At 38.0% G+C, this 72,089-nt stretch overlaps 1 protein-coding gene across 3 annotated transcripts; it reads left to right on the plus strand.

The window, feature by feature from the left end:
- The first annotated feature begins 3,354 nt into the window (after positions 1–3,354).
- OMA1 (OMA1 zinc metallopeptidase) lies at positions 3,355–55,063 on the plus strand. 3 transcript variants are annotated; one of them, XM_045547918.1, is made up of 9 exons: positions 3,355–3,410; positions 11,415–11,927; positions 13,973–14,201; positions 16,342–16,515; positions 16,613–16,720; positions 19,676–19,804; positions 22,784–22,858; positions 41,458–41,607; positions 54,604–55,063. In XM_045547918.1, exons 2-9 carry the CDS (start codon positions 11,431–11,433, stop codon positions 54,814–54,816), a joined length of 1,575 nt encoding a protein of 524 aa, XP_045403874.1. In that variant the 5' UTR covers positions 3,355–3,410; positions 11,415–11,430; the 3' UTR covers positions 54,817–55,063. The 3 variants fall into 3 exon arrangements, with proteins under 3 accessions (XP_045403874.1, XP_045403877.1, XP_045403875.1); XM_045547919.1 differs by lacking the exon at positions 3,355–3,410 and adding an exon at positions 3,435–3,505; XM_045547921.1 differs by lacking the exon at positions 19,676–19,804.
- The last annotated feature ends 17,026 nt before the right edge of the window (positions 55,064–72,089 follow it).

The following is a 72,089-nucleotide window of genomic DNA, read 5'->3' on the forward strand; positions in this document are numbered from 1 at the left end:
AGTGGGCTTTGAGAGTTATTCATGAACTGTCCAGCTTCAAAGAGAACTCCATCCTGAGTGGAGTATGAGGTGTGGGTGGTCTCTGGCACAACACAGTGGCCCAGTTGTGGGATATTTCAGTGAGTGTGACCTGGGAAAATACAGGGTAATGCCATTGTAGGTGACGAAGGCATTTGAAAGATATGGAGGGAGCAATGTCTGAAGAATAGTGGAGTTGGGTGGTTATTGTCCTGCATGTAATAATGAGAAACTGAGGGCCATTAGTAAACAGTTAGGGCTAAATGTGAGTCAGAGGGTCTCCTTAATAGGTAAGTAACAAACAGGCTCTTATCTTTTGCAGCAGAGGAGTGGAACAGCAGAGGAGTGAAGGAGCTCAGGAAATTTCACCCCAAAATATGACTCCTTGGTATAAAGAATATTTTGAATTAAAGGCCATTTGAGATCAAACAGCATTGGAAGGGGCTTTCCCTCTATCTGCATAAACCATAAACCGGACTGACCAATCAAAAGATCAAAAGAACAATTGACTTCCTTTCCTCTCTCTGTTCTCTCAATATATTGCAAGGAAAAAAAAAAAAAAAGAAAACCCCTATGAAGAATGCAACCAGACCTGGCCCAAATCACATTAAACTCAATATCTGTCTCTCAGGTTAATTTACAAGTCGATCTATTTGCCCCCATCCATTCATTCTCCCAAGTATCTATCATCCTCCCTAGCAACTGTTTATTGCCCCTAAATAGAATTACCTGTACTACTCATCTTCCCCCTCCCCTCTAACAGGCATGTATAAGAATATCTGGATCCCATTGGAATAGTGAGTAATCACTCTGTGATTCTTCCCATGAGCATGGCAAATAAACCTCTCTTTCTCATTAATCTGCCTTAATCGTGAGTTGATCTTTCAGTGAACTTTCGGGGGACAGGGCAAGTTTCTCCTCTCCCCTACAGTTGCAAACCAAGGTTTGATAATACAAACCACAGAACCCCAGAGATGTTTCAATACTTAGTCAAGGCAGGTCTGGGCCCTGGTTGGGAAAACCTGGGACCTTGAAGCATGGAACGAGACATCTGGCTGGAATGCCTGAGGATGCTGGCTCTGCACACCCTCAGAGCTTGCAAAGGTGGCTGACCCTCCCTCGTATTCCCCCATGTGAGAAGGCAGTGCTGAGGCCTCTATCATGAGGCAACAGGTGCCCACTCAGGAGCTGCCCCATTTCCTCTTAGATACCTGCCAGGGTGATAACTCAGGTTAAATCCCAGCATTACCCAGCCGGGGATGTGTTGGCCTGTTAAGGGAGGAAAGACATTGCATAATGAAGGAGCTGCAAGAATTAATTAGCGTGTACAAGCAGGAGCCAGGAGAGGACCCCTGGAATGGATTTTTGAGGGTGCTTAATCAAAGTGGGCAGAAACATAAGCCTGGCTAAATAAAAATTCATTGTCTTGGGAGCCCTCTGTTGGGACTTGAGACCCTGGCAAGACCCTAGAAGACGGAGAAAACTCACTGCTAGGTGACTCTTAGAAGCTGAGAGAGAGAGCCATGGTTCATGCAGAGTGAAGTGGGAATGCCCGAATTGCCCTTACAGAGGGTAGAGGAAGGACAGAAGGAGCTGAGGGAAGTGGGCTTGCCAGAAGGAACTTATTATGTGGAGCCAGAAGACTAGACAGAGGGGTATGTTCAGCTGGAGGCCCAGAGGACAACACCACATACTAAGGCCATGGACAACATGCTGGTGAGACAGGCCATTTTCTTGGCTGGCTATATGTTGGGGAAAGAGGAATACCCAGACATTTCACAGGTGTTACTCAGAAATCCAAAGCATTATCATGGCTCCTCTGTAAGCATAGGGGCTTATGGGGATCAGGCAATAAACAGAGACCTGGATAACGTCCAGCTTGCAGTGGGTCCACGTAGTCTCTGAATATACTTTGGGTACCTGGAGCAACCTTCAAATTAGACCCTTGATTTTGAGTTATCATAGGGGGGAAGGCCAAGTAGAAGCCCTGAAGCTGCCCCTCTCCCCATGTTGAGATGATAAATCAAACAAATATTTAATCTGAGGGGAGAGGGGGATGATAATAGAGATTAATGCCATCATAAAAGATCTAAAGGATACACGAGTGGTCATCCTGTCACATCTGCATTTAACTTGCCAGTTTTGCTCCTTCAGAAACCAGATGGAGCAAGGAAAATGACTTAACCAAGTAGTAGCCTGATCACAGTCGTTGTGGTGTCTCTGTCAAAATGGCTCTGTCCACTTCAAAAGGATCTGGACCACCTGGAAATTCCACAAAACATCATACCCATCTATTACACCAGCGACATCATGCTAATCAGGCAGGATGAGCAAGCAGTAGCCAGCATGCCGGAGACCTTGGTAAGACACATGCATTCCAGAGTTTGGGAGATAAACCTGATGAAGAACTGCTACTTTAGTTTTTAGGAGTCCAGTGATGAGGCGTCTGCCAGGATATCCCCTTCAGAGGAAAAGGCAAATTATAAAATACACATAAACAAGATGAAGCAAAAAAAATCATTTAGAAAGAGATCCTCCAAAAGAGATACCTAGAATTGTTCATGGTGTTTATGTTCTTTGAGATGTTTTTCATCAGTACAGAGTATAAATATAACAAACTAATATGGAACCGTGCTACTCATCACTGTTTGATATCTTGCTTATTTATCTGTACGCTTGTTTATTGCCTATCTTTCCTCGCTGTGATATAAGCTCTATGGACGTAAGGTCATTGTCTTGTTCACAGCTATATCCCTGGCACCTAGAACACGGTGCTCAATAAATATTTTTTGGTGGAATGAATGAAGCATATGATGCACGTCATTTTGGAGCCAGCTATTTTCAACTAACTTCCAGACATGTCAGGTTATGCTTCATTTTTCTTAAAATGTGTCACTCCACAAGTCATGCAAAGGCAGAGTGTTCCCACACTCCCATGCACTACTTATATGAGTGCAGCTTCAGAACCAAGAGGTCTTAGTGTTTTGGCAGCCCTCAAGTCGCTTTCCTTTGGCCAGTGCTGCCTTACCAGCTACAGCGGGCACAGCCTCGCCTGATCCTTCTTTACTAGAAGACCCAACTCAGCCAAGTCAAGTACCAAGGACACGCATAAGTTAAGCTGCTCCCCGACAAGCAACCCACCTCAGGGCCATATCCCTCCTCCGGCCACACGGGGGCGATACAGCGCCGCAGTCCACTCAGGCCCCGGGGCCCACCGGGAGGACGACTCTGGGCGGGTGTATTGACTGCCCGGTGTGGGCGGAGCAAAAGGCGCCGGGGCCCGGCCAGAGGGCCGGAAGTGAGGGGGCGGGGCTTCTGGGAGGGTGCGCGCGTGCGCATAGGTCGGGTCGGAGGAGAGGTCGCTCTCGCCCCTGCTAGAATCTGTCCTTACGGTGACGCTTTGCCCCCGTTTTCGGAGTTGGGCCAGGCCGAGGGGAGGGGGCGCAGTGCGGCAGTTGGTGGGGGCAGAACTCCGGGGGGCGCCGGGGTGAGGAGCGGGGACCCGCGAGGACCGCGCGGGGGGTGGGCAGGCGCAGAGCCGGCGTGCAGGGCGCGGGAGGCGGGCGTGGGGAGGCAGGAAGAGGACTCCTTCCTTCTCGCCCTCGCCGGGGAGACGCGGGAAACCAGCCGCGGGCGCCGGCGAGACAGCTTCCCTCTCCCTCTCCCTCAGCTTTTCCTTCTCTTAAGCCGCGCCGTTTAAGGAGAAGTGTTTTTCGCGAACGCAGTGTCTTGGACCTCACTCCGACACCCTCCTCCTAGAAAACCGCTTCTCGCGGCTTAAGGCATCTGAGCCTGCTCACTCTTGAAAAGAAGAAGTTTTCCTGCCTAAACTCGGCGATACAAAACAGAGAATATCCTGCCTAAACAGTGCAGGGAGTTTTGATAATTTCTTCGTGAACTTGTCTACAAAACTCACTGTTTATACTATTTAAATGTCGCCCGTTGTGTAAAATGGAGCAACAGTTTTATTGTGCCATGCAGTCCTCAACAAGAAATTTTAGTCCAGGGAGATGAAAATCCCTCATTTGGAATTCAGGGGTTGATCGAGGCCGTGCAACCATCACTAAAAGGATTTAGGTTCATATCCGTCCTTCACAGCCAGGGTGAAGGGGTGTAGTCTGACATTTGGGTGCTTAAGAACCAAGTCTGCTGCCTTCCAATTCTTTTTTAAAGCCTTCCATCATGTGTGTACTTTGCTTGAATGATTGTTTTAAAGTACATGTCCTATTTTTGCCAATCTGACAGCTGTTTCCATAGAAACTAGAGAAGAAATAGTCATTTTCAGCGAGAGTTGTTAAAACTGTCTTCCAGGCTTCAGCTGTGAGGGCCAGTGAGTGCTGCACTTGCTCATTCTGCGATGGTACTTAAAGAATTAAGCATCTGAAATGTTCTTAGAGGCTAACAATCCAAAGTGTTTAATTTTCTGACATCATTAATTTTGTAATCCTAGAAGTCTGCCAGCTATGTTTGTTGACCTGCCACAGCTCTTTGAAGAGAATGTGTCAGCCCTGATTTTTTTCTTGTGTGCTATGTAATCTAGAGATTGGCTTCTTGAAAATGCATAAATAGATTTCTTCCCTCATTCTTTACCCTTTCTTAAGGGTAAACCAGGGAATACAAAATATCAGACACTATTTCTGTTCTAAATGACACTTGGTTGTCAGTGATATAAATCATAATGATTTTAATTGTATATGCGTAGTGTTTGGGACTTTTGCTTATCCCTTCTGTGTCAGTAGAATTCTTTTTTAAAATTTTCACACACGTCATGAGAGATGAGCAGGAGTTTGCTTGTCATCTGAGCGGAGTGAAGCAGTGTGAATAGATGTGTGTAGGCATAGAGATGAGCGCTTTCTTTTTTGAGGGGTGTAAGTAAATCAGGAGGTCTGGAACTTAGGAAGGGATAAAGGAAGGTTGGGGAAAGTCCCTGGAGAAGTAGCGATAATAGGGTTTTGTCTACCATATGAAGGACTTTATCAAAGCCAATAGAAAACAATGGATATCCCAAAAATAGCTGTCTGGGGGTTTACAAAACTAATGTATCCTGTAAAAATTTAAACTGCTCAGAATATAAAATGAAAATACTAATAATCTCTCATAATCACTATCCTACCCCCAAAGTAATTATGTATAGTTTGGTGTACCTTTCTTAGGATTTGTTTTTGTATAGACTAGCATATTTTATCATTACTGTTTTTGCAGGTTGGGAAGGGTTCTCTGTCTATTTTGTTCTCTGCAGCATCCCTAGCACCCAAAGTGGTGTCTAGCATGTAGAAGGCTCTCATTAAGTATTTACTGAATGAATGAATGAATAGCATACCATTCAGAGGTCAAAAATAAAAAAATCTGTGAATGTTTGGTCAAGGTGGTTAAAAAAAATTTTTTTATTGGTTACCAACATTTTAAAATTGGTAAATTTCACATAAAATGTGAGTTTCTGATTTTCCTTGAAAGTGTTTAAACATTTGGCCACACTAAGTTCAAATTCCGTTATACTTGTTACACCTCCTTTTGATGGGCATGAATCTGTATTTGCATCAGTATGACTTTGCTGATATTCACCTTCCTGGACCCCATGAGCCTGTGCTGTCCAATATGGTAGTCACTAATCACCTATGGCCATTAATTAAAAATTCTGTTCCTGAGATGCACCAGCCACATTTCAGGTGCTCAGTAGCCACATGTAGGGCCTACCTTATTGGACAGCACAGATACAGAACATTTCCATCATTGCAGAAAGTTCAGTTGTGCATTGCTGCTGTAGATATTTGTCACCCCTGCTATACAGTGTTTGCAAGTAGCATTTATTAATTATTTTTAAAATTTGTATATCCCTTTATCATGACACATCGTATTTTAAATGACTACATGGTATTTAGCAGGGTAGGACTTTATGTAAATTGTGGGGCCATGTATAGTGGCTCATGCATGTTGTCCCAGCTACTTGGGTGGCTGAGGCAGAAGGATCACTTGAGCCCAGGAATTCTGGGCTGTAGTGCACAATGCCAAGGGAGTCCGCACTTAAGTTCAACGTCAGTATGGTGACCTCCTGGGAGCAGGGGACCCCAAGGTTGCCCAAGGAGGGGTGAACCAGCCCAGGTTGGAAATGGAGCAGGTCAAAACTCCTGTGCTGAGCAGTAGTGGGACTGAGCCTATGAATAGCCTCTGCATTCCATCCTGGGCAACATAGTGAGACCCCATCTTTAAAAAAAAATTGTGGGGGTAGGATTCTGTTGTCTGGTTGCATTGTTTAGAAATATTGCTTTAGATCTGGTTTGGGAGATGAACTAGAGAGGGAGAGTTTGGTGGTGAAGTAAGGCAGAGAGATTCTAAGACCACAGAACCCAGGAAGGGCTAGAATGAGATATTAAGGCAGTGGAATTGACATGGCTGATATGGGCTGAGATCTTTTGGATGCTAAAGTCACCGTAGAGATAATCCAATATTTTCTGGAACTGATTCCAATGTTGAAAATTGGTAAAATTTAGCTTTACAAAGTATAGAAGGAACTCTCAGCTAGTTCCAGTAAATAATGTGTATAATATTAAAATGTTACCAATTTGTCTATAAACAAATGTGTAACTGTTTTATACCATGTAAACATCTTAGAGATCATTTATTTGCAAGGTACAGAAACTCACTGAAGAGAGGGAATCATTTTAGGGATAATGTAAACACTCATAAAGCTCTATTAAGTGTTGGAAGCACAATAGTCTCTTGGGAACCAGCAAAGTCTCAGTCTCTCTCCCTCTCCCCTCCGTGGTTTCTCACTTATCTTCTTCCCACACCTGTATTCCGCTGTCTTTTCTGTACATCCACGTCTTTTGCAAAGCTTTTGATTTGCAGTTCTTACTTGCATATTGCTTTATGTTGCCTTAGCACCGGCTGTACCCTCAATTTATATTAATACATGCCCTTATATTCCTGTGCCAGATACTGTCTTACCTAAAATCTTTTTCATGTCAGATACCCACTCTTAGCTCTGTGGCTAGTGGCAGTGGCTGCTAGGGACAAACATGGCTGTCTAGGCCCATCCTGTAGGTTGAGGCTGTAGGATGCACTTACTAAAATGAAGCTTATCTGCTACAGTAAATCATCAGAGTTGATGTAAAGGAAAGAAAATGGGTTTGTGCTGTTTTTGAAGTTTGACTTTTAGTAGGTGACTTTATATATTGAAACCTTAAGTACACTTTCCTATTTAAAACAATTATTTCAATTTTGTTTTTGTTTTTCTGCATCTGCCTAAATGGCATAAAAAATAATTGTTGCCTTCCTGAACTATTCTGCTACTTATGGGTGTCTTTTTTTTTATTCATATAGCATATAGCACTTACTAAGGAACCGTATTTTATTAACCCTTAATTGTCTTACTTAGGTTCATTTTTGTCTCCTCAACTAGATTATAACCCCCTTGAGTGCAGGACTGTATTTTATGCTGCATCTGTAACTCCCTTACCAGCTAGTTAATGAAGCATCTTACTAGTTACTCAAACACTAATTTTGAAAAGAGTTTCAGGCTTAAATTATTTTACCACTTTTCAGCTTGTTTCAAAAAAGAAAAAACTAGAAATTATCTTGTTAATAATGTCAAACTATTATATATCAGCCTAGACTCTACTAATTTAAAATTGATAGTAATTCAAAAAGTGTTAACTTGGAATTAATTTTTATTTAGCATGCCCTTTATTCACATACGTTAACAGTGCTAAGGCAGAGTGTATAAACTACATAAAAAATAAATTTGAGTAATTTTCAAATAGTTTGATATATAGACAATAGTATTTATTAAAACTGGTAGTTCTGAAGCACCTTTTTAGATATTATGGTATTAGCCTATAGTTTTAACTATTTTTTCCCAACTTTTATTTTGAAGATTTTGAAACATTCAGAAAAATTGAGAAAAAATTTAAGGAACACATATATACCGTCACTTAGATACAATCACTGTTACTATTTTACTGTATTGACTTTATGTCCTGTGTGTGTGTGTGTGTGTACATTTGCTATGCAATTTGAAAATAAGTTTTATTCATCATGAATAGATACTTCAGCAAGTATCTCAGGAATAAAATATTCACCATCATAACCACAATATCATTATTACCTAGGAAAATAAGTAATAATTACCTAACCTAAAAGCAAATCCATATTCAGATTCCTCCAACAGTCCCAGTTGTCTTCTAAAGCTGACTTTTTTTCTTCCAAACTAGGATCCAATCAAAGTTTACAGATTGCATTTGGTTGTTACATCTTTTTTTTTTTTTTAAAGACTGGGGTCTCAGGTCTAGCTTTGTTGCCCACTAGGTTGGCCTCAAATGTGTGGGCTCAAGTGATCCTCCTGCCTCAGCCTCCAGAATAGCAGGGACTACCAGCATGCACCACTGCACCCAGCTTTTCATAGTATCTTTTAAAAAATAATTTATGATTAATATACAATAAAAGACATTTTTAAACTGTAGCATATAAGTTTTGACATATGTGTATATCTGTGAAACCAGCAGATATTTGTATTGCTAAAAGGCTCATATTTTGTTTGTTTCCCCTCTCTCAGGATCACTGTCCTTTATTGCCTAATGTCTAATGCATTTTGTAAGTTAGATTTTACTATCAAGATACAACACAATCAGGTTAGTGAATATATTCATTACACCCAACTTTTTGTGGTCCCTCCCCCTGTCCCTTTATATCTACCCATCCTCAAGTGGTCGCTGATCTCTCTGTCACTATGGATATACCTCGTATTTTGCATTTTCTGCAGTTTATATTATAGAGCTAGAATCAGAGTATGTACTTTTTGGCAGGGGCAGGTCTGGCTTCTGTCACTTGCTAGTGTATAGAAATACAATTGTTTTTGTATATCAGTCTTGTATCTTGCCACCTCACTAAATTTAATTCTAGTAGTTTCTTTGTTGCATCCATTTGGTTTTCTATATAGATAATCATGTTATCTAGAAATACAGTTTTACTTGTTTATTTCTAGTCTGGATGCCATTTCTTTCTTTCCTCCCTCTCCTCCTCCCCCAGCCCTCAACCACTACCTCCAGCACAATGTTGAATAGAGTAGAAGTCATGAGAGTGGAAAGCCTTGCCTTGTACCTGATCTTAGGAGGAAAGTATAGTCTTTCACCAATAAATATGCTGTTGGCTGTAGCTTTTGTGTGGATGTCTTATGAGGTTAAGGAAGTTCCCTTCTACTCCTAGTTTACTGGGAGTTTTTATCAGGGCTGGGTATTGGATTTTATTAAATGCTTTTTCTGCGTCTATTAAGATGATCATGTGGTTTTTCTTTTTTAGTCTGTTAATAGGGTGAATTACATTGATTTATGAATGCTTAACCAACCTTGCATTCACGGGGTGAACCTCACTTGGTCGTGAAGTATACCTTTTTGTATATTGAGCTAGATTTTCTAAAATTTTAAGAATTTTCATATTTAGGTTCATGAGGGATATTTATAGTCTTCTTATGGTGTAATTTTCTGGCTTTAATATCAGGGTAATGCTGGTCTTATGGAATGAATTGCAAATTATTCTTACCTTTTCCATTTCCTAGAAGGATTTGTACAGAATTGATATTAATTCTTTTTTAAATGTTTGGTAGAATTCCCCAGTGAATCCATTTGGGCCTGGAGCTTTCTTTGTAGGAAGATTTTTAAATCGCAGATTTGATTAAAAACTAGTTATAGGGCTCTTCAGATTATTTCTTGTTGATGAGCTGTGGTAGTTTGTGTTTTTCAGGGAATTTATATAGTTCATCTAAAATGTCAAGTTTAAGGTTTTCTCTTTCATTGGTTTTAAGAAGTTATGATGTGCCTTGCAGTTGTTTCTGTTTCTTTAGTGTGGGGTTCATTAAACTTCTTGAATTTGTGGGTTTATAGTTTTCATCAAGTTTGGGAAAAATTTAGGGCCATTGTTTCAAGTATTTTTTTCCGTCTACCTCTCCTCCCTTTTTGGGGACTCCAGTTAGGTGGGTATTAGGCCACTTGAAGTTATTCCATACCTCAGTGATGCTCTGTGCATTTTTTTTTTCAGTTTCTCATTTCATTTTAGATAGTTTCTATTGATTATGCCTTCAAGGTCACAGATCTTTATTTCTACAATGTCTAATTTGCTATTAGTCTCATCTAGAATATTTTTTAACTTGGGCGTTATAGTTTTCTTGTCTAGAAGTTCAGTGTAGTTCTTTTTAAGAAATATATTCCATGTCTACATAATATGCTCATATTTTCCTTTAGCTTCTTGAACATATGGAATATAGTAATAATAACTAATATCCTTGTCTACTAATGCTGTCATTCATTTATTTAGGAGTTAGTTTACAATTGATATTTCTTCTAATTATGGATCACATATCCTGCTTCTTGCCTGCTTGGTAATTTTTAATTGTAAATAATACCTTGTTAAGTGCTGGATATTTTTGTATTCTAATAACTGTTCTTGAACTTTTTTTTCTGGGATGCTTAGAAGCATTTTAATCTCTTTGGGTGTTGCTGTTGCTTTTAATCTTTGTTAGGTTGGGCCAGAGCAGCTTTTGGTCTAGGACTAATTTTTCTCTAATACTGAGGCAAAACCCTCTGAGTACTCTATCTAAAGCCCATGAGTTTTCCACTTTGATGGGTGTGAATAGGCACTGTACCCTGCCGTGTGTGAGCTCTGTATGTTGTTTTCTCTAATCTTTCAGGTATTCTTTCCAAGCTCCAGGGGGTTTTCTTACACATATGTCCTGATAGGACTCAGTTCAATATGAGAGGGCTATTCTCCGCAGATTTCTGAAATTCTTTTTTTGTGCAGCTCTATCTTCTCTTGTACTCTGCCCTATGAGCTCTTGCTACCTTGATCTCCTTGAACTCCCAGCTCCATCTGTTCAACTTAAGGATACCATTAGGCTTCACCTAGGTTTACCCTGTCTGTACTGGGGCTGGAAACACTCTCCAGGCAATAAGCAGGGCAGTTGTTTCATCTTGTTTCCCATCTCTCAGGGATCACTGTCCATCATTACCTAATGTCCAGTGCATTTTATAAGTTAGATTTTACCATTCCATTACACACTTCTTCCCCCTAGTTACTGCAAAATGATGATATTTTAGTTCTTTTTAAATAATCGATTTCTTATTCTCCAAATAATTTGTCATTAAAATGAAAACAGACCCCTCCCTAACAAAAAATGAAATAAAAAAATTCAAGTGCACATTGTATAGTAAAAGTAATGTTATATATGCTCCTCTGGTTTGCGTTGCTGAAAGGCATTGCTGTAGTGGGGTGAGCAGAACGAACCCTAAGGTGAATGAGTCTGAGATATGGTAAAGGAAGAACTGACACACCCATTGAATAAGTATTATTTTTCCAGTTTGGCAAATTAATATTTTGCATAGATATTTATAGTTTATTTTTTGTTTCAGATAATCAAATGAAAGAATGATGAGGTTCATTTGTGGATTGCAGTCTGCTGCTAGAAACTGTGTTTTCTTCCGATTGAATTCACTAGTCAACTGGAGAAAATGTAACACGTTACTGGTAACCTCACCTGACTGTCCTCAAGTACAAATTAACCATACAATAAATAGGTATCCGGGACTGGGAGTAAGTCAGTGTAATAGGTTGACTTTTCTGCCTGGAAACTTTACTTTATATAGGACTTTTAAAAACAGAAGTATAGCATGCCTCCCAAGTAGCAAAAGTAAGGAAATCTGGATGACTTCCAGCAAATATACTGTATGGAATGACTCTTTTTCAAGACAGCTGCTGATGAAAGAAGTTACAGTAGTTCCTGCTCTTTTGCATCATCTAAGCTGTTCTCCCATAAGAGCTATCAGGTGTTTCCACACTTCTCCACGGTTTCAAGCTGCTCCAGTTCCATTCTTGTTGATTATTCTTAAACCAGTGCAGAAGCTACTTGCAATCATTGTAGGAAGGTAAAGTACTTTTTAAAAAACAAACTTTTGTATTAACTTTTTGCATTAACATTTTGTATTTTGTATGTTAACTTGTATTAACTTTTAAAAATTAAACTTCTGTGTTTGTAAAATTATACTTTTAAAGAAACCTTTTTAAATCCCCTTCTACTGCCTATTTAGCTCAAAATTAAGTTCTAGTAGGTCTTACGCAAGTTTATGTATGATTTAGTAATCCTGAAATAATTTACTGCACATTAATTTATGGTATAGAAATGTGTGATCTTTTAAAAGTTTTTCTTACATATTTTATGGACATTTTTAAAAAGATATTTATTAGTATAAGAAGAATCAGAAGTTATAACTCAGGGATGAGAACAGTATTTGCAAACATGCCTTTTTAGTTTGTGGAATTCAAGGCAGCAAATCATGAAACTGAGGAACTTTGCTCATATGAGAATGGGCTCCCTCCTAGTTAACTCTTAAACCGTTAATATTTCTATTTTATTTCCAACAAATCTTTATATTCTCTCAGTGGTCCTTTAATAATAATTAGTATCTTCATAGCTAAATAGTACTTTAACCCTTTTGTTCCTACTATCTGTTTGATGAAGATTAAAGAAAGCCAATCATTGTCTCCTCATAAAACTTTGAGTTTGATACCTATGAAGTCCCTTCTAGCCTTCGTACTTCCATGCTAACTAACGCAATTTGCTTTTGATCAAAAATTGAGAGCTTCTGCTGTGTAATTTATTGTGTTCTTCATAATTTGGTGTTGCCACCCAGAAAAGATACAGCCAGATTGGCTCTCAGTTAAAAGGAACAGCTCACCCCAGTTTCTTGGGATAATAGCTCTTTCTGATTTGTAATGCATTTTCATCCTTTTAAGTTATTTACTTTTAACCTTCTTGTTTTTGTTAATGTAAGTCACCTAAAATTTCCTTTTCGAATATGTCTTGCATATATTTTAAATAAATAATGTCATAAAGTTTTAAATAGGAAAAAAGTATATTTCCTAGTTTGGTTTATGTCCCTTCAGGTTGAAACACTTTTTCTAAAGGCATTTCAGGTGTGTGACTTAACAAAATTAACATAAATTTTAAAGAAGTTATTTTGTAAAATAAATTTTTGTCAAGGGAATGATGTATGTATGTTAAATTTTTGCTGTGGTTTGAACTCATAAGGGAAAATTTTTGTCCCAATATTGGAAACATTGCTTGTTGTCAAAATGTTTCTGAACACAGGTAGAGAATATTGTTGCTTGGGAGAAAGTGGACCTCCTCACATGTTTTCTATAAAATTTCCCATTTTCTTATTTACAGTGCTTATGATCTTCTTATTACCTCTCCTTTCTCATGTTCTAAAGAGGATAGTGGAGTTTCTGCCACTGAGCAGAATACATTTTGTTTATTTCCAAAATCAATGCTGAGGTAGTTTTCCTTGCACCTTGCTGAAACACTGGCAGATTGTGCTGGAAGTCTGAGGAGCAGTGGAAAGAATAGTGGTTAAAGGTATAGATTTATTGTACTGTAACCCCTTAGATATTTATTTAGGTCATTTATCCCTATTAAGTGGTTAAATAGTCAGACTCTGGAATGTCACTGCCTTCATTGCCTGGTTTTTCTCTTATTACCTCTGTAACCTTGCACAAATTGCGTAACTTCTCTATATCTCACTTTTCTCTTCTGTAACGGTGTTACTATGAAGATTAAATGAGATGGCATATATATAATGATTAGAAGAGTACTTTGCTTGTGTTAAATAGCCAGTAAATGTTAACTAGTGGTAGTCGTAGTAAAATAGCTCCTCATTTAGTATTTATACGTAAAATAGCTGAAGAAGAAAATTGAAATCAGCGTTAGAATTTTTAACTGTAGCTCTATAGAGTTGGTTACTTTTTCATCATTTAGCTAAGAATTGTATAAATTGAAAAAGCCATCTATATAGAGAACTATATCATAAAATTTCAAATGTTTGAGAACATGAAATTCTAGTGTATGCATTTGAGCTTTAGTGATATATGCTGATAAGATTATCAGAATTTTGAATTTTTCTTTTTGCTCTAGGGGCATAAGGAAATGGTGGCAGGCACTTCCTCCTAACAAGAAGGAACTATTTAAAGAAAGTATAAGGAAGAATAAATGGAAGTTATTCCTTGGTTTGAGTAGTTTTGGATTAGTATTCCTAGTGTTTTATTTTACTCACCTGGAAGTGAGTCCAATCACAGGAAGAAGCAAGCTACTGTTGTTGGGGAAAGAGCATTTCAGACTATTATCAGAACTGGAATATGAAGCAGTAAGTAGTAAGAATTGTTTTTAATTAGATTGCTTGATATAATACTGAAAGCAGGAAAGTTTCTTAGATATGAAAGATGCACTGCTTTTAAATTTTAGTCTTTGATATTAGCATTTTTTTTTTTCCAGAAGGCCTTAGACCTTTCACACTTAGTATTCCTACTACCTATGTTGTTTTTTCTCCCATTCACCTAGCTAACTCCTGCTCAGCACCTGTCACCTTAAATGTCAATTTCTCAGGAAAGCCTGCCTTGATTATCCAGACTGGGTTAGGCAGGGTGACTAGATCAGGCCCTAGGGGGTTTCCTTCATACAGACTGAATTATAAACCAGCTCATTTGTAATTGTTCCCAGTGCTTGGCTATACTGGCATTAGGTCTGCAGGTTTTTTTTCCTTTTTGCAGATTATACTTTTCCTTAAAGCACTTACGTGGTAGTAACATGTTAATAATTATTTGCATAATTATCTTTTACTGGTGTGTCTCCCTTGTTAGACTAAGCTTCATGGAGCAGGAATCTTGTCTGTTTTTATCATTTTATCTTAAGCACTAACACAATGTGTAAAGTAGTGCTTGAATAAATAGATCTATAGTCAGAATTTTTATACCTTGAAAGTCAAATATACAATAAGATAGTTTTTTCCAAACATCAATTTTTGCAATTTATTATATATTTTGGATCCAAAATAAAGTTGGAATTCAGAACTCTTAACACCTTGGAAAGTATAATAACTTAGGTAGTTAAACATTTGTAACCTAGTGAGTTCTTCCTTAAGGACAGAGATTATCATTCTATCTCCAGTGCATACATACATGGTATGTGCTCTGTGGCTCAATTAATATTTGTTGAATTGATGTGTCGTAGACTCACTTGGCATGGTTAGATCTTCATATCTTTTTATTCCAAATGAGCTTCTGAGTTAGTCAATGGGAAGTTACCATGAAAAAAAGAAATAACAATGGTTTTTCACTATGAAAATTCTTCTGAAGTTAAGACCAATCTCTTATAGTAAGATTTGAGAAGTTGCTTAGAATTTAGTCAGAGGCAAGTCTAAGGAAAGTTTGAGACCAACCTAATATTAAATTAGTGCATCTTCTACCAATTCATATTGCTAAGAAAATTTTAAAAAATTATATGTGTCTGCATATGTGTATATGTAGACCTAGATACACTTTCCTTTTTTTCTTATTTAAGCTACAAATGTAATACCTGCATGATAGAAAAATTTAAACACATGTGCTCATAGGAATATTATAAAGTGCTATAGTTACATATACTCTCATCTACTTCAGAAGGATTAATAAGTAGTGGGTTTTTTTTATTTGTTTAGGCAGTTTACGTTGGTGAATTATGCTTTTTAAAAATACTAATTGATACAAAAACTTTTAAACTCATTCTACAAAATCATGTCTTTTTAATGCATCTCAAGGAAGAAGTTGCCAATTTGTTGATTATGTGAAAGAAATTATACATTTTATGGATATTAAAGTAATATTTCCAGAACATCCTTACTTTTCTTGATACACTTGAAAGATCTCTCAGTGAACATAGCTTCAGAAAAAGTGTCTTCACATAGTGGCTAGTTTTAATCAGCATGATGGAGAGACAGTTGCTCATTAGTTCTGAGATTTCTGTAATTTCCTTTCAATCTATGTGAGTAAAACACTTTAAAATTAACGAAATGTAGTCTTTTTTTGGTCAAAGCTTATAACCTTTTCATTAAGTATAAGATGTTTTTCTATTTAGTGGGTTATGAAAGTATTTTTCTTTGGTAGTTAACTTTCTTATATGAAATCTTTATGTTCCTTAGGTGGAGTTTTGTTTTCTAAAATATTTAGAAAAGTAGAAATAATATTTATTTTATTTGTTTATAAGTTAATAGAAATGAATGAAATTTGATTTTAATCCATTCAGCCCATAAAAATATCTTAGTATTAGAATTTGTTTCTTTGTGAAAAACTGCATTGTCTTTGCATGAATAATTCAAATTTGAGTGTTTCATATGCAGATTTTTATATAATTAAAACTTAAAAGTGTTCAACAATAGGTAGCCATGTAACTCTCCATGAAACAATGTAAGCATTTTGTACCACCAAAATATTTGTAGCACTAAAAATAAAGAATACTTTTTAATCTTTTAGTGGATGGAAGAATTTAAAAATGATATGCTATCTGAGAAAGATGCCCGATATCTGACTGTTAAAGAAGTGGTTTATCATCTAATTGAATGCAATAAAGATATCCCAGGGATCTCTGAGATCAATTGGATTATTCATGTGGTTGATTCCCCGGATATAAATGCCTTTGTGCTTCCAGTAAGTAAATGTTCTCAAACACATTTTTATTGTCAAATTTAATGTCCTTATTTTTTATTGTGTTCTAATTGCTTCCATCATTTTCTTTATGCTGCAGAATGGACAAGTGTTTATTTTCACTGGGCTTTTAAATAGTGTAAATGATATTCATCAGCTTTCCTTCCTTCTGGGCCATGAAATAGCACACGCAGTACTTGGGCATGCTGTAAGTACCTAAAACGAATGTTCAGTTTTTGAAATATTGCTTTGAGGTTAGCAAGTTAAATCTTTTAAAAAACTGAATCTTGTGTTTTCTTTCTTCTTTTTCTAAGGATGGAATTTTGGTTTTTAGTAATTGCCTTATTCTATTGCCTAAAAAATGTGATTGGCTATTTTGAGAGTTTTTTTAGTCTTTAATATTTTGTATTGAATAATTGGTGTTTCTCTTAAATACTATTTTTATCACCTGTCTCTTTTGCAAAAAGTAATTATTCTCAACCTCTAATTGTTTCAAATTAGATTTTAAACTTTCCATAATTATTAACATGCTTGTAATCTAGTCATAAAATTAATTGTAAGAAAGTGAAATTACTATTTAAGTGCATAAATCAGTTTTCTTTCTTTTTTATTCATTCTCAGAGGATAGCTTGGAGCATCTTTGAAAATGTCTAGAATAATATGCTATATATAATTAATGCAGAGTAATAATGATACTTTGCCATTTTACAGTTTACTGAGTTTTTTAATATGTGCCTTCTCATTTATAATTTTAATACCTGATGAGGTATGTATTATTCCTATTTTGTATATGAGGATTAGAAAGAGACTAAATAACTAAAAAGTGGCAGAATTGGGACTTTAATCCAGATCGTCTGTATGCAAGACCAGTGTTTCCTCCTTTACCACAGTTACCTGATTGTTAGCAATACTTTTCTTACAGATCATAGAATTCTAGTTGAGTTATGCTCCTGTGATTACATGTCTATTCAACTTGGTATGAGTCCAGGAAAATAACATATTTGTTTTACTCAGTTTTTTGGTATCTATTAAAAATATAAATGACTCTTTGTCTACATAATTAGAAGTATATTTTCTTTAATTGAAAATATGAAGGTAAATGCCTTTGTGCTTCCAATAAATAGTGCAAAGAATGTGAAATGCTAAATCAGAAAGATAAGTACTATTAACTTCAAATAGAAACATCGTTTCTGATCCTTCTAAAAGTCATCTAAAATTTTACCTATTTCTTAGAGTATTACTGGGATGAGGTGAGCCAAAGTTGTGCTTTTCTGAAGCACAGGTAGTGATTTTCTGCTTTATTTCTTCTGAGTTATAAGAAAATTTAAAAAATATTTTTCTTAAATATATATAAGAATAATCTAAGCTGTTGAAATAGTGTCATCATATGCACTTTAATATCTTTCAATTAATGGCTTCATAACTGTAAAACCAATTTTGGGCCAGGCGAGGTGGCTCACGCCTGTAATCCTAGCACTCTTGGGAGGCCGAGGCGGGTGGATCGCTCAAGGTCAGGTGTTCGAGACCAGCCTGAGCAAGAGCAAGACCTCGTCTCTACTAAAAATAGAAAGAAATTATCTGGCCAACTAAAAAATATATATAGAAAAATTAGCTGGGCTTGATGGCGCATGCCTGTAGTCCCAGCTACTCGGGAGGCTGAGGCAGTAGGATCGCTTAAGCCCAGGAGTTTGAGGTTGCTGTGAGCTAGGCTGACGCCACGCCACTCACTCTAGCCCGGGCAACAGAGTGAGACTCTGTCTCAAAAAAAAAAACAAACCAATTTTGGCCATTATGACATTTAAGAGGTGTTACTGTACATTTGTTTTTCTGGCATCTAGTTCAATGCCTAATGTTCAGTTTATTGTCATCTCTATCAGTGCAAGAACAATAATTAGACAAGACATAAAAAGCAGATAGCCTTAAAAATATAAAATAGTTATTAATATTTCTTTGGCAGAGGTCTTAAATATTATCAACACAATATTTTCTCCTTTGGGAGTCTCAATTTTGATTCGATCTAGTCTTTTATGTTGTTTTCTTTATTCCACCAATACACAAATTTTTTTTTTAATTTCCAGTTTTCTAAGACTGTGTAGTAGCAATTATAATCTTTAATAATTTATAACAAAGACTTTCTCTTCTATAATGGCTTCAGCATTTTTAGTTTCATTCTTTCATGTTAAAATAATTACATAATTGCTTTTCACAACACATAGTTCTTATAATGAAGCAAAGTACATTTTGTGAAGGTAGAATATATTATTAAGGGACATATTCTAGGTCATTATTTTTAGTTTTCACTCATGTTTCATACTTTTAAGTAATGATAGCTATATTATCAGTATCAGCATTATGTTAACATTTATTAATCAACTTTAATGGCAAACAGTGAACAATCCAGTACATTAAACTTATATTTAGATATTACTACTGAAAACAGCTATTTTATGTAAAACATTTTTTGGTTACTGCTGTAAGTAAATACAGAAATTCACAGAACCTGATTCCCTGGTGAGAAATACCAGACTTATAAAATTATAAATTTGTATAAATGAATCATGTTTTGTATATTAGGTCTTGAAAACTAAAAGACTTTTCAAAAAGAAACGTCTAGTCTTTTTTTGAATTCTTCCTTATTTTAACTGCTTCATATATTGGGTAGTGTTTAATCTTTATTCAGATATATAAGTAAAATAAACACACTTATTTGATTTTTAAGAAGATGTAGCGAATATATTAGAAACTGAAATTGCCCAGGTTTAACTCCTGGGCCTTTCTTTTACTAATAGCTGTGTGAATTTGAACAACTCTTTTAAGCTCTCTTTCAGTTTCATTATCTGTAAAATAGGGATAATTGTACCTATCTTAAAAGAAGTTATGCTTGCTAATATAAGAAACTGTAGGTTAATAATATCTGACTAATATAGTAAGTGGCTTAGGAAATGCTAGTTAAATAAACAAATGGATATGTAAGTCTGTAAAACGGGAAGGGCAAAGCAGACCGGGAAAGAGTAAGCTCAATGAAGAAAAAAACTTTCCATCTCAGTTGGTGAAGATCAGTTAAAAACATGTAATTATTTAATGTGATTATACATAATGAACTAGAAAATGTAAGCTGTTTCAATTTATTAAATGTAATTTTCATTATTTTGATTATTCTCAGGCAGAAAAGGCTAGCTTGGTTCATTTATTGGATTTCCTAGGTATGATTTTTCTCATAATGATTTGGGCCATTTGTCCTCGAGATAGTTTGGCAATTTTGGGCCAGTGGATACAGTCTAAATTGCAGGAGGTAAGTCTGACACAATAACTTAAATTTATAATAGCCTTTGGTGAGAATATTTTAATATCGTAAAACAACAAATACCAGAGATATTTTCACATTTAGCATGAATTATGGGTACTAATTTTTAGTGTCTTCTGTTTTCTCATTTTTAGGTGATATTCATACATATGAACATTTAAGGAATACTACATCTCTCAGATGATGAGTATGGATGGGTTAGAAGGGCTTGGCAACTTTCAGCTAATATTTTTTTATTACAGTTATTGGCCCTACAGAGAGAAAACCTAGTTACTGATCCATTTGTTCTGACTGTGGTATACTAACTTAATGATTCCCCGTTTCCCCAAATACAGTCATTCCTCAGTATCAGTGGGGGATTGGTTCCAGGATCTCCTGTGAATACCAAAATCTGAGTATGCCAAAGTCCCAGATAAAAAATGGCATAATATTTGCTTATAATCTACGCACATCATCTCGTATATTTTTAATCATCTCTAGATTACTTGTAATACCTAATACCATGTAAAGGCTATATAAATAGTTGCTATGCTGTATTTTTAAAAAACTTGTATTCTTACTTTTTACTTTTCTGAATATTTTACATCTTCGGTTGAATCCACAGATGCAGATACAGAGGGCCAGCTGTATTTGTATTTTGATAAGGAGCTATTGAAACCCCTAAACTTTAATGCATGTAGAATTGGCAGAAGCTGCTTTACTGCCCTCCTTTCCTTCCCACTCCCAGGTTAAACTAACATTGCTTTGAAAATATCGAAAGGGTAGTCTTTTTAGCTGTTTAACTTTTGTTTTTAGTGGTTATGTGTAATAATCTCAAAAATTTATTGAGTCCCTCATTTTATTCAAAACACTGCACTATTGAAGCAGGTCTTGGAATCTTCGTAAATGGTTTGTTAACCATGATTAATTATTTTATTTTACATCTTTCTTCAGATATTTCCTCTTGTCCTGGGAGGTTTGGTTGTTTAGGAACAATCTGTTATTTGTTTATTTAATGATTTGTGGAGCACCCATCAGAGTGCCATCTGGGTGCTGTTTAAATCTAATGTGCAGAATTCTTTGAGACAAATTGCTTTTGAGATTGGATAACTAAGTCTGTTCATCAGTGTTATCATTTGGCTTCATTTATGTTGAAGTAAAGGTTCTTAAAGAGAAAAAGAAAGAATGATTATTGCTTAGGTAATGGGACCTCATCTTTTGAATTTTTTTGTTGCTGACCTGGGAAATCAAAGGAGCTAATGTAGTTGTTTTCCCCATCTATCTATAGATTGCGTTTTCTGTAATGGAATCAGGATTTGGTCCTAAGAAAGATAACTTGTATCTGTTTCTCCCTTGAAATACTTGATAAATCCTGCCATTTCAGTTTAATTCTTCAATTTAATTACTAATCTGAAAATAAAATAATAACTTCTGTTTACATTCTTTTTCCCTAAATCGAGGACCCTCAATAATTTTGGTGACAAGATGTTTTTCTTTCTATAAATAAAGCCTTGCTTACTGTGATTGGAGAGCAGAGAGGAATGCAGATAGTAAAGTCATTAGGGAATGGAATTGCTAACATTCATCTGCTATTCATTCATTTGTTGTGAGGACTGAATGATGCATTTAAGGCAGGATTTCTTAATACCAGCACTATTGACATTTTGGACTGGATAATTCTTTGTTGGGGGGAGTTGTCCTGTGCATGGTAGAATGTTTAGTAGCGTATCTGGCGTCTACCCACTAGATGTTAGTAGCTCTCCCACCCTTGAGTTCTGACAATCAAAAATATCTCCAAACATTTATAAATGTACCTGGGAGACAAAATCATACCAGGTTGAGGACCACTCATTTAAAGCATTTAGCACAGTACCTGGCATGAAGTAAGGACTCAATAAACACGAATTATCATTACTATTTGTTCATTTATTCCTCTCTGCAACTATAAGAGGTTGGTACTGTTACAAGTTCCATTTTACATATGATGTTACTGGCAGAGAGGTTAAACAATTAGCCTTGAGTTAAGTAATAAGTGTCAGCATTTGGACTTAAGTTTCTCTCTTTTTAAAGTCAAAATTTTTAATCAGTATACTATTAGTGGACTTGATGGGGCACATGCAGACTGCTCCTGGAGAGTGAAGACACTGTATGGTGTAGTTCATCAGCCTAAAACAGATGTGATTGAGAAGGACGGAAGTCATATTTAATGGCCACATATTGTGGATCAGATTGATTATATTATTTCTAGCTGTCACAGACATGTAGCCGCCTTTGAAAGATCAGTTCCCCAGTTAATAGCTCTTTTCTCAAAAGTCCTGCCTATCGATCCATCTCCTACAAAGTTTTAGTACTTACTGAAAATTAGAATTTAACTGGAAAGTGGTCACGTAAATACAAGTAATTAGGAAAATTAAAGTTATGATATCTATTTGTATTATTTTATTGAAATTGGAAGAAAATTTTATTTTCCCAACTAATCAATACTTAGAAAAGGAGAAGGAAATTAAGATAATTTAGCAAAGAAAGAGCATTGTGCTATGTGGTGAATTTTCTTAAGTAAACCCTCTAGTAGTGTCACTGGCCATATATACATATGTTTTCCCAATTTTCTTTTAAAGCAGCAGGATCAAAATATTACTTGACCATATTAAAAGCCTGCATCAATAAGCTTTCTTAGGAAACCCTCTACTCACTAGGTGGAGATTATAATAGGAAAAATAGAAGTGAACTACTTATGATACTACAGACTGTCTGGAAATTTATAGGCATGATTTTTTCTATTTTTTCCATGTTTTGAAAGTATTCATAGCTAAGGGAGGAAATAATGGCTGTATTTATGTTTTATACCATGATGTTTTCTGAATGTTAGAGTATAAAAAATTTTATCCTAGATACTCCATAAAATTAATTTTTAAAGAATCTCTTAGTTATTCCTTTTGTCATGAATAAGTTGCCTTACTGGAGCTTTTCTATCCTATTTCTTCTTAGTATATGTTTGATAGACCATACAGTAGAACACTGGAGGCTGAAGCTGACAAAATCGGACTACAACTTGCTGCAAAGGTAAAGTGTTTAGTAGTTGAGAATACACAGTGTCCTTCACATAGCAAAAGATAAATGTGTGTATGTGTTTGTTGTCTTAATGATGTTTGGCATGAGCACAGAGTGACAGTTGGACTATATTAACCCTTTGTACAGTTTCTATTAATATGTAGAAATTTGAAGATTATGGACCTTGAAAGAATGCATATTTAAAGATACTCATTTAACTCCCTTCAGTATATGAGGCTGTATAGACAGAATGCGTAAGATTGTAGTAATTATCAGGTTATAGTTAAAAAGTCCTAATCTTTTATTGGAAAGAATTTTTTACATGTATAAATTTTTTATTATAGACACGAAATATGTAAATCAAAATTAAAAAAATATATGGTTATGTAATGTGTCATCTCCCCACCATCCCAGCCTTTTTAAATTTGTGCCTTCTGGAAAGCTAATGCTATCTTTATTTTACTCCTAAGGAGGCTTTTTTGAGTAAATAAGATGTATAGCTGTTTTTTCCCATTTGGAGAAAGGTAAATCCTATTGTAGCTATGAACCTGGCTAAGCAAACTGAGTTTTCACCGTTTAAATAAGTAGTAAGAGAATAGGCATTTAGGTTATTTTTGTTTAGCAGATGACTTTTTTTTCTTCCCTTTTTTTTTTTTTTTTTTTTTTGCTTGCCACAGAGAACCGCTCTAGACCTTTACTTTTATTTATGTTGGCTTTGTTCCTATCTACTTAACAGGGTACCAGGCAGCTATTTTTAATGACTTGTGATAATTATCATTTAAAGATGAGTAAAAACAGTACCACTTCATATATTAAATTCAAATTTTATTTGACCCTTTGTTGAGTTTCTGATAGTTACTAAAATCATGAAAAATCACTATTATTTGAATCTCTCATAAGTTTTATGGATTTAACTTTATAGATCAAGATATTACTCATTCATAAAAGCAAAACAGTTCTTTGAATGTTAAGTAAGTATGGTTAAGTGAATCATCAGACTGCATACGTTAAAAGGTTCCCAAATAAGGGCCCACAGATTGGCTGTATCAAGAAATTCCTAATTTTAATGTATATGTAGCATGCCACATTTTCCCTTTATATTAAGTGCATTCTGGTTAATAAATCTTTGTCTATCTCAATAAATTATTCCTACTTTATTTCTAAGAAACTATTGTTTTATTATTTTTTTAAAATATGAGGAAGAGGTCAACGTAATTTTTTCCATATAGATGGTTAACTGACTCAGTGCCATTTATTGAAAAAAGTCATCTTTTCTTCACTGTGCTTCAGTGTCTCTTTGTTATAAAGGTATTTATGAGGTCTGTTTCTGGACTCACTATTCTGTTCCACTGGCGTGTTGTTTGTCTTTCCTCCAATACCACATTATCACTGTAGCTGTGTAGTAAGTGTTCATGTCTGATAGCTTCTGTTCTTCAATGTCATTGTTCTGCAAAATTGACTTGGCTATTCTTGGACCTTTGCATTTTCACATAAATTTAATAATCAGCTTATTAAAGTATACACCCATACAAAAACATGCCTTGAATTTTGATTGGAATTGCATTGCATTTATATATCAGTTTGGGAACACAGTTGACTAGTATATGTACAATATTGATTCTTCCCATCCATGAATATGATATATTTGTCCATTTATTTAGATATTAATTTTTTAGAGTTTTTTATATATAGAAATTAATACATCTTTTATTAGCTTTATTACTAAATGTTTCATGTTTTTTGATATGATAGTGTCACAGTTGAGCCTTGAACAACATGGCTTGAACTGCATCAGTCTACTTATACATAGATTTTTTTTTCAACAAATATATTGGAAATTTTTTTTTGATGTTTGAAATAATTTGCAGATGAACCACATAGCCTAGAAATATTGAAAAAAATTAATAAAAAGATGTCATGAATGCATAAAATATATGTAGATACCCATCTATTTTATTAACTACCGTAAAATATACACAAATCTATTATAAAAGCAGCAAATTTATTATTATTACTTTAATAATTTCAGGCCACCTCCTGTTGCTGTTGGGGTGAGGTTAAGTGTTTTGAGTATCTGCATGAACAACATTTGTGTGACACTAATCATCTCTGCTTGAGCAGTTCATCTCTCTAGTAAATTGTATATTGCAGTAAAAAGTGATCTCTTGTGGTTCTTGAGTATTTTTCATTGTGTTTAGTGCACTGCTGTAAACCTTAACTAAAACCATGGGACCCATACGGAGTGCCAGTAGTGATCCTGAAAGTGCTCCCAAGAAGCAGAGAATAGTCATGACATTACAAGAAAAGGTTGAATTGCTTGATATGTACCATAGATTGAGGTCTACAGCTGTGGTTGCCCATCATTTCAAGATAAATGAGTCCAGTGTAAAGACCACTGAAGCAAAAGAAAATTCGTGAAGCCGTAGCTGCAGCTATACCAGCAGGCTCGAAAACTTTGCACTTTTTGTGAAATGCCTTTTTATCTTATATTGAAAATGTAGATTTTATGTGGGTGCAGCTGCAATTGCTGTAAGAAAGGTATGTCTGTAGACTGTAATATGATTTGAGAAAAAGTGAAGTCATTATATGACAACTTAGAGCAAAAGGAAAGTAAAAGATCCAAAGTTGGAGCATTTGGTGGCAGCAAAGGATGGTTTGATAATTTTAGAAAGAGGTTTGGCTTTAAAAATGTCAAAATAACAGGAGAAGCAGCATCTATTAGCAGATGAATTCCTAGAAACCATTAAGAAAATCATTGAGGAGAAAAGTTACCTGCTTGAACAGGTTGTAGTGCAGAAGAAAGTGCCCTATTGTGGAAGAAAATACTACAAAGTATATCTATTATTAAGGAAGTGGAGCAAGCATCAGGATTTAAGGCAGAAAGGGGTAGGCTAACTCTACCATTTTGCACAAATGCAGTTGGGTTTGTAATTAGGACTTCTTTTTATCTATAAAACTGCTAGCTCCTGAGCCTTGAAGGGAAGTAATAAACAGCTTTTGGTTTTACAGCAAGAAGGCCTGGACAATAAGAACACTTTTTCAGGATTGGTTCCATCAGTGCTTTGTTCTTGAAGTCAGAAAGTACCTTGCCAATAAGGGACTGCCTTTTGTAGTTTTTTTGACATTGGACAATGCCCCTGGCCACCCAGAAACCCATGAATTCAACACTGAAGGCATTAAAGTGATCTACTTTTCCTCAAACACAATGTCTCTAGTAAGCCTCTAGATCAGGAGGGCATAAGAATCTTTAAGGTTCACTACACACAGAACTCTGTGGAAAGGATTGTGAACACTATGGAAGAGAATTCGATAAAAAGTCTGGAAGCATTAACACCATGCCATCGTTGTTACAGAAAAAGCTGCGAAAGCCGTCAAGCCCCAAATAATACATTCTTGCTGGAGAAAACTGTCCAGATGTTGTGCAAGACTTCCCAGGATTTATTACAGAGCCAGTAAAGGAAATCATGAAACAGACTGGATATAGCATAAAAGTGGGGGGCGAAGGCTTTCAAGATATGGACCTTTGCAAAATTCAAGAGCTGATGGACACCACATCAGAGGAATTAACGATGACTTGATAGAGATGAGTGCTTTCGAACCAGTGCCAGATGATGGATGAGGAAGGGGATACTGAAGAAGCAGTGTCAGAAAACAAAGTGACATTAGACAATCTGGCAGAAGAGTTCAGGTGATTTAAGACTGCTTTTGACTTTTAATGACAGAAATTTATTTCCATGAAGTTACACTGAGTGTGCCTAGCTCTCCTGCCACCTCTTTCACTTCTGTCACCCCTGAGACAGCAGTACCAAACCCTCCTCTTCCTTCTCTTCCTTAACCTACTCAGTGTGAAGGTGACAGGGAAGAAGACCTTTATGATCCACTTCATGAATAGTATATATAATTTTTCTTATGATTTTCTCTTCTCTAGCTTACACAGTGTATAATACATAAAACATATAAAATATGTGTTAATTGAATATGTTATTGGTAAGGTCTCGATAGTAGGCTATTAGTGGTTAAGTTTTGGGGAAGTCAAAAGTTATATGTGGATTTTTGATGCATAGGGAGGTCGGCATCCTTATCCCCCGTGTTGTTCAAGGGTCAACTCTTCTTTCTTTTTTTGCCTTACTGCAATAGCCGGAAACTTCAGCACAAGGTTGATGGTGGGCAATGTTGTTTCTTCCTGATCTTAGGGGAGAGAAAACATTCAGTATTTCATCATTAATTATGATGTTCATTTGTAAGCTTTTTTTATATAATAGATACTTTTTATCATATCTAAAATTTTATTTCTGATATCCTAAGATTTTTTCAAATTATGAATGAGTATTAAATTTTATCGAATGCATTTTCTGCATTTATCAAGGTCATTATATGAATTTTCTCCTTTAATCTGTTAATGTGGCAAATTACTTTTTTTTTTAAGTTGTCACATTTTCATTTTTGGAATTAAACCTAGTTTTTGTCATTTATATTATCCTTTAATAGTAAGCTAGAACTGGTTTAATGTTTCGATTAGGATGTTTAGATATATGTTTGTAGGAGATACTGGCTTAGAATTTTCTTATCTTGTAATGTCCTGTCAGATTTTGGTACTAAAGTTATGCTGGCCTCATAATCCATGATTTGGGAAATGTTCTTTGTTTTCTCTTCTCTGGAAGAGTTTGTGTAAGATTAGGGATATTTATGTATGTATGGATATATATATATATATGTGTATATATATATATATATATATATATATATATATGAATCAATGACAGAGTCTCGTTCTGTTGCCCTGGCTAGAGTGCATGTTGTCATATTCCATACTTACTTTTCTATCTTTATCTTGTTCTACTTCTTAGTAGCATTTGATACTATTAACTATACTCCCCTTTTAAAAATATATATTAATATTTTGTGTGAGTAGCTATACATTTCAATATAGCATAGAAAGTCATATAGGATTATAAACTCATAATGGAAAATAATAGTCCCCTCTGCCTAGCCTTGCACCCCAGAGATAATCACGTTGAAGTGTTTAGCTATTTACTTCTATATTTGCATGTAATACGTTTATTTTGTAATTTCTTGATTCATTAGGTAAAGGTATTACCTGTTGATTTCTGGTTATGGAAGATTTAGTCTTTTATAATCTGACTGATGATTTTATGTGCTTGTTTGCTACCTGTATTCCTCCTTGGTTAACTGTTCAAGTCTTTTGCCATATTCTGATTAGACTGGTTTTCTTACTAAAGACTTCAGAGTTTTCTTTACATATATTGGATGCAGTCATTTGTTGGATATATGATTTGAAAATTGTTCTTCCCCATCTGTGGCTTGTCTTTTCTTTCTCTTAACAGATTTTTTTTCCCCCCAGAGCAAACATTTTTAATTTTGATGAAGTCCAGTTTAAGGAACCTTGAGGAAATCTCAATACCTAATTTCTGAGGCCATGTTTTTTTCTATTACTTTACTCCACAAATTCCAGCCACCTTTGCAGCTCTGAACTCCTGTCTCCTAATTTCTTAGCTTAGCTAGACTTGCCACATTCCGCTTAGGTTCTGCCTCCCTGTGTTGTGGTCAGGAAACTGCCCCGGCAGAGAGCAGAGGCAAATCTCAAGATCAACTTAAGTATTTCTTTTTTTCTCAAGGATCACTGTCTTGTTCTATCTATTGTCCATTACCCGAAAACAATTGCCTTGTATATTTTGTCTAGCTTTATAGTTATTGATGGTGGGAGGACAAATCCTGTGGCAGTTACTCTATTATGGCTGGAAGTATAAGTCCCCAAATTTGTGATTCATGATTGTCCATATTTTATAAGAAGATACTAAGAAATTCATCAGAAGCTCTGCCTACATAGGCTGGGATAGTGAATTTTACTATAAAATTATAGGACAGTGAATTAGCTCACTCTTTGGGGAACCTTCCTGTGAAGTATAGATGGTCTTTGTCTCTGTGGCCGTTCAAGTGTCTTTGTAGATGAAGCCTATAAAACTGGTCATCATTGTTTGGGGATTGCAAGGGGGGAAGGAGGTGGGGCTTTCTTATTCATTGTGGAGGCTTTTAGTAATTCTCTATTATGAACCTTCTACCTCAATCCTCTTTCTTGGATATTAAATACTAAACCTTTCTGGGGTCTCCACGGTGTGGGCGAGTAAGTCAGTTGCCCCAGAAGCAATGCGGTGTACTGATAATGCATGAGCTCTGGTATTAGACTCCGTAAGTTTGAGAATCTTCTTTGCCATAGAGAATATTAATTATGTGATCTTGGGCAAGTTATTTGTCCTTTATGTGCCTCAACTTTCCTCATTTGTAGGATAGGAATAATAGTTGGACCTATCTCATAGAGTTAATACTATTAAAGTCTTGAGCGCAAGTTTTATAATCATGTATTTCTTCTTCTCTATTTCACAAGTTCATTATTTCAAAACCAATATTGGTTTCTTCTCTAGTTTTCCTTTTCCCAATAAATACACTACCATCTTCAGTTTCTTTTGGAAGAAACCTAGAATCCTCCTTAGTTCTTCCCTCTTTATCATTTACATCTAATTTTTCACCAAGTCCTGACAATTCGAATTATCTGTAAAATAGATCTCAATATGTTTCCATCTCTACTACTAGCATCTTTTACTTGAATTTCTGCCTCATTATAGCTTTCATTGACTGCAATCATACTCTCCTCCATTCCATTCCATTCCCCACCCTGCCACAAATAAGAAGCAGGTCCAGTAAGCTAGGATATTCACTTTCTCAAGATAAGACTTAAGTGGACATTGGCCAACATTTGTCTCCAGACTTTTCATTTTCTGGGCTGACCAATCCATCACTTCAGATTGATACTTTTAAAATCTGTGTTAATACGTATCAGAAGACAGATCTTGCAGACCCAGGTGCTAGCTCTTCTCTGGTCAATTATGTTGATTTTCATCTATTAATTGAACATAATTAATTGTCAGGTTGTAAGGTTACATAATACCTTTATGGAGGTCAGAATTTAAGTAACAGAGACATTCAATAAGTACATTTAATAAAGTTTGAAGTATTATGATAGAAATATACAGGAGACATTTATTCCATGGGAAAATATAGCAGAGATGTAAGTAACTTTGTCTAGGGATCAGGAAAACTGTCTAGGAATTAGGCTGAGAAAGAAATATTTAAAATGGAGATCTGAAAGATAAAGAGCAATTATCCTGGTGAAGATGCTGATGGGAGGGAGGAGTGTTGGGCATGGCAAATAGCACATTCACAGGCAAGAGGAACGATAGCCTATTCCAGGAATTGAAAATTCACTGTGGGGCTAAAATGTAGACAGAGTTCAAGAGCATCAATGACAAGAGATAAAACTGAAAGGTAGACAGGGACTTCTTCGTGAGCAGTTTTAAGCATTTTCTACCTTATCTAGCAGAGGTGTTAGGACTTAGACTCCACAGTCATGACAGACTTATGATTGAGCTCTTTTCTCCTCCACATGACTATAGGCAAATCACTTAGCCTCTTCAAGTCTGTTTCTAGCCTGAAAAACAGGAATAACAATATTACTTTCCTCAAAGGGTTATTTTGGGCATATTAGACTTGATTCTTATTTGTGACTGCATCCTTTTTTTGGTCCCTGATCCATCACACTTGTGTTCTTGCCATTTAATATTCCAATCACATAACATAATCCTCCTTTTCCTCATTCTCTCCTTCCAGGGCAACTTTCTGATTATAGCCTTGTTTCCTCTGTAGCATGCCTGAAAGGGAAAGGATGTGCTGACCCAAGGACACAGATGCCTGCACTATTGCTGGGTTGAGCAGCTGTCATCATCTCTGTAAATTAAGAAGTTGGCATTCTGATTTTATGTCAATCTTGTGAGCTTGGCTAGTGGGAACTGTTCCAGAGAGATGTCTATTGGTCATGTGCTATCAAGACCAAGAGCCAAACAGAATATAGAAAAGTCACTAAAATGAAGTTACTTCCAGAATAGGCAGCTCACCTTCCCTAGGGTTCTCTCTTTTTGTGCTCTGCTATTGGCTATGAGTGAGTTTATTTTGTATATTTATATTTTTATGGGAGTTTTAATTTTTCATTTTGAAGGTATTTATCATTATGTAAATTATCAGAATGATTAATATAGAATTAGTAATAACCAGTAGAACAGAGGTATGAATGAAACATAGAATAACTAGCTGTCCAGTTATCAGCTGACAAAAAGATGTCGTTACATAGTGGATTTTGTTGGGTATGCATATTTATTTGTCACTGTAAAGAGATTGACACTTTAATCATTTATAGAAGTGACTTTTGTTTTCTTGATTTCACAGATAACTAAATGATCTGTTTTTATTTGTGAGTGTCTGTTTCTTAAATTTGAAAAAAGAAAACTTGTTTTCTTTTAGTGGTTCTAAACTGGGGGCAGCCTCCTATTGTTTTTGATTGTCACAGTGATTGGGGAGGTGGGGAGTGGATTATTGGTGTTCAGCAGACAAGGACTAGGGATGACAAATATCCTGTAGTGGCTTGGAGAGCCCTCACAGGGAGGAATCATCAGCCCTTGTGAGTGCCCCTTTTGGGAAACACTAGCTGCTGGTTTCTTCAAGTATTAAATAATGTGAGATAACTATGCCAATAGCACCATCTAGTGAGGGAATTAGGTAATAAGCAAAATCTACCTTTCTCACAGAAATAAGAGACAATTTAAAATTCTAAAGTTTATGTCAAATAGTTCATTATAGAATCATCAACTTTTGGAGCAGTAAGGAAAATTAGAGCTAATTTAATATCCACCTTCTCATTTTACAGATAAGGAAACTAAAGTCCAAAGAGGTGAAGTGATTTGTCTAATAACCTATACCTAGTTAGTAGGAAGACCTTTGGTTCTTATTTTCCAGGTTAGTATTCTGAGCCTTCATGAGAGAAAACTGACTGTCTTTGTGTTTTTTTGGCTTACTGTCTTAGATTCTTTGCTTAATGATTCATTTAAGAAAGAAAAAAATGATAAATGAGAATATCTCTTTTAAGAGGTATGTTATAAAGTAACTTTCACAATGCATACACATATAATGCCTAATATCTTACTTTGAACCTATTAATAATTTTATCACTCAGAGAAATGAGACAGGATTTTGTATATTTAATTTTTAGTTGTTGTGATTTGAGTTCTGAGTGTTGTCTTATGATAAAACTTTACCTAAGATAGAGAAAAAATATACACTTGAAAATTTACTTACAAATTTATTTTATTGATTGGTAAACTGACATTCTGACAATCAAAAGATGGGCCAAAAAAACTTTAAAATTAAATGAACTACAAAATAATGTAAGTCCCATTTCTCCTCTGTGTTGGGACACAAAGTATTTTTGATAAGTCAAGTTTTCTCTTTTAGTGATAAGGATTGGCAAATACTGAGAATAGCTTAGCTGAAACTATCGTGAAACTATGTTGCATTCATTTGGAAAACAGTTAAATTACTGACTAGAAAAAATGTTGTTTAGAGAAGTGGGTTACAAAATAAAATGAGCTTTAACAAGTGGTTCCATCAGCAGTATTGGAAAAAGATGAGTCCATGAAAGTGTGTGAGATTGAAATGAAGTAGTTTCCTGGTAGGTGATGATGATGGTGGTAGTGTGGACAACACTGATGATGATATTGACAACGGTCATAATAATAAATAATATTTTTTCCATCCTGGGCAACATAGTGAGACCCCATCTCTACCAAAAAAAAAAAAAAATTTAACCAGGTGTGGTGGTCCATACCTGTAGTCCCAGCTACTTGGGAGGCTGAGGCAGGAGGGTCTCTTGAACCCAAGAGTTCCAGCCTGGGAGACAGACTGAGACCGTGTCTCTAAAAAAAAAAAAATTGTTTCATATCTTGGGCACTATTCTGAGTGTGTTACATGTGTTAATTCTTTTAATTTTCATAACAACCTTGATAGGTATAGGTAAAACTGAGGGATAGAGAAGTTAAGTAACTTGGCAAAGGCCTCATAGTTAGTAAAATTTTTCCCTCCCAAGGTAGAGGTGCGTTGATTTCTGAAATGGAACTTCCTATATTACTTTAACTTACTGGAAACAGTTTTGGTTTTCTGCAGTACTGCCCCTAAAATAACGATCATTTTTGTATCTGTTTTGGTCCCTTTAAATCTCATCCTATAATAGCCTTAGTGTATTTTTCCAGCTCTAGGAGTCCAGCTCCCCTCTAACACAGTCCTTTGTAGTATTATCTCAGATGATTATTTTACCTAACATATATCTATGTGGAATACAGGATGGTATGCCAGAAAGACTGGGACAAGTGTAGGATATCAATGGCATTCTAGAAAATTCAGATTCATTCAATGTCAGGATTTATCTCTTGGCGGGCGTGATGGCTGACAGTTTGTTGGAGGGTCTAGTGAATACAAACAGAAAAGTTCAGAGACACTTTTCATCTTTGTATTTCTAATGAAAATTTTGGGTACAGGTAGCGTCACAGGTAGGCTTCCCCTTGGTCTAGATCTATTTATATGTTTTTCTCTAGTATTGTTTTGGCATTAGGAAATGTTAAAATTATAAGAACAGTTCTTATACTGCTGATTCTTAATTATTAATAATATCCCACTGAGGTTCTATTTGAATAGTAGTAAATTCTTTGTCAAGTAATATATCCCTTAGAGCATATTCATACATATTCATATTACAGTCTGGATTATACTAGAACCGTCTTTATTTGTAAATTCATGACATCATTGCTTATGACCATAGGTAGCATCCTGCAATTACCAGAGGCCTCTGGTTGCTCATCAGTGAAAAGGAAGAGTTGAAATAGTGTCCATTATGTTCTGGGTTCCAGACTGGCTGCTTTGCAAGAATTATCACATTTTATCCTGATGATTCACTGTTTTAATTTCAATTTTACAGATGAAGCTGAGATTCTTGGAGACTGAATTATTGTCCCAGGAGCACAAACTCTGGCACCAGACTACTTAGGTTCAAATTATGGCTCTGTCACTTACTATTGTAGCTATATGACCTTTGTCAAGTGACTTAATCACCATGGGCCTTGGTTTCCTCCTCTGATCTGTAAAATGAGAGTAATAATAGTAATTACCACATGAAGTTGTTATGAAGATTAAATGAGTTAATATAGTGAATTGATTGATGTTTGTAATACACTGAGAACAGTGCCTGGCACATGGTGTCATGTGAGTGATTGTTAAAGAAAATGAGTAACTGGTATTTCAAACCCAGATATTTCTGATTCTAAAACCTGCCTTTCCATTATCTCAGTTTACTGCCTCAAAAAGTATTCTAGGACCAATATATTTCACTGACACATATTTTCTTACGTTTCTGTGGCCAGCTGTGGTCCTTATTCTGTTTTAAGAAGGAAAAGTTGTTTAGAGTCTCATCTTTTCCTTCCTTATGTACTTCCTGATGCTTCATAAACACAAGTTCTATAGTTTGCTATAATTTTTATTGAGGCAAATGAGTTAGGCTTGTGATGAGCTGAATACTTATTTTAAAAATGTTTGTATTTTGGTCTGTAATTGTTACTTTGTCTTTTTTCTCTTTTTGGGGGGAGTAAGAACATTTAACATGAGAGCTACATTTTTAAGTGTACAATGCCATATTTTTAAGTATAAGCACAATATTGTACAGCATATCTCCAGAACTTATTCATTTTGCATAACTGAGACTTTATATCCATTGAATAACAACTCCCCATTTCCTCCTAATCCAAGCCCCTGGCAAACACTCTTCTCTACTTCTATGAGTTTAACTACTTGAGATACATACCACATATCCGTGTAATCATGCAGTATTTGTCCTTCTGCAACTGATTCTGTCACTTAGCCTAATGTCCTTAGGGTTCATCCATGTTGTTGCATAATGTAGGATTTCCTTTTCTTCCTAAGGCTGAATAATATTTTGTTGTATGTTTATACCACATTTTCTTCATTGATTCGTTAATGAACATTTAGGTTATTTCTACATCTTGGCTATTGTGAATAATGCTGCAATGAATGTGGGAGTGTAGATCTTTCTTTGAGGTCTGGATTTCAACTTTGTATACATTCCGAGAAGTGGGATTGCTGAATCATGTGGTAGTTCTGTTTTTAATATTTTGAGTAACCTCCATACTGTTTTCCATAGAGGTTGCACCAGTTTACATTCCTACCAATGTGAACAAGGATTCCAGTTTCTTCACATCCTGGCCAGTGCTTATCTTTTGTTTATTTTTTTATAATAGCCATCTTAACTGGTGTGAGGTGATATTTCATTGTGGTTTTGACTTACACTTCCCTGATGGTTTGTGATGTTGAACAGTTTTTCAAATCTCTGTTGTCTATTTATATGTCTTTTTTGAAGAAGTGTCTGTTCAAGTCCTTTGCCCATTTTTAATTGGGCTTTTTGTGCTATTGAGTTGTAGAAATTCCTTGTATATTTTGGATATTAACCCCTTATCAAATATGTGATATGCAGATGTTTTTTCCTGTTCCATAGGTTGTTTTTTAATTCTCTTAATAGTTTCCTTTGCTGGGCAGAAACCTTTTAGTCTGATATAGTCCCACTTGTCTATTTTTTTTTATTTTGTTACCTATGCTTTTGGTGTCATAGCCAAGAAGTCATTGCCAAAACCAATGTCATGAAGCTTTTCCCCTAAGTTTTCTTCTAGGAGTTTTATAGTTTTAGGTCTTGAGTTTAAATCTTTAATGTATTTTGAGTTGATTTTTATATATGGTGTAAGATAAGGGTCCATTTTCATTTCTTTGCATGTGGAAATTCGGTTTTCCCAGCACCATTTGTTGGAAAGACTGCTTTTCCCCCATTGTGTATCCTTGACACCTCTGTATAAGAGTGGCTTTATTTTGGGGCTTTCTATTCTGTTCCATTGGTTTAGTAGCTGCCTTTATGCTGGTACCATACTATTTTAATTACTGTAGCTTTGTAATATATTTTGAAATCAGGAAGTATGATGCCTCCAGGATTGTTCTTTCTCAAGACTGCTTTGGCTCTTCAAGCTCATTTGTGGTTTCATATGAATTTTAAGATTGGTTTTTCTATTTCTGTAAAAAAAAATACTAATAGGATTTTGATAGGGATTGCACTGAATCTGTAGAGTGCTTTGATTAGTATGGGCATTTTAACAATATTAAGTTTTCCAATCCATGAACACAAAGTGTATTTCCATTTATTTGAGTCATCTTTAATTTCTTTCATCAATTTTTATAGTTTTCATTGTACAAGTCTTTCACCTCCCTTAGCTAAGTTTATTAAATATAGTTTTTATTTTTGATGCTTTCGTAAATGAAATTGTTTTTTTAATTTCCTTTTTAGATAGTTTGTTGTTAGTGTATAGAACATAAATGATTTTTATATGTTGATTTTTGTATCCTGATTTTATTGAATTCATTTATTAGTTCTAGCAGCTTTTTTGTAGCATCTCTTGGGTTTTCCAAATATACGGTCATGTCACCTGCAAAGAGAAATCATTTTACTTTTTCCTTTCTGATTTGGATGCCCTTTCTTCCTTTCCCTTTCCCTTTCCCTTTCCATTTCCGTTTCTATTTCCCTTCTTCCCTTTTTTTTTTTTTTTAAACTAATCACAGTGGCTAGGACTTCCAACACTATGTTGAATAGAAGTGGCAAGATTGGGCATTCTTGCCTTGTTCCTGGTTGTAAAGGAAAAGCTTTCAGTTTTTCACCATTGAGTGTGATGCTGACTGTGGGCATTTCATGTATGGCTTTTATTATATTGAGGTAATTTCCTTCTATTCCTACTTGTTGAAAGTTTTTATCATGAAAGGCTATTGAATTTTGTCAAATGCTTTTTTGGAATCTATTGAGATATCATGTGATTTTTGTCCTTTGTCTTATTGATGTGGCATATCACATTAATTGACTTTTGGATGTTGATCCTTGATTCCCAGGGATAAATCCCACTTGGTCATGGTATATGATCCTTTTAATATGCTGTTGAATTCGGTTTGCTAGTATTTTGTAGAGGATTTTTGCATCTGTATTTATCAGGGATATTGTCCTATAAATTTCTTTTCTTGTAGTGTCTTTGGCTTAGGTATCAGAGTAATGCTGGCCTCATAAAATGAGTTTAGAAGTATTCCCTTGAGGTACAAAGTTAGGTTGTGTATTTAAGATTTTTTTTTTAAAATACGGGCATTATCATTATGATTTATCCTCTTAGAACTATTTTTGCTGTATACCATAGGTTTTGTTAGGTTGTGTTTTTATTTACATTTATCTCAAGATATTATCTAATTTTCCTTTTGGTTTCTTCTTTGACCCACTGGCTGTTCAGGAGTGTGCTCCAGGATTTCTGTTTGGTACTTTTCTACATTTTCTATCTCTTTGTTGAAATTCTCGCTCTATTCGTGCATTGTTCTTCTGACCTCATTGAACATCTTTCTGATAGTTGTTTTGAATTCTCTTGTTAGATATATCATACATTTCCTTTTCATTAGGATTGGTTTCTGAAGATTTTTGTTGTTCCTTTGGTACATAATTCCCTGGGAGCTGCAGGTTTCCTTCCAATCATAATGGTACCAATCTAGGGATGCAGATTTGGTAAGAGGGTGTCTCCAGTAGTCGTACCAGCTTCAGTGTGGCTGGTTATATACTTGCCCAGGGTACAGAAGCCCTTCAAGATTTCTCACAAAGGGAATTCGTATGTTGTTGTTGAATCAATGTGTTCATGGGGAGGAGGATCTGGGGTTTTCCTATTCTGCCATCTTGTTGATGTCACCCTGTCACTTATTTTTCATAAATTAAAAAAATATAAATAAAATACTTATTTTGGAAACAAAATTATCTGGCTTTAATGGGTCTTTAAACTGGGTTTGGACATTATAGACTAACTCTGACACCCTTATCTTAATATTAAAGCAGGTATCTCTAGTCCCTTATTAATACTTTTAAGTTTGGAATACTTTCTAATCTGATGGGGTAATTAATTTCTTCTATTTCTGCACATCAAATATTGCTTTAAAGATTCCCTTCAACTGTGTTACTTAGAGATTGAACAGGGAAATATTTTACTTGTCTTTTGATTAATACTTTTAGGCTACAAAAATTAGATAAGTATGCTTTTGGTTTGTATAGCAGAAAAATCTCATGTAGTTAGATAATTTGTGAATTTATAAAAGTCTATTGAAATGTTTATCTTCCAGTTTTCAGAATTTTTTGTTTCAGCTGAAATTCTTTTAAGTCATTTTATGTTTTTATGAATTATTTTAGAAGAATATCTTACTTGCTTATCTCAGCTTGTATTTATGTTGTGAATGTGATTATCTGCTATTGAGTGAAGTATTCCTGTAGGTGTTAGAATTCAGCATCAAATAATTATTTGTGCAGATATACATATTACACATTTTACACATAAGTACACACATCTTGCACATTTATGGATACATATCTATATATGTATAAACAGATCATATATTTTTATCTGTTATACATATTTATCTTATATATTCCTGTTTATATACATATATACATGTATATCCATATCTGTGCAATAGGATAAAGTGCCTTGTATTCATTTTAACTCAGAATACTTACAGATCTTAAAGAATTTTATTTCTTTAAATTTTTTTTTTTTTTTGAGACAGAGTCTCGCTTTGTTGCCCAGGCTAGAGTGAGCACCGTGACATCAGCCTAGGTCACAGCAACCTCAAACTCCTGGGCTCAAGCAATCCTTCTGCCTCAGCCTCCCGAGTAGCTGGGACTACAGGCATGCGCCACCATGTCTGGCTAATTTTTTCTACATATATTTTAGTTGGCCAGATAATTTCTTTCTATTTTTAGTAGAGACTGGGTCTCGCTCGTGCTCAGGCTGGTCTCGAACTCCTGACCTTGAGCGATCCACCCGCCCTGGCCTCCCAGAGTGCCAGGATTACAGGGGTGAGCCACCGCACCTGGCCTAAATATTGAATACATTTTACTTGAATTTCTTTTTTGTGTGTGGTATGTTGTAGTTTGTTTGTTTGTTTTTGAGATAGGGTCTTGCTCTGTGGTCTAGGCTAGAGTGCAATGGCATCATCATAGTTCACTGCAACCTCAAACTCCTAGGCTCAAGCAATCCCCCTGCCTCAGCCTCTTGAATAGCTAAGACTACAGGTGTGCACACCATGCCTGGCTAAATATTTTATTTTTATTTTTTTGTAGAGACAGGGTCTCACTGTGTTGCTCAGGCTGGTCACAAACTCCTGGCCTCAAGTGCTCTGCGAGCCTCAGCCTTCTAGAGTGCTAGGATTGTAGGCATGAGCCCAGCCTTACTTGAATTTCCTTTTATTTTCCCAACATTTAAAAATATTTTAGTGGTGTTTGTTAAGAAATGATGTATTAATAGCATGGATGTTGACTAGCTGTATCAGCATGCAGTGTTTTACATTTGCCTTTTTGGGTGTCACGACTATACTATTTTAGACCTTTTTGAGAGCATATTTTATTCAACGGTGTAATTTTTTTTTTTTTTAGTTTTAATCAAAAATAAAATCAGTGGGAAATATCACTTATTTTCTAGTTACTTCTTAACAGAAACAGTAAGTTAAGAAATGTAAATAAATTGAACAGACTTATAAAGTCACCTTATGGGGGATTTAGAAATAATTTTTTATAAAAATAATATATTTTAGGTTATTAATATGAAATGTCTGATTTTGAATCAAAAGTGTAGTTTATTATATCACAAACAAGAAACAGTACATTAACCAAAGTATGCACCTAAACTATCAACACAGTCTTTCCATCATAACAGTAGCTTGTTTATGCCAGCAGCTAAGAAGTCTGGAGAGTGAGTGGCGATGAAATCATAAAAGGCATTTTGAACAGCTTGTTGAGAATTGAATATTTTTCCTTGCAAGAAATGGTCCAAAGCCTGGAAGAAGTGGTAGTCAGTTGGTGCAAGGTCTGATGAATACAGTAGATGACAGAGAATTTCCAAGTCCAGCTTCTGTAGTTTGAGTAGGGTTGTTAGCGTGACATGTGGTCAGGTGTTGTCTTTCAAGAGGATTGGCCTGTCTCTACTGACCAGTCTGGGCTCCTTAATCATTTTGTCCAATTGGTTGCAATAGTCATCTGCTGTAATCGATTGACCAGGTTTCCTGAAGCTGTAGTGGATAACACCAGCTCTGGACCACCAAACAGACACCGTTAGCTTTTTCTGATGAATATTTGGTTTTGGACTATGTTTCAGCACTTCATCTTTATCCAACCTTTGTGCCGAATGCTTGCAATCATCAAAAAGAATACATTTTTCATCACATGTTGTTACAATATGGTGTAGAAATGGTTCACCTTTGTGTCATGACAGCAAAGAAAGGCAAGCTTCAAGACGATTTCTCTTCTGATGCTCATTTAATTCATGTGGAATCCATCTATCCAGCTTCTTTATCTTGCCAATTTGTTTCAAATGGTCCAATTTTGTTGGAATAGTAACATCAAACCTGCTAATTTACATGTAGGTTGAGATGGATTCACTTCCACTACAGATTTCAACTCATCATTATCCACTTTGGTCTCAGGTTGCCCATATGGCTTATTTTCAAGATTAAAATCAATAGAACAGAACTTCTCAAACCATGGATGTACTGTGTGTTCATTAGCCACATCCTTCCCAAACACTTTGTTGATATTTTGAGCTGTCTGCGCTGCATTGGTTCCATGATGGAACTCATATTTGAAAATAACACAAGTTTTTGACTTATCCATGGTTTCACAAAAATTGCTCTAAAAACAATTTTGAGAGATAATCACAAGCCAAAATGTACATTTGAAAGACTCAGGATGCAACTTCACAACAAACATAAAACAAGAAGTGTTGAAGTGAAATGTCAGCGATATCAACTGTCAAACTTAGTACTTAAAGAATTCAGACGTTTCACACTTAACAACCTAATTCAGAAGTAAAAGTACTGCTCCTTCTCCACCATCACCATCAAATACCCCACTTACATTCTTAGAGCAGCTACTGTTAAGTCTTCCAGATGTGTTCTATGCATATACAGGTGTATATGTGTGGATATGCATATGAGTATATGATGGAATTGTGCGCACATGTATGCAGATCTGTATATATCCTTTTTAAAAAATACTAATACTGTACTTTTCTAAGGTGTTTTCAATGAGTTAAACATATTCTTCCCCATATACATTGAGGAAAAGTAGATAAATTGATGTACACATTAAAAATATAACTGCATACTTTTTCTTTCTGCATATTTATCTGAAGTTTTTGCAGTTATTCTAGTGGTATAGATTAAAGGTAAAATTTCTTTAGTTTAATTACAGATTATATTTTAAAACCTTTTTACAAAAACAGAAATTTTTAATTTGTGTGAAAGATTTTACCCTTAATATATATTCTTAGTATCTATCATACTGAAAATAGTGGGTTATCTCTGGGGAACAGGATTGTTGTGAATGTGTATGGGGGAGGGGTGAGGAGGGATGCTGGACATTCTCTTATTTTGATACTGCAGTACCACATTGTTTGAGTTTTTTTTTTTAAAGCATTGAACATCTACTTTTATTAAAATGATAGAACATATTTTTAAAATGTAGTGGCATAAAGATAAATTTTTTTAAAAAGTCTCAAAACTAAGCTCTCATTGTGTGGTTTTATTAATTTTGGGTTTAGGCTTGTGTGGATGTAAGAGCCAGTTCAGTGTTTTGGCAGCAGATGGAGTTTGCAGACAGCCTCCATGGTCATCCCAAGCTGCCAGAATGGTTATCTACGCATCCTTCTCATGGAAATCGAGCTGAGCACTTGGACAGACTTATACCTCAGGTGAGCTAACTCTGTGTAAGGCAAGAAATTATTTTTACTGTATCATTTATTTTTAATACTGTTACTTCTTTTGCTTAGAAAAAGAGAATTCTAGCTTCTCGATTATTTTGATTACTATAATTATGAATTATCAGTTTTCAAAGACTTCAACTGAAAAATAAAATTCTGGTTGTCCACAAGTCCTGGAGAATAAATTGCTGTGTATAGTTGACTTTCCTGGATGGTGAAGGTTTAACCCCTTTAGTATCAGACCTTTAATTTTAACTGATCTGATGAAAGTTTAAAACGTAAGTCATGTTGCTTTTATTTTTAACATATTGATCATAATTCAGTCTTTCCTTGGTGATTTAAGCTTTTTGTTAAAAATACCAGTTAATGAGTTGTACAAAAGTTTTGGGTCAAATGGGTATTAATTACAGTAGTGATGCCAGAATTTGTTTTCTTAGGAGACATCTCTTCATGTTAGTTCATTTCTGGTTATTTATTTCTTTATAATGATATAGGGAAGCATGTACTGTCTGGCTCTTTTTTTTTTTTTTTTTTTGTAGAATTCATTAATGGATCAAGCTGAGGCAGCTTTCTCCCAAGTATTTTTCACTAAGCCTCTGAAAATCTTTTATTTGTTAACATCATTCAAAAATGTTTTCTGTGGCTTCCACATCAGTACAAAATGGATGTCAGGCATCTCTGAGCCAGGCTCTCTTCTGTCTCACTTGCATTAAATTTTCTGGTTGGTTGTGAAAGCAGAATATTCTTTAGTAATTTAAGAATTAGTACTGGGTTATTTGCTAAATGATAACAAGACAGATCCAGGTGTGTTATAAAAGTATCTTTCAGTATGACTTCAAATTCAGCTCAACAAATACTTAGTACCTATTAAAAGAAAGAAATAATGCTTAGATACAGGTGATACAAAGAGAAATAAGACATTGTTCTTGGTATTTATAGGATGCTAAGATAAGTACAAAATGATTATTAATACAAAGAATATGATTTATCTTAAGAAAAGTAGAAATATAGTGGTTTGTGGTTTGAAGGAAGAAGAATCTGTATCTAGTTTGGGATAAGAAACTATTTATTGATATTTATTGGTAATCTACCATTTTTGTGTTCTGTTGCTAGAGAATGAGCAAGTAACAAAACAGGCCCTGCTTTCTTGGGGCTAATATTCTAGTAAGGTAATACAAATGACAAACAAATATATAGTATGTCAAGCAGTCATAAGCATGTTGGGGAAAAGTAGGTTAAATGTATTAGAGAGGGATAGGCGGCAGAGAAGGCGGCAGAACATATTCTATGTTCTGTTGTCAAGGAAAGCCTCACTGAATAGAACCTGGAAGGAAGCCGGGGAGCAGGGAGCAAGTCTTATGGATATCTGCAGGGAGAGCCTTTCAGGCTGAGGAAGCAGCTAAAGCAGAGGGCCTGAAGTGAGAGTGTTTGGTGTGTTCAAGGACTAGCGAGGAAGACATTGGGCTGAATGGAGTAAGGAAAAGGGAGAGGAGCTCAAGATGAGGTGTAGGGGACCAGACCATGAAGGAACTTCTAAGTCATTGTAAGGACTTGACTTTTACTTCAAGTGATAGGGGAAGGTGGCTGAGGGTATTGAGCAGGTGAGTGACTTAATCTGACTCATGTTTATTGTGACCACCGGGGTTGTTGTGTGGAGAGTGGACTGTAGTGGGGCAAGGGTAGAATTCAACAGACTATTTAGGAGGCTTGCAGTAATCCTGGTAAGAGATAATGGTGGCTTGAACAAAGCTATCTGGTAGTAAAAGAGTGGGAAGGAAGTGGTCCAATTCTGGGTATATTTTGAAAGGAGTGATGACAGGATTTGTTGATAGATTGTGCATACTTTGTGCCTTTCATGAGCATTGAGGGCAGCCAGCCATGGCTGCTTTTTTTTTTTTGAGGCGGAGTCTCACTCTCTTGCCTGGGCTAGAGTGCCGTGGTGTCAGACTAGCTCACAGCAACCTCAAACTCCTGGGCTCAAGCAATCCTCCTGCCTCAGCCTCCCGGGTAGCTGGTACTACAGGCATGCACCACCGTGCCCAGCTAATTTTTTCTATTTTTAGTTGTTTTGGCTAATTTCTTTCTATTTATAGTAGAGACGGGGTCTCGCTCTTTCTCAGGCTGGTCTCGAACTCCTGAGCTCAAGCAATCCTCCTGCCTCGGCCTCCCAGAGTGCTAGGATTACAGGCGTGAGCTACTGCGCCCGACCCAGCTGTGGCTTCTTAACACCTGTCTTAGTTCCTTTGGGCTGCTGTAACAGCATACCATAGAGTGGGTACCTTATCAACAACAGAAATTTATTTCTCACAGTTTTGAAGGCAGGGAAGTCTTAGATCCAAGTGCTGGTAGATTTGGTGACTGGTGAGGGCCTGGTTCCCAGCTCATAGATGGCTGTCTTCTCCTTGTAACCGCACATGGTGGCAGGGGCAAGGCAGTTGTCTGTAGCCTCTTTTATAAGGGCATTACTCCCATTCATGAAGACTCTACCCTCATGACCTAATCACCTCCCAAATGCCCCCACCTCCTAATACTATCACATTAGGGGTTAGGATTTCAACATACGAATTTGGGGGCAATACAGAGATTCAGTCTGTATCAACACTTGTCCTAACTATATTTCATTTATACTCTTAATTTTAATAAAAAATATTTGAGAAAGAAATAGCAGTGAAGTTTACCTGACATAGTGAGTAGTACTCATTCATCTTAAAAGGCCAGCATAGGACTGGGACATGATGTATTTTATCGGTAACTGATTTATACTGAGGATCACTGATGTGGAAGTCTCCTTAGTGCTGCCCAGGGACCTTATTTCACCCCGGGAGGCCTTATCTCTAATGCCATAATAACCATATTTCTCTTGGGATTTTCTTTCTATTTTTACTCAGTGAAATTCTAAAAATATGTGGTTTGTTTAAATTAGATAATGAATTCCATTAGCCAACTTTTCATCTGAAGCCTTTTCTAAATTCTGAGTTGTCATTTTGTCATCAAATTAATGAGGATCTTCACAGAAGTAAAAAGAAGTCTTTTTACTTTTACTTCTTTAGAGACGTCTTTAATAATGAATTGATTAATGAGTATGAAGAAAAATGTTTGGAGAAATAAATGTTATTTGGGAGCCAATGATGAAAGAAAAAATGGGAGCCATGTTTCTTCTAAAAATAAACTATCCTAGTTTAGAAACTTAATTTGAAAACCTCATATAATTTCTTATATCCCCCCCCAAGTGATTAAATTTAATTTGAAAGTAATAAAACTCTACTACAATATTGGGAATAATTCAGTGGTTGAAGTGAAACTGGTAGTACAAGAGTATATGTTAATTAGAATACACAGTCGTAACTCAAAGATTGGAATTACCTATTATAGGTATAATTTCTGTAATGAAAGAAAGCAGTTCCTCAGGTAGTATGTAGAATTATGTGAATCTATATATTACTAAAGACTACATTTTAAGATTATATTTTATTTAGGATTTTTTCCTGCTCAAGTGAGTACAATGTGACATTCCACCTAAGCCTCCTGCCCCTTGCCGTCACTGACAGTGCGGCTAAAGTGAGGTACATATCAAAGGTGGCTGGGAGTTCAGCACTGCAGCACGACACATGCAGGCCAGAGATGATGATTTCAGACTCATCCAAAAAGGTGATTAAAGCAATGAGAGTGGATGAGTTCAACTAGGAAGTGAGTAGAGAAAAAGATCAAAGTAACAGTATTAGGTGTTTTTCACATTTAATTGGTGTGAGGAAGACAGAGCCTGTTTTGAATCAGATTCATAGGAGGAGAACCAAGAAAGTATGATTCTGTAGGTCTATGATGTGAACACAGTTTAGTAATTTTGATTTTTTAATTTAACATATTGAAAATTGTATATTTTTATTTATTACTGAATTTCTTAAATAGTATCATGAAATGTATTTCTTCCCATAGGATATCAACATTTAAGATGTTTTAAATTTATACTTTATGCATTCAACAAATATTTATTGATCACCTGTCATATACCAGGTTGTAGGTGTTATCGGTGATGTCTGCCAAATATTAGTAGATACAAACCCCTGTCCTTGTGAAGCTTATTGTGCAGTTTAAAGGGAGATAGACAATAAACGGGGGTGGATGGGGGGGAGGCTGCTCTGTTCTTATAAGGACACTAATCCTACTGGATTAGGGCCCACCCTTATGATATCATTTAACCTTAATTACCTCTTTATAGGCTCCAAATACTGGAGTCACACTGGGAGCTAGGGCTTCAAAATACGAATTTTGGGGGTGCACGGCTCGGTCTGTAGCACACAGGTAATATGTGAGCAGAGATGGGAGAGGTGCTGGAATAGCAGTTTAAAATGGGGTTGATCAGAGGTTTCACTGAGATCTGATACTTGATCACAGACTTGAAATAAGTGAAGGAGTGAGCCTTGGGGTGCCTGGGGGAAGAACCTTCTGGACAGAGGGAAGTGTGAGTACAGGGCTCTGAGGCTGGAGGAACAGTGAGGAAATCAGTGTGGCTAGAGGGGGCTCAGTAAGGGAAGGGGGCGGGCGTGGGCCTTGTAGCCTGTGAGGACTTTGGCTTTGGGTTACAGATGGGACGATAGTGGAAGGTTTTGAGCAGAGGACTGGAGGAGTGACAGGATCTGACTTACGTTTGAAAAGGACATGATCTACAGCTCCTACAAAGCAGTGCAATTGTGTAATTTTGGAGTATTTTAGCATACTATATTTGGAGAATAGACTAGTTCATTATTTCATTTTAAAATCAAAATAACACCCCCAAATAAGAAAAAAAAGTAAACTCTTGCCTTTTTAAAATGTGAATTCTGAGATAAAATATGTAAATGCCTAGTTAAATATAATTTTGTGATCCGCTAGCATTTAAAAAGGGTAAATATAGGTTTATAGTAATAATATTATTGGTAGTTAATAAGCTGATATGTTATTTTATGTATTTAAATAATCAGTTAAATTTAGGAAACACATATCCCACATATTTTGGTTACCATAACAACTTGGGTGAAAAATTGAGAAACAGATGTTGTATCAACCTGTTGATGTTTAATAGTATGACAGTTTTAAAATTATGGTTACATTGTTCAGACTTTAAATTTAAGTGTATTATAATTTGTCTTTGAAAGAGATACTTCAGTTAACATTTTTCCTATAAGAATCGTTATAACATGAATAGATGTGAATAAGGGAAATTGACATGAAAGATTTATTTTAAAACTGAGAGCATTTAGACTGAATTTTTAAATTCTCTATTTCTCTCATCAGCTCTCTCTTTGACATCCCCTTTTTGTGGGGTGAAGGGGATGGAGAATGATAGAATATATAGGAAAAACATTTAATTTGAAAGAATTAGTTATTAAATATTTAGGCTTGGTTGTTATAATCATAACTTGAATAGGATTCATTTTTTAATGTTTTTAGAGCTTTCAGTGCCAACTTTATTCCTAAACTGTTTTTTAAATCTTGACGTTCAAATTTACTACATTCGGTTTTTAGATACCAGAATCACTCAGTGGCAGGCTGTAAATGCATTCATTTTAATCTCATTTTACTTTGAATCCTTTACACTTTCAGGAAGCTGGAGGTTTGAACTCATGTGTAAATCATTTTTATGCATTTATAATTGGACAAAGTAAATGAATAAATCATTAATATACATTTCATGAGTAGAAAGTATGAGAGTGTTTAACATTGGAGTGAAATGTCGTTGTTGGCCAGTGTACACAAACATACACTGTTCACCTTACAGAATTTCATTTTGTCAGACATGGCAAGTGTTGAGGAAAAGGCAAATATCAGAGCAGCTACTGTAATTGAATTGGCCTCTGAATCATATAAAGGCAGGAAGCCTGACAGTAACATTGTCTAAAACCTTAAAAAAAAAATTATGGTACATGTGATGTGTATCTACTTGAGGCTGAAATGAATAGGCTATTAGAAAAAATTGCTTTTGGGGGGAAAGGGGAGAAAAGTAATGATATTTTTAGAAAAACACGTTAAAAAATAGAGGTAATTTTTTTTCCCTTGAAATGTCTTGCCTTCTGTTTTCAAAGGAAGCTTTTAATCTAATCATGAAGGGTAGCCTCTCTGGCATTAATTTTTTTCCATTCTTTTAAAAAAAAACTTAATTATTATTGCTTATTTTTTATGAATAGTTAATTACTGTTTTACTTGATGTGTAGTGCCTAAAAGAATGCTGATGTGTACCAGTAAATACTTTAGTTGTTACTGGGAATAAATATAGCTAGTTCTTTTATTTTTTACGTAAGTGTGTTTGTTTTTCATTTATTTATTTTAATGATTTTTTAAATTGTATTTATTTACGGGGTACAGTGTGATGCTTTGGTATTTTTTACATTGTGGAATGGTCAAGACAGTTATATGTATCACCTCACATGCTTATTTTTTTATGGTGAGAACATTTAAAATCTCTTTCAGCAGTTTTCAAGTGTACAGTATGTTAAAATTGTACTGTATTTTCACTATGCTATACAATACATCTCTAGAATTTATTCCTTGTGTCTAACTTTAAACTAACTAACTTGACTAGCATCTCCCCATTTTCACCCCATTACCACCCTCAGCCTCTGGGAACCACCATTCTACTCTCAACTTCTGAGTTGGAGTCTTTTAGATTCCACAGATAAGTGAGACCATGTGGTATTTTTCTTTCTGTGCCTGGCTCATTTTACTTATCATAATGTCTTCCAGGTTCATCCATATTGTTGCGAATGACAGGATTTCATCATTCTCATGTTAGAGTGGTTGATTATAAAATGTTTGAAAGCCTTTCCTAATTATTTTATCATACCAGAAGACAATTGACCTATGTCAAGGTGGCCTTACTTTTTAATTTTTATGTTTATTTACTTTAAATTACTTCCATTATTTATACTTATTCACTTTAGACCACTTCAAAAACTAGTCAGACTCTAATTTCCATTGCAATGTTTATGAAAGGAAATGAAATGAGTTAAAGGATAATTTTTTTTAAAAGGTGAAATCATGAATCATACAAGTATAAAATGACCATGTCTGAGATTTTATTTAATTCATTAATTAATGAGGGAAATGGTAATATGTTACAACTAGTTCAAAAGAGAATTCAAGCACCATAGTTATAGGCATAAGGAATGCTGAAGTGACTTTACAAATAAATGCAAAACTGCTGCATTCACAGGACAATACTCAAATGCATTCCACAAACCATTTTCAGTATTATTACTATTCTACAAGTTACAGAGTTGTAAAATAGCTCGAAGACCATGAAAGGTAGAGATACCCCAGAAGGGTGCACTTGAGAGGACACCTAATGATCTTTTTTGCCTATTTCAAAGTCTTTCACAACTCTGTTTTTATTTTCTGTTGTCATTTATTTGCCTTTCAAGAAAAGATACCAAATCAAATAATTCTATCAGACCAATATATAAACATAAGTTTTCTGTTTTTAAGTAGCCACATAGGCATTATCGTTGTCATATTTCTGTTCTGTCTCAAAGTAGTAACCCATTATTGTCATTAATTTCTATTATATCTGTTGCTAAGTGAGTCTTGGATTGAGGTCATTTATGCCAAACTCCTTAGGCTTTTTGAAAAGTATGTGCTTGCTTTTAGAAATTAAGGGAGAGAATTGGAAATAGAGGTGGTAGTAAAGGAACTGGTTTCATTTTCCAGGAGAAACATTTAAATCTCCCATGAGCCATTTAGAACCAACAACATAAATGTAGAATCAAGGGTGAAGTTACAGAAATGCAAAATGACAGAGGAGAATGAACAGGAAGGAAAAAGAATTTTTCTAGAAAAATTTATTTTTACTTTTTATAAATTTTTTAAAACACATGTAAAAATATAGAAAATTATTCTCTATCTTGAATAATTTAACCCCTATTTTCACTCACCCATATTCAACAGTATAACCCTTTTTTTTACCTGCTCCATCTGTCCCTTCTCTCTCTCTTTTTTTCCTGGAAGTATTTTAATGAAAACCCTGGACATCAGGGCATTTGACCCCTGATCACTTTATAGGGGAGGAAGAAACAATTTTCTCTCTACACTTCATGGTTATTAGTTGGGACAAACCCCTGTAATGAAAGATTAACAAGAGAGAAACAAAAGTATAGTAGCATGTATACTTCCTGTATACACGGGAGATACCCATGGAATGAGTAATTCTCCAAGAGGTGGCTTTGAGTTCAGGCATAAATACCCTCTTCAACTTAAACAAAGACAGAAGGGTATAGGGAAGGCCAGATTATGGTGAGGGGCCAGCAAAAGCACAGTAAACAAGGGTAAGGTTTGTCACACAGATCTTGGTTTGTATAATATGTGCCTTCTTCATTGATAAGAGTTTCTAGTGGTTTGGAGCCATCCTCTTCCTGGTGCAGAGCGGGAGACATACTTACAAACCAGAGATTTCCTTTATAGGATATAAATTTCTTTAACAAAAGGGTAACTTCTACTGTTTTCAGAGCTTCTCCTATGTCTGCTGATTAGCTCAAATAATCCTTATGCCAAAGAGGCTTATTTGGGGTGGCATATCTTGGTTTTCTGTGGTCATATTTTGGAATGCAGTGTCCTGAACTCCATCAGCTTCAGTATGCATTTCAGAAAGTAGTATCATTTTCTTCCACAGTCAGACCATTATCATGCTTAAGGAAATTGACAGTAATTCATTAAAATTAAATATCCTATCTATGTTCAGATTTCTCTGCTCAAAATATAGTTTTATAGTTATTTTGTTCAAATTAGGATCCATCATGATGCACACATTGCATTTGGCTCTTACGTCCCTTATGTCTTTTTGACTTTAGAACAGGTGCTACCTCAATCATTTTTGTTTTGTTTTTAAACTTGTCATTGACTTGTTGAATATATCTAATCCCACATTCTAGATTCTAGATTTACTTGATTACTTCTTTCCGGTATCACCTCTCCCTTATTTCTCTATATACCTGTAAATAGAAGTTAAATTTTGCCAAGAATACTTGATAGGTGATGCAATTATGCTTCATATTGCTTTGCATTAGGAGCCTCTTGATATCCGGTTGCCCTGCATCAGTGGGTTTGGATAGTGCCAGCCTGATCCTTCCTTTGTAAAGGTGGTTTTCCTCCTTATGGCCAGCAAGTGATTATGGAATGATAACTTAACACCTTGAGAATATCCAATTCTCAAACAGCCCAAGAAGTTTTTTTGATTGAGAAACTGTTTTCTTCTTGTACCTCAAAGGCTGACCTGAGTGTGTGTCTTCAGGAGGAATCTATATAGAACAATGAAGAAGGAACTGAGAACACCCAAATTGACTGTATGGAATAAAACATGTTGCAGCCACATTTTTGTCCTATTCAAGAGTAGATTTAAGAGGTAGATAAGAGAGACTTTTAAAAAATCAGATCAATAAGTGTACAAGAGTTGGAAAAATAGAGTTGAAGAGAAAGGAAAAATACAGATAATTTTATTTAAAAGATTTATTGCATCTCTGAGTGTCCTTAACTAATAACACCACAAGGACCCTCCTCTACACTAAATCCAGCAACAAGCAAAAAAAAAAAAAAAAATAAAGTTTCTGAAATGCCCACTGTCCCCAGTTAGATAAGCTCAAAAAACGAAAAACAAAACCAAATCTCAGATCCAGCTTAAAAGTTTTACTCCATTGGGGAGGACAGCCACGGTGTCGAGAACTGTAGAAGCAGTCTCTACCTGAAGCTGGCATGATAAGGCTGATTTAACTGCATTGGAAGTGGCAGAAGCTGAAAGAATGACTTTACAAATGTGTAAGATACATCCATTTCATAAAATTGTTAAACTTGTGAATACAGCAAAGAAGCTGTAAAACTTCCAGTAGAGGCTGTAAAGAGCAGAATTGATGCCCCGAAGCAATGATTCATGATGCAGAAGATAGAGGAATAGAGCACAACCAAATTAAAACACCCAAAGCCAAAAAAATGTCTAAAAAATGAAAGAATGTTGAAAAGACACCAGGAAATCCAGGCTACCTATAACAGTGGGAAAGACCAATGCATTCATTTGTTTACACGTCTTCATTTTTTTGACTGTGGCTTCTATATCGCATTTTTTGGTTTAGATAACGTTTCTCAAAATGTGTTTTTAGAAGATTCCCAGAGTACCATGCATGAGAAGCCCTGAAATGATAATGCTTAGATATTTAAATTTATGAAGTGTTTAATCCTTTATTGCAAAGAAAGGTTCTTACAAGCTGCTTTGATAAAAAGAAAATTTAAAGACACTCAAGAATAAGAATGACTTTGGACCTTCCTTTTCAGACTTTGAAGAAGTCTAAGAGTTTAAGGGAAAAGAAACAAACAAAAAACAATGGAACTAATACGCTTTGGTATGATATCTAGCCAAACTAACTTTGCTTTCTTTGAAGATGGAAAATCCTTAATAAATGAAACACATTGAATAATATGTCAGTAAAGTACTCAGTAGCAGCAGTACTCTTTCCAGAATTTGACTATCAGGAATGAGATAAAATATTAATGTGTAGTTTAGTTTGTTTACTAGAATGAAAAATGAATTTAAGGGAAAGTGAAGTTTTTACTGAATATACGAAGATTATAGGGGATGGCATCCTGTTCTCCTCTTTGCTTTGCATTTCTCATTGCTAAAGTCACCATTCAGCCATGTCATGTGTTGCCTGCTAAACTCCATGCTTTCCCCCTCTACCGATACCAGTGCAGGGCTTAGACATGTGATGCAGCCATGATTGATAAACTTCTCACTTGGAAAGGAAAATCAACATAGTTATAAAGGAGTTAGGGCAAATAGTGACTATGTATCCCAATGTTGCCAAGACAGTCTTAGCTTATGCCTAATGTCTCAGTGTAGATCTCAATAGCATCTCTCAAAGGTATCCTATTTTGGAGAGTAGTTCACAGTTTAGCTGGGGGTCTGACTTTCTGTTTACTTCATTGCTATGGTTAGGATTCTGTTTAATTTTGTGAACATTTATTTAACACCCAGTAGATGTAAGGAACACCTTGAATCTTCTGTATTGTGAGATAAAAAGAAAAATAAAGACAAGGCCCCCACCCCCAAAGAATTTCACGTTAAGCAGTGCTTTTTCCTCTTTAGCTTACTTTGGCAACTCACAGCCTCGTCAGAGTCAGAAGTGCCCCTAGACCCAAGCTCCTGCCCTCGCTTGCCTCTGGTGGCATGGCCCTCTCCCTCGTGGGACTTAAGGGAATGTTCCCGTCTGAGCACCTGTGCCCCTATCACACCACACGCTGGGTATGTGGGATAATGAAATTCCTTGCCCAAACCTGTTTGATCCTGTTTCCAGGGCCCACATGGACCTCTTCCCTTGAACACATTGACACGAGGTCCCTCTTAGTCCCAAATAAGCCAAGGGTGGGTGGAGAAGGGGTGGACAGCAGGCCAGTGGACCGAGCTAGAGTAGGCTCCCCACAAACTTACATGTTCTGGAATTTTGTACCTGGACTTCTAGGAATTTTGAATGTATGTTCCTCAAAGTAGGAGAATAGAACATATTTTTTATACCAATATGTTAGCTTTATTTACAGCTTTTAGGTATTTATTTAGACCCATGGTATGTGGGCCTCCATTTTCATTCTTGCCATAGACCACACAAATATTAGAGGCAGGCCTATTCAAAGTAAAACTTACAGCCCTTACCATGACCCATGAGATCCTACATAATCTGCTCCTGCCCTCTTCCCTCTGCTCGGCTGTGCCAGCCTCTTCACTGTTCCAGACCACCCCAGCCACACTCCCACCTCCCTTGCACTCACGGCTCCCTCTCAGAGTGCTTTTCCCTGGGTTGCCCCTGGTCTCTCCCCTCATGTCCATGTCCTTCAGGTCTCTGCCCACCCATTGCCTTATCAGCGAGACCTTGCCTGGTCAGCCTTTCTAAAGTCTTAACCAGTCCCCCAAACACTTACTGCCCCTTTCATGCCTTATTTACTTCCCTAAGACACGTCACAAATGTCAGAAGTACTAGAAAACTAAACTAGCTTTCCCCTTAAATATCTTTCTTTTAAAACCCCTTAAATATTGACTATTTTTCCTTAAAATTATTTTAGCTTTTATTTCTTAAAGTTACCCATGTAGCCACTTTAAAGAGTTAAATAGTATCTCTAAGACTAGTTACTTAAAACAGCTGTCCCTCTACCTTGCCCTCAATTTCAGGGGTAACTATTTCCAGCTCTGCTGGATGGTTCTTTTGGTTTTTTCCCCCATATCTAAATAACATACTTTTATCACTTCTTCCTAACTTTATTTTAGGCTCTTATTTGCTTTGCATTGTAGAGGACAGATTTCAGCTGTCTCTTACCACTATCACACCCTGTGCATGCATACACGTATACGCTCTCCCCTTGTCAATATGATTGAATTGTGATTTTGGTTAGATCAAGATTTGGTGTTTTAAACTGCAAACACTAGTCACAGCTGAGTATACTGTGATTACTTTTCCTTCCCCTACAGCATCTTATTTTCCCTGGAATTAAAAATGGTTGTGATTTTGATTTGTTTACTTTTCTAGGGTATTAGCATCAATTCCACCCCAGACTGTACCAGTTATGTATATCTTTTTTCAGTATGTTCAGACATCTATATTCTACTATTTTCCTTTTCTTGGAAAAATTTCTTGTAGAATCTTTAGATTTCTTTTAATCTGAGTGGTTGTTCTCAGAGTCTGCTAGAGTTTGACTGAAACCATAGGGACATCTGTATGACTTATTTACCTCAATAGAGCTTTTGGGCAGTTGATGCAATTTCTGTTGTTGTTGTTGTTGTTTTAAAAATATTATTATTTGACCAAACCATGAAAGTGACTATTTACCATGAATTTATCTATGGTTCTCGTTTATGTGTTATAACCAAGAGACCTTTTATTCTAAAAATATAGAATGTATTCTTACATTTGTTTTACATAGAGCATATTAAGAATTACTGAATCAATATTAATATATTTATATATTTTTTTATTTCATTCTTTATAGGCTCTTAAAATTAGAGAGATATGTAATTGCCCACCACTTTCTGGACCAGACCCCCGATTACTATTCAAACTCAGCATGAAGCATTTTCTTGAAGAATCAGAGAAAGAAGACCTAAATACCACTGTTAAGAAACCAAAAATGGCTACTCCTTCTATTCAAAAACAGGAGCAAATTCCATTAACATACATAGTTGAAAAAAGAACTGGCAGTTGATTTAAAATTTATGAGACAAAGGATATACGAAGAATGTGGTAATCCTTATCATTTTTATGTCACTTTTTAAAAAATGATGTTTGAAATGGAAAAAAATGGCTATTCAAGGTCAAATCATGTACATTATAGATATTATCTAAATTCTTTTAGGTATTTATTTTTCATGAAATATTGATGTATTTTAATCTATTTTAAAATATCTTCAATGAGGAAAATGTCACCGAATAAATTTATATTACACGTTTTACTCTGTTTCATACTTGCTTTTGATTTGGAAGGCAGACCCCTAGTGGTTCCAGCTGAGCCTAAACTGGATTTCACAGTCTGGGTGGTTATGTTGAACTGGGAAATAGTCTGAAGGTTCTGTTTTCTGAAAATTGTTTGCATTGGAGTAGGGTTATGTGGGAAAGGGGACCTTGGGATAGAGATAAAGAATTTCTTGGTCTTCCTCTGTGGATGGTGAGGAAAAAGGCCACCAGCAGAAGCTGAAGAAGCCATGTTCATAGTGAGGCACAAGAAGTACTGTTTGTGGTCCAGGTGACAAAGTGGGAAACAGAATGTGGGGAGAGGGGCATTTCCACTGGACATGTGTTCCTGGTGTACTGAAGTCTTAACAAAAAGTTGTGTCAATTTGGCTTCTCAGTGGTATTACAATTTGAGAATCTTTAGTGTTCTCAGAGAAGGCAACCCCTCTGTTCTCATTGGAGGTACTACCAGGAGAGGCAGAGGAAAGGTACAATCCCCAAGTCGATCTCCATGAGCAGCAGATGTCAACAAAGGGACAGGAAGAAGAAAAGAGAGAAGCAGCATAAGACACATCCTCAGTGGTGGCCAGAAATTACTGCATTATATAAATGTGGAAACGAGTTATTTAATATTGTTTGTACTCCCAAACTAGTGATGTCTAGTGATGCTTAGGTTACATTTCTAAGAGGAACATTTTCTTTGAAACACATATTAAATATTTTCTTAAAGGGGAAAGGAACTACTTTTTATTGTGTAGCTGCTATGAGCTGAGCCCTATATTTACCTCATTTATTCCACAACCCTATAAAATAGGCTTTATTATTCTCATTTTGCAAGGAGAACACTTAGGTTAAATGATATACTCATTGTCTCTCACTTAGAACAAAGCTAGATCTGTCTAACTACAAATCTGTCCATTTCCCACAACTCTCAGATATCTAAGCTATCCAAAAAGAAGGAACAAACTCTGTTTTCAATTGTTTGTAAGCTTCCTCATGTATGGCTTCAATACAGGTAAAAATCTCATAAAATCAGAGACCACTTATGTTGTCTACAGAATGATTTTCCAGGTTCTCCTCTCAGACCCTTCTATCAAAATTTATATGAAAAGCCTTGAGTAGAGTAGGAAAGTGGAGCTTCTCCCCCTGCCCGTGAAAGCATGCGAAATCTCATTTGTGATGTATCCTGATACTATTCAATTTTCTTAGACAAAATATTTACCTAGATGTTAAGCCAAGTTCAGAGCCTATTTATGTTTTTCAGGGCTTACTATAGATTATTTGTAAGAAATTTCTCGATCTACACATAAGAAAACACTAACAAGGAAGAAATTTATGTTAACTGTTTTCCAGATAGTCATTTACACTCCTGGTGATTGGAGTTTTGTGATCCTCCCTAATATATAAAAGAATTTGGAGAATGTCATCTAGAAGTAAACAGTAAAACACTCCATTAGATTTTTTCTTCCTTCTCATTGTCACATCTCATTGTGTTGTTTAGACTTCTTAGAACACAAGTTGACATGTCAGGAAGAACAAAGATAATAGGGAGATGATATCTTTATAGTGCCTATGAAAAAGATTTTTTTTAACCCACGGAATCAAATGTGAAAGAACTATTATACACTTCAGCTCATTGTTTTAGGAGAAATTAAATAGCAATTGAAATGTAAGATGTATACACATTTTATACAGAAACAGCCTCTGTATGTTCTGCAGTTAGTTGCAGACATTTTTTGTTACTGTCAGTGTTTTTCATATGCCTATAGGATTTAGATGTTGGCTGGTTAGCTTGGTGGTTAGGAGCATTATGCTAATAAATCCAAGGCACCTACTCAATCTGATCTCTTATAATTCACATAGTTGTGAGATTGTGTCCTCTAAAAGAGAGTGTGTATATTTACTGCTTTATGCTTAATACTTAACAGTTCTTGGCACATTACAGGCATTCAATTACTATATTATTGACACTGTATACTCAACATCAATCATCTGGTCAAAGGATAAAAAAGAAGGAGAAACAATCATACTTTGTGAATTCTCTGCCTCTCAGCTGTGGGACCTTGGACAAGTCATGTAAACTCTCTCATTTCTTTGTAAAATGGGGACAATAAATCATAGGTTGATCAGTGAAGTGAAATGATGTATTTAGAACATTTAACACAAAATCTAGAGCTCCAAACATAATAAAAATAGTCACCATTTATTGAGTGCTTACTTTGTAGCATGCACGGTACCATGCACGGTGCCGAGCACTTTTCAAGCACTGTTGAAGCGCACTGCAACCCGATATATTAATGAGATAGGTGTTATACTATCCCTCATTATAGATCAGGAAATTGAAGTTTAGAGGGGTAATGACACTTGCTCAAGGTTACGTGGTGTATTTCTTAAGATTGTCTTACTTGTAAGAACAGAAAAATCAACTCAGACTCAATCAAGAAAATTTATTGCCTTAATCTAACAGGAAAAAACTCAGAAGTATGCTAGCTTCGGGCACAATTTAATCCAGAGGATCACGATATCACCAGGGCAATGGCTCTTTTTCTTTGCAATTTCTCTCAGCTCTTCCCTGATGGTATCAAGATGGCTGCCAGCAGCTCCCAGGGTTACAGGCTTTCACATCCAGGTGGGAAGAGTGACTCACCTCACAACTATTGAAGCAAAGCCTTGAGTACTCTAACTGCACCCCTGAAGCAATTGCCAGGGCAACAGGCAGCATTATCCTGAGTGGCTTGGACTTATCAGGATCCAACAGTGGAGCTGAGGATGGGTACAGTCAACACCGTGCAAGCAGAATGGCTCCCACATGGTGAGACAGGGTCTGTGCAATAAGTGGTGAGAACTAGAACTAAAACCTCTTAGATTTATCCTTTCAGCAGGCAAAGAAACAGGATAATTCCTTGAAAATTTGGTCTGAAACAATATTTAATCTGAGTAAAAATAATGTAACATGAGTTTTACATTGATATAATCAATTTGCCTTAGCATATTGCTTTACCATTTTCAAGGTTTTTTGTTTTTTACCTGAATTATCTTTTATCCTCAAAACTAACCTATGAGATTGAAAGGACAGATGGTAATATGAATAGATAATAATCTACTGATAGGGGAGAAAACTAAAGCTTGGAGGAATTAAGCAAGTTATCTAAGTAAGCACTTCAGGTAAATGGCCACCTGGGATTGAAACTAAAGAACTCACTGGTTTATAACCCAGTGTTCTTTCTGGAATACTATGTTCTTTAGAGAGGGAGGTATTACCTCCACTTTTCATCTGGAAACCAAAGCTCAGCGGTATTAAGCAATGTGTGTCCAGCCTACTCACCCCTTAGTGACAGAACTGATTCAAACCCACATCTTTTGGCTCCAAAATCTGTGCTCTTCATATATACTGCCACTTCCCTCGGCAAACCTCACAAAGGAAGTGAAGCTAGAAAGTGTGCACGTCCCTTCGCCCCTCACTTGTGAACGCAAGGCCAGTACCTCTTTTGCTCTACTTAAAAGCACTCATTTTAATACTCTATGAGAGGTGGTAAAAACATCCATTTTAAGCATATTTATACCTGTGAGGGATAAGATTCCTGTTAATCACCTCATAACATGTTTTTATTAGGGCCTAGAGAGTTCTTTAATCTATGGTGAGAGATATCTTTCGCTTCACTACTGCAAAGAAAACCCCATCAGCATTCTACCCTCCTACACCTTGCCCCCTGAATTCCACAGAAAACCTAGTCCAGTGGCTCCCAGCCTGATAATCACCAAGGACTCCTTTTACACTGTCTGGCTCTGTGTGCAAGGAGTGTTACACTACAGAGTTCTCTGTCTTGAAGGGTTGGTATGTCTAGACTTGTGACCAGGGTTTCTCACTGCACGGGCTGTTTAGGAGTTGAGACCATTAGGCATAGAGCATAAGTCACTATGTGGTCTTGTTTCCAGGGCTCAGGATTTCTATGATATCATCAAAGACCGATCAGGGCCTCTGATCATCATGTGATCTCTGGTGTTACCAAAATTCCAGCCAAAAGACAAAGAAATTTGTGGTTTTAATTAGTTTGGGTGGCCTAATTGTGTAAGAGGAAATACAATATCTTTAGCTAGGCTCTTTGAAATATTAAGCATAGCTGGCAGATTCCCAATACTATCTTCCCAGGCCATGAGGGGCCTGGAACCTCATCCTGGGCAGCATTGGTCTAAAATCAGATTTGGGTTTTTTTAATCTTTAGAATATAAAAGAAAGTAGAATTAAGATGTATTAATTTTGACCAATTATCAAAGTATAACCATATTTTTGTAGGTTGGAGATGATGGATGGTCTACTTAAGGACTCTGTTGTTCTATATTTAATGATATATTTTTTCAAGTAACTATTGTTTTTGCACAGAAAAAAACAAGTTGAACTTAATTTTTTTCCATAATTATTCCCCTCTGATATTATTGTAGCCTTGAGAATCAAGGGCAATGTCACTGATCTTATTTTTAATTTGAGCAAATGGGATAGTAATATTTGCCCTGCCTAATTCCCAGGGTTATTATGGGTTTTAAATATAGTAACATGTATATGCTTTGTAGAACATCCAACATGCTCTACCCATGCTGATTCTTACATTCTAACACGGTCTTAGTCTGGGCTATAAGATTATTTGTTAAGAGAGGTCATTTCCAAAAAGATGACTGATCTGCTACAACTCAGAATTGATGATGGTCATTTTTACTCAAGTCTGAGAAAAAGGGAAACATCTGTGGCATGTTATGTCCTGGATTTATGAGTTTGTATGTGTAATTAACCTAATTCTATTAATCCCATGATGGCCCTTGTCTGTAGGGTGTCCTGATTTCCATCAATTTCTACGTTTTGATGCTCAAATCTAGGGAAATAGGCCAGCCTTTTGCTGGAATCACCAGCCCAATCTCCAGATGATCGGCTGGAAGAACAGGAACTACTGTTAGTTGAACCCTACTGTTAGTTGAACCCTACTAAGAGCACGATTCCACAAGCTTTCTCCCCTTTTAATCCTCACGGCAACCCTGCACAGCATGGGTTATTCTTCTAATTTACAGATAAGAAATGGGGACTCACGGGAAGGTACAACTTGACCAAGGTCACACAGATAGTCCAGGAATTCAACTAAGTCTGTAAGACTCAAAGGCTTTCTTTGTCTTTAACATGCCTCTCCTCACACACAGGAAATGAGAGCATTTGGCAGGGCAATGTGGGAAACATTTGTTTGGGATCCTTGCTTTGTTCTAGTGCCCGGAGCTTTTCTCCTCTTCCATAATTCCTGAAACTTTCCATGATCTCATTTCTCAACACCAGCTCCCCTTGCAATGAGCCAGTCAGCTAACTGGAGGCATTCACGAAAAAGGCCCCACAGCCTCAAGAACATACAGTTGACCCTTGAACAACACAGGATTTAGGGGCACTGATCCTTCCCATGCAGTCAAAAATCCACATGTAATCTTTGGCTCTCTCAAAACTTAACTACTCATAACCAGCTGTTGACCGGAAGCCTTACTGAGAACACAGTCGATTAACATATATTTTGTATGTTGTATATATTAGGTACTACATTCTTATAGTAAAGTAGGCTAGAGAAAAGAAAATGTTATTAAGAAAATCATAAGGAAGTAAAAATATATTCCCTGTTCATTAAGTGGACGTGGATCATCATAAAGGTCTTCATCCTCGTTGTCTTTCACTGAGGAAGGGGAGGTAGAAGAGGGGTTGGTCTTGCTCTCTCAGGGGTACCAGAGGCAGAAGAAAATCTGGTACAGTGGCTTATGCCTGTAATCCTAACACTGGGAGGCTGAGCTGGGAGGATCACTTGAGGTCTGGAGTTAAAGACCAGCCTTAGCAAGAGGGAGACCCCATCTCTACAAAAAAATAAAGAAATGTCACCAGGCATGGTGACATGCATCTGTAGTCCCAGCTACTCAGGGGGCTGGAGGATCGCTTGAGCCCAGGAGTTTGAAGTTGCAGTGAGTTATGATGACACCACTGCTAAATCCACATGTAAGTGGAACCTCACAGTTCAAATCCATGTTACTCAAGGGCCCACTGTATATTGGCACATAGTAAGCACTCAGTGAACTCAAGTCAAAAGATTGAAAGAATGGATGAATGGAATGGATGAATGAATGAGTGAAAACAAGCAATGGGAGTTATTCAAATGTTTGAGATAGTTTTGGGGTGAAATTTATTTACTAACATAGTGAAGGGAAAGTCTCACCCATGCCTCCAGGTGTATTTCTACATCACCTCCTCCCAGCACTCAGGCTTCTGTAAGCCTCAGCTCCACCCATGAACACTCCGTGGCACCGTATAGAAAAATCCTGCCAGTTCTACACCCTCCCATCACTTGCTAATGCTGTTATCTGCTCTATTTTTCTTCATAGACCTTGTCTTCTTCTGAAATTAGAATCATTTGACCATAATGGCTACACGAAGTCATTCGGGCCACCAGCTTTGACTTGAACTAACCACAATGAGCTAACTCCTCCTCTCAGGGGAACTGGTTTGGGAAACCACTGAGGATTTGAGGCCAGAGGATCTGGGTTCACATCCTGCCTTCCTGAGCAGCTGTGGATGGAACAAGTCACTCTGCCTCTCAGAGCCTCAGTTATCCTCACCCCTGTGTTGTAGAGATGGAGAAAGCCTGTTTCTGCCCCTACCACGAGGTACTGGAAGCTCACCGTAGGCCACTGGCTTCTCCCACCATTCTCGTCTTTTTCATGCCCAGTTCTCCAAGGGACTGCTCAATGTATGTTTTCTTCTTCCTCTGGAAAGTGAAGATAATAACAGCTGATGCTTCATGGGGTCGGTGTGAGGATGGGCACGGCACACTTCCCAGCATGTAAGAGGTGTGCATTGAGAGCTAGTGTCAGGGTCACGGGGTGGGGTGGGGCACACCTGCATCCCCTGGCCCACCTGAGCTCACCTGCAGCTGCGGTGGAGGGTTTCTGGTACTCTTCTCACACTGCTGCTTTCTTCTCCCTGGGAGGTTTCTCTGGCACCCCAGGGTTTCTCTCAGCCGCAAGCAGGGGCAAGCCAGACATGCGGGGGGCTGACTCCCCCGGCCGCATTCCCTAATTAAAGGGGATCAGAGTTCGTGGGTGAATGCCTCAACTTCCCCACCTTCTCAGAACAATTCTGGCGTGTGTTCCATGGTGTGTCAGAGGGTCCCCCGTGAGACTGACCCAGGGGCCCATAGCTTTAATCCACATGTTTTAGTATGTTCTTTAGTGGCCTTTCTTTCCTTCCTGTCCCACCTCCTCCACCCCTTCATGGTGCCAAACCAACTCCCTGGTGCCCATCTACCCTGCCCACATGCCTGTCTTACGGCCTGCTTTGGGGAACCCAAACCGGGACATTAACTATCCAATGTTATTATTATTATGAAATCCCACAACAACCTCACTTGACAGATCAAGAAACTGAAGTTCAGAGAGGTGGGGTAACTGGCTGTGGTTACACAGCAGATAGTTCTAAGAATCTTTACCTCCTGGGGTTGTTTTGAGGAAGTAACAATCAACTATCAGATATAAATGGGTCCCGCAAACTAGTATTGTGCACACGTTGCTTCTTGTCCCTTCATGGTGCCACCTCTTCTAATGATAGTGACATGGAAGATGATTCTCTGGGATGCCCAGAGTAGCCATAAACATGCCCAAGTACAATAGCCAATCACTCCTTTTTCAGGCCACATGATCTGCCCCTAGAGCAGCCTCGCAGTTCGAGTCTGTTATCCGTGATTCATAGGCTCTGGATCCAGAATGACCCCAGTAGCCACTGTGAAGTGGGATTTCCGACTTGGAAACCATAGTCCAGGCATCAAGTGATATTTACAGGCACGTGACAGCTCTTCCGGGAGCAGGAGAAGTTTATCTAACTGCCAGAACAGATTGCAGAGTAACACTCAACAGCCTCGTTCAGAACACAGAAATCCGTCGGAGTTGAAATGTGAAGGAAATGCAGGCTAGGAGGACAAACCAGTCTGGGGAGGGCTGCTCAGCGGTCCTTAAACTCACTCTGCAGAGGGCCCTGGGTCGGACTGCTCTGGAGTTGTGGTCATAGGGGCTCAGTAAGATCAAGTCCCCAGAAATAAGAGCAGTAACAGGAGTGATAACAATGGCCACCATTCATTATCAAGACCTCTTACACACCAAGTGCTGAGAGCACTTGACATGCAGTGGCTGGTTTGACTTTTGCAACAATTCTGCAAGGTGGATAGGATTGTCCCACTTCATTTATGAGTGAGGAAATTGCAGCTCAGAGAGCCTGGGTGATTTGACCCAAACCTCACAGGTGAGACCACCTCAGCCTTGCGAGCTCTTGGGGCCCAGATGTAATGAATGTCATGGGAGGTGGTAAGTGTGTGGGTAGGTTGGCTCTGTCTGGTCGGTTGGTCTGTAATGCATGCAAACACATTGATGTGAGGGAATGTCTTGTGAATCAGCTAGACCTTAGGAAACTACTTTGCCTTCCTGGGACTACTTTCTCTCCTACCAAACGTTCAGTACTGCCTGCCCACAGAGCACTCACGGGGAGGCGCCAGTTTGATGCACGTAGGGGCCTGGCACATGGCCAGTGGTCACGACGTGCCACCCCTCCTTCCCTCTCACCTGTGGCTCATGCTCTGCTCACTTCCACAGGTGATGTACAAAGGAAAGCTTGGGGCCATAGCCTGAAAGGAGATTCACTTCTTGCCAGGTCTCCATTTATTTCAGAGATTCTTTTATAAGGCAGAGAACTTCAAGAGACAAGCATAAGATGGCGTTTACAAGAAAGTCTATTGTTTTCTACTCAAGACAACTAGAAGTAATAATCAGCTATTACCTAGCTTGGATTCTTGGCCCTTTGCTGGCGAGATCTCTCTCTCTGAGCTATTTCAAACATCCCAGCAGGGCTGGGGATCCCTCCTCATCCCCAGCCCCAGTGACACAGGAAGGACAGGTAGAGCTCCCACGGCCAAACTCAACGGCCACACTGGTCACCGACTCTCTCTCTTGAAGGGAACTCCCTCTCCCTCTTTTTATCCAAGATGTTGACAAGATGTTGATTCAGGCTAAGTTTTGAAGTGAGACTTATGAAAAGTGCTAATGACAAAAATTAAAACTAAAACTAAAAATAAAGTTATGTCAGGACCGACTATACCAAGGACAGGAGGTGACCCCCTCTTGGAGAAGATGATGGATGAAGACAGATGGCACAGAAGAGCTATTTTATTCCCATTCAGAACTGAGGCCAATGGTCACACAGGTTGCACACTGCACACCCCCACAGGGGACCCTTCTCCCAGACCATGATGTGAGTGACATCCCACAGGGTTAGGCAGCAAGACAGCCTTGCTAAGGTGTCTATCTTTCCCATTGAGGAGCATGATCCTCAGGGTAGTAATCAAGGATGAACAGAAGTTCCAGGTGGGAGGAGAGATGGTCAGAGGGGCCCTGGTTACTTTTTACTAATGTTTATAATATTTAATAATATTATAATTGGCAACAGTGATAATTAACACTTATGAAGCAAAATGTGTCAGGGACTATATTAAACACCTTTGCACATGTTTTCCAGTTTTTTACTCACTATAATGTTGTTTCCCAGCCAACAGCCATTCTTCCTTCCCCTTTCCAGCAAATCTTCACTTTGTGTAAGTGGCCGTGTGCCCTGCCCGACAAAATGAATCAGGGGCGTCTAAGTCAATCATGGCACTGCTAGTCACTAAGCCAGGGACTGGTCTGGGAATAGGCACGTGGCCATATCTGACCAATGAGAAATAAAGCAAAGTCCTTCCTGATAGAGAGGCCACGGAAAAGGTTGTTTTTGTGTGTATTTGCTTGTTTTTACCTTTGTCTTCTATTCTCGCTTTGCAGGTGTTGGGTCAAGATACGTTGGCCCAGAGATGCTGGAGACACCAAGAACCCGAATATTGCTGAGCTGCTGAGCTGACACTGCGCACAGCCTGCCCTGAAACTTTTTCTGAAGTAAGATATTAAATGTCTTTATCATTCATGCCACTGTTAATTGGGTATTCTCTTACTGGCACCCAAAATTATTTCTACTGAAAAAATGTTATCGGTGCCATTTTACAAATGAGAAAAGCCTGACACAGAATAAATCACTTTCCCTCTGTCAAACAGCTAGTCAGTGGGAAGGTCCAACTTTTTCACTGCTATTATTCTGCCTGGGGAGAAAGTGTAAGGTCCAGGGCGGTTGTATTCCAGGGGCAATAGTTCGGCCCAAGCAAGGAAGAAGAGCTCTCAACACTGGGCAGCTTCACTGAGTAGGAACTCTTAGGCACCAGAAATGTTCATGCAAAGACAAAGACATGACGACAATCATGAGATTATTGGAAAGGAGAGGCAGGTTCTCAGTGGTAGAACTGAGGCAGATGGACTGAGTAAGGGAGTGAGAAGCAAATGTGCCATTAACGTGTTCTGGAATAAATCAAATGGGCCAGAAGTATCGGTGAAAAAGAAGTCGCCACCGTGGCTAACCAGGCTTTGAGTCTGATGATGAGACAGGGCTTCAGGCATCCAAGCTCAAGGAATGGGTTTGATGACTCTGCTCCTGGCCCACGGAGGGCAACGGGGTAGTGGAAGGTGAGGGTTGGGTCTGGGTCTGCATCAGAGTCCCAGCTCTGCCACTTCTCGGCTGTGAACCTCAGCAGCCCCATTTGTCAAACAGAAAGAACGGCCCCTGGTGTACTTCACAGGGGCACTGTGAAGTTTAAATGTGATAATTGTAAACATTTCCACATTTATTGAAGACCTACTATGTGCCTAGCTTTCTGCTGAATCCTGATGTCTGTATAAGCTGAACAGAGCTCCCCAAATTAAAAATATTAAGTATTACTATTTATTTTTAAAAATTGTCCAAGTCCTCTCTCCCTCCTACTACCTCACCAAAGGAACAAATAAAAAAAAAAAAGGACTCCTTCCATCCATTTTGAAATAAATTGAGCTCTTATCCAGGAAAATAGAAGAAATGGCTCCAATGGACAGAGTTTCCAGCAAGACAAATCCCCGATGGCCTCTCCCTGCCACTGCTCAATAATGGTGTTTGCTATAAATCAGAGAGCTTCTTTATCAAGTGCCTTAGAAACGCTTGGGACCAATTTAGCCCTAGAGTGAGATTAATCACAAATGCTGCTTTAGAAAGAGTGATGGGTGTGAATAAGAAGGTTTGGTGGAGATCATTCTGATTTACCCCGATTGCTATAGATAGCTGGAGTTTGTAGAACTAAGACTCTAAGTTTTTAAACATTTCTCAGTTTCGGAAAAATGATTGCATCCAAGAATAGATTTCTGTACCCCTAATAATGACCTAATTGGATGAGAAAGGAACTGATGTTTTTTGAAGCACCTGCTATGTGTGTCAGACACTATGCTTACATCGTTTTTTTTTTTTTTTAAATCCCCATAACAACTCCATGAGATGGATCTTGTTATCCTCATTTTGCAGATGGCAAGTGAGACCTACAGCAGTGAAAATCTTGTACAATGTTACGCAATGGCTAAGTGGCTGAGATGAAAATGAAAGTGTATGAAAGAATGAAGTCTATGTGACTCCAAAACCTTACCATGGAGCTTCCTGGAGCTTTGATGGCAGATCTCTGGCAGCAGAGTTCAACATAGACACCAAGAAACAAATGGAAGTGGCTTGTTGTGACTGCTGGTCCCAGCAATGATGTTGAGACAGTCCCTTGGGACCTCACTTTAATGACACTGTCCTGTGGTGATCTTTTTTTTTCTTCTTCTTCATAAGATAGAAGACGGATGAATGAATGAGAGTCCCTCAGGCAGAGTAACTTTCTGCTTCCTCTCTGCCCACACACAGTGGGGCAGCCATGGTGGGCCACTACTCAGATCACTCTTTAAGAGAGCCTGGTGGGGGTCAGAATGGCCAACAAATGTTCCAGCTGCTGCACCTTCAGATTCACAGCAACTGCACGTGGCAGGGGCACTAGATCTGGGCCATTCCTGCACACACGGCACTCTAGAGACACTCTCATGGATGGCTGTTCGTTGGAGACTCCCCGTTGGCCTGGCTAAGACTTTCTTAGAACTGCACTGTCGTTAGCTCTTCCTACTTGCTCCTGCTTCCTTCCCACTCTCCCTCTGCACGTGTCAGACCCACATCGTGGTCTGGAAGGTCTCCCTGCTTCCTCCTGCTCCCCTCCTTCATCATGCACAGGAGTGTCTACAACATGTCTCATGGGCAGCTAACCCCATCTTGGTGTCTGCTTCCTGGTGGATGCTGATAGACATAGTGATTCTATTTCCTCCAACCCACATGTCTATCATCCAGAAAACAGCTCAATTCTATGATACCATCATGCAACAGAATACTATAGAGCAGTGAAAATGAAGGAATTAGGCATTGACATGTATGCAACTAAAAAACACAATGTTGAACAAAACCAAAAAAGTTGCAGAGCAATGCGTGCAGTATGTAACATTTATACAAAATTTTAAAACCTGTCAAATAATGTCATACATCATTTGTAGATGCACACATGGGTTGTAAATGCAGAAAACACTCTAGGGAATGATACTCACCAAATGCAGGAGAGAGGTTACCGCTGGGGAGTGAAGGAAAGAGGAATACAAGCGGGTTTTAAGCTGCGTGGTGGGCACACAGTTGTTCATTGTACCTATGCTTTTCATATGCCTGCAGTATTTTGTAATAAAAAAATTAAAACATATTAAATCATACCCACAAATTGTCTCTAGTGAAAAGTGATAAGATGATTTGAAATTGGGGTATGTTTTGGAAAATTTCAGATACATGTTGTCACATGCCAGTGGTTGAGTCTTAGTCTATTGTGGCTTTTACTGCACTGAGTAGCAATTACTTATTTTTATGTTTGTTTCTATTCTTTCTCTCCTCAACCCTCACCGGACCACGAGCTCTGCGAAAGAAGGCTCTCATCTCCTTATTTCTGAATCCCCAGTGGCTATGACACTAGCAGGGGAGCAATATGTGTTTATTATGTTTTTAATAATCAGGAGACAAGTAAACGAGGCACTGGGAAGAGAGATGGCAGGTAGCGCAGACGGCAGAGCGTAAGTGACTAGTTTTCGACATAGCCAGAAAGGCAGAGGCTCTGCCTCTGTTAGAGACCACAACAGAGGGGCGACAGGCCTGCAGCGGGCTGGCTGGGGGCCAGCTCAGAGGGCCCCACACGTTTGAGTTCCTGTTACTGTGGCAGCCACTTTGTTATATGCTTCATGGTGTTTGTTTTTTATCTTCCCAACAACTTGGAGAGTTGGCCATTATCGCCTCTATTTACAGCAAATTTGAGAACTGTCAGAGCCCCCCACCCGCTCCTTAGTGGAGTCAGGTTCCCACCAGAGCCTCTCCGGTCCCCATCGTCCACCAGGAGGCACCGCATGCAGGCGCTCTGTCTCTGTCCCACCAGGCAAGCCTGTCATTTATTCCCTGCCGCCGATGTTCCAGGCACGACTGCGCTGGCTACAAGAGCGCAGGGTAGAGCGGCACAGGCTGAGACCCCGCTCGAGGGCTCCCGGGCTAGCGGGGATTCAGGGGCACCAACAGGGTTTGTGGGACGAGTTCTGTGACGGGTGCTGGTCATGGCTGCGCAAAGCAGAGAGCAGCACCCAGTGCGGAATGTCAGGGGCCTCCAGAGGAGACCCAGGTGACAGCAGCAGGAGGGAAGAGAGGAGGGTGTGTGGCCAGGAGGGAGAGTGTCCCTTCAAGAAAAAACGGCCTCCAGAGGCCTGAAGATAAGAGAGCAAAGCGGCAGGACTTCCTGTGAGAACCACCTGAGCATGCTCCCCGCAGGTCCCTTTCACCTGCTTCCAGGCTCGGAGTCCTCTGGCCTAGGGACCCCCCTGGGCTCTCATGTTGCTTCTTCTCAGGCCCCCCAATCCCATCTGTGTTAGTCCAGGTCCTCCAGGAAAGCAGAAGCCTAGATACCATTAAACATGCAAGAAATCTGTTAGGGTGGATGCCTGTGAAGACAAATGAGGAGGAAGCCGGGGTCAGGGGTCGGGGTGAGTAGGGGGGTTGGAAAAGCCACCAGTCGCTGATGCAGGTCTGACTCCTCGTGAATGAGAGAGGGAGGGGGAAGGATGGCTGGAAGCGTCTTACACAATCTTCAGGAAACTTGGGCAAGGCCAAGGCCATGTGGGGTGCCAGTGCTAGGCACCCCACGTCTCCAGGAATGGCCCTTCCTCCATTGCCGGGAGTGGCCACAGCAATCGTGATGCCGAGTTCGTGCTGGTTTCAGAGAGCCATTGCTGGGACCACTGGTCAGCCCACTCCCTGACCTGAAGTTGGACATCAGGGAGGAGTGTGCTCATAGCCTTCCTCTTGGTTTGTTCGTCCCCAAAGTCTGGGCTCCTGCTCGTCCTCTATTCCTGGGTTCTGCCAAGGGAAGCCCGTGTGTCCAGAGGTGGCACAGGGCAGTGGTCAGGAGCACAGCTTCACCCCAGTCCCCGCTCTGCCACCTACCCGCTGGGTGCTGTAGGCAAGTGACTCAACCTTCCAGTTTCCTGCCGTGAAAGTGTAAATAAGGATCCTATCTCATGAGGTCGTTGCAGGAGTAAATCAATTAAAACACAAGCTAAATGCTCAATACATGGAATTATTGTTATTCATATTTTAACAGAGCCATTTTGATTTAGGGGCCATTTCAAATGCATGAGTTTGACAGTGCTGCGCTGTACCCCACCACTGCTGTGTGTCAAATATACCTGCACTTCGCTCTGTCCTTCATCCTTTACCCACCTTGCTCCCAAGCTTCTCTTGACCCCCAGACTGGGTTTGGGGTCCTCCTCTGAGCCTGCCGCCTCCCCTTCCCAGGGAACTTTCCCAATGATTGGTTGCATGTTTTGTTGTCATTTCTTCCAGTAAGCTGAGAGTTCCTGTGGGGGTGGGGACAATGACCTGTTCCCTGTTGTCTCTTCAGTCCCTGCATGATGCCTGCCCCCTGCCCCAGCCAGGCTTGAGCACAGGGCCACTCTCTAGGGTCACGCGGGGGCTGCAGACTAGCTCCAGCTGTGTGCTCAGGGGGCTGTCCTGCCCGAAAGAGACATGGTGTTCTAGTTTGCAGTCACACAACCTTGCTGACAGCTCACCATGCTGGGCCCTGATGGGCTGCACCTGTCCAGAGGCGGGTCCTTTTCTGATTTGAAAAAGGTGTTCTGTTGGCTTATAGCAGCTCTGCTGACGAGCTGGCCTTAGCATGTGTGCAAAAGCACCAGTACAGGCCTTATGCTGCATCAGCTGCTTTCCACAAACTTCTAGAAAGGCTTCAGAGGAGACCTCTAATCTGTTTCTGCCTTGGCAACACGAAGGGCTGGACTCATGTTCCTAAAGTCCTCTCCTGCTCTGCCTTTTAAGGATTTGAGGGAGCCCGGTGTTTGGATACTGCTGAGATGTGAGAGCAAGGGTGAACTCCCAGGTGGAGTTCAGGATGGCGACATCCTTCCCTGGGCTGGAGTTAGCCTTGCCCATCACCCTGGGCAGTTCTTGCCTCCTCCTCCAAGGAGCCTGCCTGGCTAAGCCCACCTCCATCATATCTGCCCTGTACTTTATTAGTGACTTCACACATATCACTTCCTTTAATTCTCACAGCAACCTGGTGATGTTAGTGTTATATCTTACAGATGAAAGAAAAGGAGCTCAGAGAGGTTAAATAACTTGCCCAAGGCAACACAGCTTATAAAAGGCAGAGTTTAGGCTTGAACACAAATTCAGGCAGCAGAATTCCTACCCACCTTTTTTATATCGCTTATACTTTTTCTCTGCATTGCCTATTTCTGTTTCTGCCTGCATGTAGAATATAAGCACCTTCAGCACAGGGGACATGATTCCACCTCATTTCAGTCTCTCCCAAACACCTCGTGCACACAGTAGGTGCTGTCTAGGTACCATCTAATAGCGAAAATCCTTGAGATGCAATCACATCATCGTATGTCAAACCCTGGGAAAGTCCTGTACAAATACAGACACTCGCATATGCATGACAATACACACACATTGATATGCAGACACATGGGTGCAGCTGGTGTGACACCTTTAAGGAGACATCTCTGATTTAACAACAACAACAACAAAAAAGCTATCCTCCCTGTGTCTGCTTGCAACCGTGGCTTTGTTGGCCAGAATGCTCTGCTTTTGCATTTCTGCACTGTACTCGCCCCTCTTCTCCAATTCCCCTCCTCACAGCCCAGGCTGTCATGTAGTATCCAATCTTCCTCGACCTCCTGGTTGGTTGCCAGATCCATTTGCTTGGGGCTATGAGCCCAGCTTCCTCCACGCAAACCTTCCTGTTTCTTCCTAGCTTTGGGGCATTCACCCACAATCTCTGCGACCCAGCTCCACAGAGGGTCCCAGCAGGCAGCCCCACAGCCTGCCCTGTCTGATTCCAGGGCACTATTGCGACACATGGCAGGGATGTGTACAGACTCGTATATGTCTGTGAAGCCATGACTTACACAGGTGGGTCCACACGGCCAGCCAGATCTATGTACACTGGGCCAGGTGCAGAGATGCAGACACGCATTGTACCCGTGGGGACAGAGACAGCACCCGCATGCAAACCCATTCATGTTTTGCGTGCAGGATATGCCCAGACCCACACATGGATTCTCAAGCGTGCATATGATCTTATGCACATGAGACTCAGAATTTGGGTGCACGTACCCCTTAGAATGTGGGTGCCGACGAATGCCAACACCGTATCCCCTGTACCTGGAGACTCACACACAGCCGTGCAAGGGCCAGGGAGGCAGCCTTAGCCTTCTCCCCAGGTGCCACACTCCAGCAGGTTTCATCACAGCGTCACAGCTCATGGCCTTTCAAAGACACAGATTCACACCTTCTCCTTGGGCCGGCTCTTCCTTTGTCAAGTTGTCTGGCCCTAGGAAGGTGCCAGAGCGTATGTCTAGGAGTCCCTAGGTGCCCATCTGACGATCTGTCACCTCTGCACTCAGCCACTCCTCTCACCAAGAGCTCTCTGCTCTCAGTGGGGAAGGCACTAAGGCTTGAGGTAATTAAATCTC

The sequence above is a fragment of the Lemur catta genome, chromosome 3 (genome assembly GCF_020740605.2).
Source record: "Lemur catta isolate mLemCat1 chromosome 3, mLemCat1.pri, whole genome shotgun sequence".
NCBI classification, from domain to species: Eukaryota; Metazoa; Chordata; class Mammalia; order Primates; family Lemuridae; genus Lemur; species Lemur catta.

What these genes read in the sequence shown, in the direction of transcription:
- OMA1 (XM_045547918.1), top strand. Translation starts at nt 11,431, where the DNA reads ATGATGAGGTTCATTTGTGGATTGCAGTCTGCTGCTAGAAACTGTGTT. An exon ending in CTTGCAATCATTGTAGGAAG is followed by an intron (nt 11,928 to 13,972) that starts GTAAAGTACTTT and finishes TTTTTGCTCTAG; the next exon opens with GGGCATAAGGAAATGGTGGC. An exon ending in ACGCAGTACTTGGGCATGCT is followed by an intron (nt 16,721 to 19,675) that starts GTAAGTACCTAA and finishes GATTATTCTCAG; the next exon opens with GCAGAAAAGGCTAGCTTGGT.